This window comes from Schistocerca serialis, chromosome 9, assembly GCF_023864345.2.
Source record: "Schistocerca serialis cubense isolate TAMUIC-IGC-003099 chromosome 9, iqSchSeri2.2, whole genome shotgun sequence".
NCBI classification, from domain to species: domain Eukaryota; kingdom Metazoa; phylum Arthropoda; class Insecta; order Orthoptera; family Acrididae; genus Schistocerca; species Schistocerca serialis.
Window position 1 is genome coordinate 310,306,315 of NC_064646.1, and position 72,089 is coordinate 310,378,403.

Consider the following 72,089-nt stretch of genomic DNA (forward strand, 5'->3'; position numbering starts at 1 on the left):
ACTGCGTCCATACCCAACATGCGCAGTCCCTACTCACCTTTAATCAGTTATTATCACCAGAGGTAATGAAACCCTAACCAAGAAAATTGAAGACATTCAAACACAACCGATCGAAAAATTTCCTACAGTTACAGTAAAATAAACAACATTACTAAAACATTTAAATAAACAGCCTCTCTTCACTTCTACTCAGAAGCAAGTAAGAATACCATTAAACTAAACTACGTAAACCACCTGTGTACAAATGAAAAGTTGCCGATGCTCCTTACTTCGCTCTGCTAGTAGGCTAGGACTTTATTGCATATTTACTATTTTCAAAGATCGCGGAATCAAGGGAATAAAGCGACAGTATCAAGTTCTGCGGCGGGAAATTACATTAATTGACATTAATTTTAGGCCAGTGTCCTATGTAAGAACTCGTAAATTGTCATCATGTAACCATCGACTGAAACTATTCATGCATACGTCCGTAAGTGGGGGGGGGGGGGGGGGGGCGGAGGAATGGGGAGAGGAGGGGGAGCGGCGAGCAAGAGGGAGGACCTGTCGCGTCCTGGAATCAGCATAAGCAGTTTCTCTTGATTACGGAATTTAGAGCAATATGATTATCCGCGATTCAACAAAACTACAGATTTAACATTCCCACCCGCGACGGTAAGAACTGTGACTTACACAGTTGTTTATTTTTCTGGTTATTGCTCTATTCACGGGAAATTACGCCTATTCCTTTATGCCGTGGAAATTTCGACGACATTTTACACCGAAATGGATGTGAGCCTTTACAAAATACAGTAGCCCCGACATAAAGCCCTCAACCTTTTCTCTGTCACTTCCCGGTACAGCTCTCATCGAGCTGCAGAAAGGAAGCGACGCAGCAACCTCCCGTGCTGATTCCCAGCACAACATAAACATGACTACATTATATTAGTTGATCACAATATTATTACACATGGGTTCAGGTCATTTCGGTCGCCATATCGTGAATTTTTACCGTGATATTTCACGAGGACGCGCTGAATCACTTGTTGGTATATGTACAACTGTTCTGAAAGCATTCACAGTGCGATGCGTTTTTCCTTAGTCACCACAGCACTTGTTTACTGTAACGTCACCGTATGTTTCCAATAAAGGACACAGGAGGCCAAGTGCAATAATATCGGAGTCGGGTTGTACGAAATACTCGTACATCAGCCAATTCTCACAAGGGTGCTCCTTCTGTTCGCTGCACCAATAGTAATCAAAGGTTATGTTTTCATTCGGTTCTACGTATAAGAGTTGTTGCAGTTGACTTTGTAGAATTTGGTCATGTAGCTGTACTTTAATTTTTACACGCAAATCCATCAGTCAGTAAAAGAAAGCATGCCTTTCTGCTTGGGAAGAAGGGAAAAGGAAAGAATTTCCAAGGTCGGAAAGATGTTCTCTCCACGTTGGAACCTTCTCAACTCTATGAGGGTGTAACGCAGCGCAACTTTCCGCGCATTATGCAAACCAGTTGCCGTGACTGCAAAATAATGTAGAAATCTGGAGAGTCGAGGACTGCCTTAGTTCAATGCTAAACTGTTAAAAGTCGTTTCTACCGACCAATAAGAAGTTGGTTTTGGGAGATTTCCCACGTTCACCTGACCAACCATACAAAGTAGCTTTCAAAACACATTGAACAACTTCAATTGTCCCAGCGGATTAAAAATCTGCAGGCAATGGACGCGAGTATGTATACAGTAAATAGAAAATATTTATTTATTTATGCATTTATTTTACCTGGCAAGATTAGGGCCTTCAGGCCCTCTCTTACACCTAACCAGGCATACTCAGATTGAAGGAATTTCAGTTTCTACAGAGCATTAAGGACATGTAACGTGTTACACAGTATTAATGTTAAAGAAAAAAAATAGAGATTATAACAGTAGTAGAATGATAATTATAACAATCAAAAAATAATTATAACAATCAAGAATAGTAATAATAACAACAATAATAGTAATGACTATGTATATGAAAGTAAACATATTTTTCTTTTATGAATGTCAGTCCTATTGCTAGTTGGGAATTTTCTCGTTGTGTTCTTGCAGCTTGTGAGAGACATAAGACGATAGAATGGGGTGAAAGAGATATAGAAGAGGTAGAAAGGTTAGAGGAAGAGAAATAGAATGGTAAAATTCGAAGCTATGATGGAGAGGAGAAAGAAAGAGATGAGAGGGGCACAACAATGGTGGCTATACCGTCCCTAATATGTAAGTCTTGAGTTCTCTCTTGAATGTTGAGTGGTTCTGGATAAGACGCAGATCACAGGGGAGCGCGTTCCATAGTCGTATGGCTGAGATGGAGAATGACACGGAGAAAGATTTTGTGTTATGTAAAGGTACAGCCAAGATGCTAGACGTATCCGATCTGGTATTGCGGTTGTGGAATGATGATAGGTGTTTAATGTGAGAAGAAAAATATTGGGGGCACCAGTGGCTAAGAAATCGATGAAGTAAGCACATCGTGTGGAGATCGCGTGCCTTATGTGGGCGTGTCCAACCTAGCTGGGAATATGAAGGACTGATATGATCATACAACCGTATATTGCACACGTATCTAACGCAAGCATTCATCACTAGCTCGAGGCATCTCGAATTTTCACTATTTGTGCCGCGTTGAACTACATCACAGTAGTAAAGATCAGGCAAAACTAGTGTTTGGACTAATTTTTGTTTAACATGGGTTGGAAATATTTTTCTAAATTTTTGAATTGCATGTAGGGAGGAGAGCGATTTCCGGCAAGCCGTGACTGTTTGTTCTTCCCAGTTTAGGTGTTCATCCAAGATTATTCAAAGGTCTTTTACTGTTTTTTGGTATGGTAGTTGGGTACCATTGAGGAGTATTTGACGGACTGTTTCGCGAAAGTACCGGCTGATTAACTTTGGATGAGATATAAGTATGACCTGGGATTTCTTAGGGTTTAGTTTCAGACCTAGGTTCTGTGGCCATCGAGAAACAGAGCAAAGATCTGCGTTCGCACTCGCTACTGCGTCAGCAATGTTCTTGGGGCTTGTACTTACGTACAGTTGGATGTCGTCGGTATATAGATGGTAGTTGCAGGAGTGAATCACTGAAGAAATATCATTAATGTACAGTGAGAAGAGCAATGGACCAAGGACGGAGCCTTGGGGAACTCCAGAGCGCACGTTTTTCCATGATGACTTTTCCGACCCGCAAATGACTTGTTGACTTCTGTTTTTGAGGTAGCTGTCGAGCCAGTGTATTGCGCTGTTTGAGAAATTCAGCTGTTTCATTTTAATTAGTAATATATCAAAGACAACTGTATCAAAAGCCTTGCTAAAGTCAAGCAGTGTTAGACGCCATGAAAGTAATTCAGAACTTATTAACGTGATCAGATGTGAAGTTCTGTTAATACATATGCTGTACATGACATTAAGTTTTAAAAGAATTTTTTAATATGTATTCCATACTTCTGCCCTTCAAGATATCCAACAATTCTCAATCTCTCTTTTTTTTCTTTTAGTTCGGTTTCTAATTTTCACTTTAGACCTAACAGGGAGTATGAATAAATGTTTGATGTGAACATTTTTTAGCTTTTCTTATAACTCGTTGGATACTCTTTAAATCCAGCGTATCCATCAGGTTATGAATAAAATATGAAAATGTTCACAATTAACATTTATTCATGATCCCATAACGTTAGGTTGAAACTGATCTGAACTAGAAAAGGATATTTCGAAGTGGAGAAACAAGGAATAAACATTTAACAAAAGTGTTAGTCTACTTAATGCCATCACCAACACTTGGTGTGTAAACGTAACTCCACATCGCGTCACGTTGATCGGTATTGGCACTTTCAACCTTTCCCTGATTTTGCTTTCTGTTTATTGTATGCAATGTGATGTTGTAATTTCGGATAGTTGAATCAAAAAGGGGCCGTCCACATTCTTATTAATAACACAAAAAGAAGGTACTTTGTATGTACTATGGAAGAATGTTTAGGTGTCAAAGTAACCTACCTTAAAAAGACACTGACGGAAAAATATGCAACACCAAGAAGGAGCTGTACGACGTAAACGCAAGTTAGTAGGTGTGTTTCTACATCTGACAGATGATGTTTATTCAAATTTCGAATCAGTCGCATTTAGAGCGGTGCTAGTAGCCCCACTATGACGATGCAAATCGGGTTTGCGTTAGATACACGCTGTAACGGTCGTGAGCGTTACTTACCTATGAAACTGGACGTCGTGAGTTGATGTTAGTCAAGGATGCCTTTAAGGCCACAAAGGCGTCATTATCAGCACCTCACTGAGTTTGAACGAGGTCGTGTAATAGGGCTACGAGAAGCTGGATGTTCCTTCTGCGATATTGCAGAAAGATTTGGAAGGAATGTAGCCAGTGTACATGACCGCTGGCAGCAGTATTCACGAGAATGTACGGTCGCTAGAAGTCCCGGCTCCAGACGGTCACGTGGTACTGCCGAGAGGAAAGACCATCGTGTTCGGCAGATGGCTCTGGTGCATCGTACTGCATCTCTAGTAGCAATCTGAGCAGCATTTGGCACCACAGTGACACACCGAACTGTTACAAATCGATTACGTCAAGGGGAGCTCTGAGCCAGACGCCCTGTAGCGCACATTGCACTGACCCCAAACCACCGTATTTGCGACTCGAGTGGTGTCAAGAGAGGGCTCCCTGGTTGGCAGGGTAGAGGTTTATTGAGTTTTCTGGCTCGTTGCCACTGATGGCCATGTGTTGGTTATAAGGAGGCCAGATGATGATCACAACCAACCTGTCTGCGTGCTAGACACACTGGACTTACACCCGGAGTTATGGTCTAGGGAGCGATTCCGTATAACAACAGGAGCACTCTCGTGGTTATCCCACGCACTCTGACTGCAAAATTGTACATCAATATAGTTGTTCTACAATGTTAATCATTTGAATATATTACCCAGGCAAATGTGTTCCCGAAATTTCATTACTCTACAATAATTGTTTTTTGATGTTGTGACTTTTTTTCTTCACTGTAATAAGTGGAAAATAATAAATCACTTGAGATACAACAGATTTTGTGTACTTCTTCGCTTGTTTGGTTTTGGGGCCACGGCTCGTTTTCAACATCGCCGATTCAGTTACATAAAAACTGACGATTTTTGAATCTTGCCCCATCTTGGAAAAATTTCTGCGGAAGCTCATGTGTATATATATGTCATGTAAACCGAATAGTTCGACACAACTTCAATGAAAATAGCGTTGAAACGATTTATCGAACATTTAACTAACTAACTAATTAATTTATCGAGGAGTGTGGGAACAATGTTAATTGTTTCAAAGTCGTGTTTTGCAAAGGGTAGCGGACATGAAATATAGTGCAGCATATTAAGAAACTACTCTTTTGGATTACTATTACAGTAGTATCCGTTTCACACAAGTTGTTGAGGCTACAAAATAGCACAGAAAAGAAATATTCATGAAAGCAGCTAACTGAAGCCTAATGCAGCATATTTTGAGGAAACAAAATGTTTGTCGTATACTTCATTTAGATTTCTGTATCTGACTCTAATAACGTTTTCATTTGATGGCACTCGAGTGGAATTACGTTACAGTTATTTAAAACTTTAACTTTAATTAACATCCAACGTACAGCTATCTATCTACATGGGCAATTACCAACACCATTAACAGCTTCGACACATGGGTCTCATGTAAAATTTCGGCAATACAACTCTGTTTTTCCGCTGAGATCTAACATAGTCTTTATTTATTTGAAGGTGATAATGAGAAGATAGTCCTACACAGTAGCCACCAATGAAAACGTTGAGATGGTACACAATATGGCACTGATGAGAGATGTGAAGACATACAAGCATGACGACTATTTTTTAATTTTTTGTGACATTTTGTCATCACCAAATAGCCATCCGTCAGGCTTATATCATTCTTAATTTGTATCGTTTTGTGTATTTTATTGCTTCAAATTTACAGAGATATAGGTAGGAATAAATGATTCATACATGACCAGTGGGAAAATACTCTTGATGGAACACAAAAAGGCAAATATGTTATTGTTTAAAACACTCTGAATATGGGGAACCAGCTGGCTCAATGCTCATTCAATGTTCCACAGCAAAATCTATGGCATGCGAACATTTTCGTGCTCTTTTAATACAGGACATTCTAAATTTTACGCTGTCTCTCTCTTTCTTGTTAAGCCTTCATAATCAGCATCTCCTTATCATTGCTACTCTCTTGATATGTCTTTCTCTCACTACCTCATTTTCTCCTTTTCATTTTCAGTACATCGCATTGCCACTGCCTCCTCTTTCACTAACATTGTCTTCTTTTGTGTTTCGTTCCGAATGCCACTGTCTGCAACACACCTCGGCAGCTCAAAGATACTATGAGCGCCAACTTGTTCTTTTCCCCAATAGCCATGTGTTTAAAATTTCCCTCCCACATGCGCTCTCCCCTATACCTAAGTGTTGAAGTTCGCTGGTCTGGAGGAATCCAGTCCCCGCCTCCCTCATATCCTCCCCCCCACCCATGAGTATGTATGCTCTCTACTCATCTGTATTTTCCATTTTCATTGTCTCCTCTCTCTTTGGTTCCCATTGCTATTGTCTTCATCCACCTCTCTTCTCTTTCACTGTCACTTTCCTTCTCCCACCATCAATGTCTCCTCTCTGTTACTTTCCCACTGGCACTATTTCCTCTCATTTCCACCGCGACTGCTTCTCTGCTGTTCTTTTTCAGCCCAAAAAAGTGCGAATATCTTCGCATGTCAAATTTTTAGGTCAGGAAGGTGGATTGAGGATTGAGACAGTTGATTCCTCACTTTTAAAGACGAACTCTGCTCCGACAGATGCATTTTTCGGCTGGTTTCCCTCTTTTTCCTTCTAGAGCAGGGTGTACTGCTTAAATAAAACTAATTCTATAAAGTTTTGACAGTTTATTTATGTACTTCGTCGCGTACTTTGACACGTGTGTACAACAAATAAGTACACCTGGTATAATTTTAACATATAATCGTCTCCCAGTCAACGAAACTTTACACTACTTCACATAACAATACACAACATTTTTAGGCTACATCTACAGTACAACAAAAATGTGGTGTTTGACTTGCAACTACAAAGAGTCTGGTTTAGTAAAATAATTTATTAAGGTGCTGACATAACAATACACAACATTTTTAGGTTACATCTACAGTACCGGTAGTACAAAAATAATTTTTTGTAAGGTGCTTACGCCACCACGTGGCACCATTCAGTAATTTGAAACACGTATGTAACATAGCAGCGATGGCGAGGCATTGTAGCATCTGTGACCAGAGAGTATGCGCTTGACCGCGCGAGTCGTTGCGAGTCTGTCAGTAGTCAGTCGTTGCGAGTCTGTGGAGTTAGTCGTTGCGAGTCGGTCAGTCTGTCGTTGCGAGTCTGTCAGTAGTCGTTGCGAGTCTGTAGCTCTGTCTAGTTGTCGCTATGCAGAGCAGTACTCTGTCAGTAGTCGTTGCGTGCGGTACGCTAATAGTCGTCATGCAGAGTGATCGGTCAGTAGTAGCAGCCCAGTGCGGTTGCGTGATGTAGGCGGTCGGCAACACTGGTCAAGATGGTGAATAAGGTATACTGTTAATTAATATAATCATTAGATAATGAAAAATTTTATTTATTGTAATTATTCTCCAACAAGTCCCCCAATAATAATTTTTTATTTCAAAAGCATTTTCTCAAAAATTTAATTTTTTATTGAACTCAAGATTTCGTTGCACTTCCCATTTCATTCCACTTCTTTTGAAAAAAAAAAATTCCACTAAAATCACAAAAAAAGAGAATATTATTATTTGCAATGCAGTTCCTCCAAGCGGGGCGCAACAACAAGAGCAGATATGTGACATCCATTTATTCTGAGGTAAGACTTTAATTCTGATTGTTTTTACACAGGGCCAAAGACCGATATTTCGGTTTAATTGTATTTTCTTGTCACTGAACGGACTTTAAATTTTGTGAAGAATTTATATTTGAGTCAGATTGCGTATTTCACATTTTTGTTGCCATTGTCAGTACATTTCATTGTGGGCAGGTTACGCTTAGAGCAATGTCCATTAGCATTCTTAAATAATATTGCCATTCATTGTAAAAATTTGTGGGGAGGTTACACTTGGCGACACCCAGTCCAGGATCGTATTTCGTTGAGAGTCTTTTGAGCGACAGTCAGATATCTGCTCTTATTTGCTTAGATATAATTAAGATTTGGCGCTACGCTTTTATTAATCTTGTGACTTTCTTTCTACAGGTCAACGGCAATTTGTTGCTCTGTTGTATTTGTGTGTTGCTTTTGCATTGTGCTTATTTGTTTTGTGAATAATTGTGACTATTGCAAAAATGCCGCGAAAGACTGTGAATAGTGTATCGCGAAGTATTGTGAATGAAATTACCGACTTCAACAACGTGACCGATAGTAATTGTGATACGCAGCGTAATGATGACAATCCTGCGTTCACTAACAATCAGTGCATTCCAACCACTAATGATGACTTTTACCTTAATGATGAACAAACGAACTCAATTGTCTCGTCTGTTAATTTGACAATTGATGACGCAGAACGCTCTATTGTAATGAGCGCTGCCCAGCTTAACACACCCGATTCGGAAAACTCAAGTAATGTACAGACAAATCTGTCTAATGAAAATGAACAGATCACACAAAGTAGGGCGGATTTATTTAATTCCGAAATAATGTCTGACAGTGTACATCCGACTGACAAACCTTTTTCTAAATTACAGAATGACCAAATGGTCACGGAAAGCGAGAGAGTTCTAGATCCACCACTAAACAGCACAGAGAATATAAACGCTAATTTTGACTTGGTACGAATTATGACAAGTTTGATACAACAGCAAAGTGAGAAAATGGACAACAATTTCAAACAACAGAACGAAAAATTAGACAAACAAAGGGAAGATAACAAACAAGATAACGAAAATCTCAAACAACAACTCAATGAACAGGTCAAACAACTTAGTGAACAAATTACAGCCGTTGCCGCGCAGTGCCATGACACTAAGGAACAGTTGCGCGTGGAAATTGAGGCTTGTTCACAAAAAAATAGCGAAGAAATAAAGTCTGTTGCACAAGAATTAAGGGAAATGCAAACAGCCGCAACAGAAACACTCAGAGATGAAATTAGCGGAGTCGCTAAACAATGCTCTGAAAAAGCTACACAATTACGGGACGAGTTTAAAGCAATGACGGTAGAACTTTCGCGCTCAGTGGACGCAAAGATAGACGCGAAATTCAAACAGCAGAACACTCAGATTAACGAGCGCTTTAATCAGCACATACAGAACAGTGATACGCGTTTCCGCAGATTTATTCAGGATCAAAACAAAGTAAAACGACAAGTCATGGAAACAATCACTGCACAAAGACAAGAGGACAAACGTAAAATATTCGCGAAAGCGAAGACGTATGTAGACAATAATATTACTACAGTGTCCGACAAAATTAATACCATAGAACAATTGAACGCGGAATTACGGGATGAAATTTCTGACCTTAAATCAAAAACAGATACACACACAGTAAATATTCAAACAGTGACAGATAGATTCGAACAATTAGATCTAACACAGGATTGTGATGTTATCAAAGGTGATGTTAAAAAACTGAGCGAAACTACGCGCAAGTTGCAAAAACAGATTAATGCGTCTGATTCTAAAACCGATGATCAGGTTAAAATACTGACTGAAAAATGTGATGAATTGGCCAGTCGTATTGATGTTATCGAAAATACTAATGACAATAAATCAGACGATACTGCACCGGTTTCTTTTATCCAAACACCTGAATTTCAAAATTTACAACAGACAATTAATGAAATCGATTCATCTAACAACACGTTACGTCGGAAGTTATCAAATTTACAACAAGAAGTAACAGAGATGAAAAACATGTCAGTTAATAACATACCACAACAGACGCCACTTTATGAACATGTGTCAGACTCACGCAGCGCGTATAATTTGGGTAATCTACAGAGAGTACGGGACTTAGATTCCGATCAACCGCAGTTCAATAGATTCTCTTACGATCCTGAACCTGTTCCATCACACAGAGATGACAATTTCGACTACAAACATTTTCTGTCAGTGAGAAAGTTTAAAGTTTTTAAAAACGATAGAACGCAGATTCACCCACTGGATTGGATTCAACAATTTAGCTTTGCTCTTCCACCGAATTGGCCTGTAACACACAAACTTGAATTTATTTGCAGTTTTTTGGAAGGCGAACCGGCAACTCGCATGAGACCGATCGCAAGGCAATGCTATTCAGTAGAGGAATTTCAGAATGCTTTTCTGTCAGCGTACTGGTCGAAGACGACACAGCGCGGAATTAAAGACCAACTAATTAGTTTGCCAAACTACGAGAACTCAAATTTTCCCAGTGTAACGCAATTTTTTGAGCACATGGTCCAACAAAACCAGTACCTAAGTGAACCGTACAGTGAATCCGCACTTATACAACTATGCATCTCTAAATTACCACGGTCATTACGAGTGTCACTTCTAACGGGCCAGCAAAAAGAAAACATTTCAGCATTCAGAGATCTTTTACAGCTCTTGGAAGTACAGCAATCCGATTATTCTTTTGTAAACAAAAACTTTTCGAGTAACAACCAAGGTCAACAACAGTACTGCAATTATGATCAGGGACGTAATTCCAATCGGAAAGATAACAGACGTTTTAGGAACGACAACTACCAAAACTTTAATAACAGGCAAAATTCTAATTATCAATACCGTCAAAATTTTCAGCAACAGGAACAACACTTTAGTAACAATAGAGGTGTTTCACAACAACAACATCAAAACCAGCCGGTTAGCATACCTAACCAACAATGGAATACACAAGGTCAACCAGGCTTTAATGTTTCGCCGCGTGGACGTATAGCCCCTGGTCCAACAAATAGTAACGTACGTCAGCAAGGAAACAACTACGTACAAAGAAGACAGTATTTCAATTCCTATCGTAATGCACCGTATAGGAATGACTATTACGACAGACGTAAAAATAATGAGGACAATTTTCAGCGAACATCTAACAACAGTCGGTCATACCAACAGCAAAATCATACGCAAGAACATTTTCTCATGAATGAACCCGACAGTAGGTACCATCCAGAGCGTAACACGCCTGGAAGAAGTAATAGGGCAGTTCAAATAGTCGAAATGCCACAGAATCCTCCTAATAATAATAACACGTCAGATAGAATCTGACTAAATACTGCACAGGACGCATCTCCTAATAACACAAGCACTACCTTTGACACGCAAAATGTTGTTCACGAAAATGTAATTACTTTTGACGACATCAGAGACACTCTTTTACAGGAAAGACCAGTTATTCAGAAAACTATTTCACATCCTGTTATCGAAATTAAAATTGGTTCATCAAAATTCTCAGCAGTAATTGATTCCGGCTCACCTATATCAGTAATAAATGAGGAGACTTTTAATGAGTGCAACAAAGAGAATACCTATCCGACATTACCTTTAGGCAAAACAAAAGTAAAAGGAGCAGTATCGAGTAAAGGAGTAGACGTTAAATTACAGACGCATTTATCATTTTGTATTGGAGGTCATACTTTTCACTCTAATTTTTGGATTGTGCCTTTATTAACAACAGACGTTATTTTAGGTACGAATTTTCTGGTACAACACGACGCAGTTATCAATTTTCAGAATTCTTATTTAATGTTAAAGGATGAAAATATACAATTGGCCTTAGAATTTCAGCACTCTTTATCTGCGGAAGAACAAACAATTAACCGCACAGAGGTCATTTCCGCAACACGTAACATAGACTGTAATCCCACATTGTTCACGGATACGTACGTACATAACTATAATACTCCAGACGAAGCTGACTACGACGTGATGCAGTTAATTTCTGATAAGGTTAAAGAGAGCAGTGCAACTACAGACGACGAACGAACGCAATTACACAAAATTCTTTTACAGCAAGCTCCAGTTTTTGACAACATTCCTGGTACTATGTCCGGCTTTATGTATGAATTTCAAGTCAAACCGCACGACACATTTAAAGCAAAGCATTATCCTATTCCATATATTCACAGAGAACAGGTTAAAAAAGAGCTGCAAGATATGCTTGATCAGGGAATTATTGAACCAGCAGTTAGTCCGTACATAAACCCGCTACATATTGTTAAGAAAAAAGATGGCTCACTTCGCCTTGTACTTGATTCACGTCACATTAATGACATTATTATTAATGAAACAGATCGACCACAGACATTAGAGGAACTTTTACAGAAATTTCACGGCACTGCTATTTACTCCACATTAGATTTGAAATCGGGATTTTGGCAAATTCAACTTCATCCGAATTGTAGAAAATATACAGCTTTTCTCTGTTTCGGCGACTGTTATCAATTTTGCAAACTACCGTTCGGCTTAACTATTTCTTCTGCAGCTTTTATTCGCGGTTTGAACACAATACTTCCGACAGAACTTAAGGACAGAATCACGACGTATGTAGACGACATTCTTATAGCAGAAGCTAATTGGTCTGAACACAATCTGATTCTTGAACAACTGTTACAAACTTTTCATGCACAAGGACTTACAGTTAACCTCAGTAAATCGCACTTTGGTAAAACTTCTATAAAATTTCTTGGACACGTAATTTCAGCAGAAGGCATTGCACCTGATCCGGAAAAACTTCAAGCTCTACGTGACATTACTGTTCCTACAACAAAAAAGCAATTACGCAGTTTTTTGGGCTTAATTAACTTTTTTCGTAAATTTATTCACCATTCTGCTTTAGACACGCCTAGACTATGCCAATTAACAGGTAAAAACAGTATTTGGTCTTGGGATAAGCAAGCACACTCTGAATTCATGAACCTGAAACATGCTTTGTTGAATGCACCACTTTTATCGCACCCTGATCTTACTAGAAATTTTTCCATTGCCACCGACAGTTCCAACACCGCTTTAGGCGTACATATTTTCCAGGAAATAGAAGAAGATGGCTGTATAGTAATTAAAAACATCGCATTTGCAAGTCGCATTTTGTCACCCGCTGAGCGAAATTATTCCGTTACAGAATTAGAAACATTATGTGTTGTATGGGCTTTTACGAGATTTCGGCACTTTCTTTATGGCAGACATACCACCGTCTACACAGACCACAGAGCAATACAATTTTTGCTTTCAGCTAAATTTACTCACGATAGATTAAGCAGATGGAAACTTTATTTGCAAGAATTTAATTTTACGATTGTTCACATTCCCGGCACACAAAATGTTATAGCAGACGCACTATCGCGTTCTCTCAGCAACAATCAGCAAGACGTAGCAACCCACTTCTGCAAAGCAAATTTCAGTGTCATGTACATTCAGCAAGTTGCATTTGAAAACTTTATTTCATCGTCATTACAGGACATAGCAAAGGAGCAAAATAAAGATAATGTGTGGAAAGAAATTAAACAGCTTTGGCAAGATAAGAATAATGTTACGATTAGAAACCACTACACTGTACGCAATGACATTCTGTTTCGCCGCTCTCATCCTGACAGCAACAATTGGTTATTATGCATTCCTGATGAACTGGTTAACAAATTAATCTGGTACACTCATTTAAGTTACGCACATTACGGAGCACGAAAATGTTTTCTTATACTGAGACAGAACTGTTATTTTGCCAACATGGAGAAACGTATACGACGAGTTTTAGCGTCTTGTAAAATTTGCCAGAAAGCTAAATCAGACACCACTTCACATATTCCTCCTTTATATCCCATTATACCTGTGAAATTAAGACACATGGCCGCAGTAGACATTTTTGGTCCGATTCCGAGAACTAACAGAGGTTTTTGCTACATCTTTGTCACTGTTGAGCTCACTTCAAAATTTGTTACTTTCACTCCATTACGCAAAGCTACTGCTAAAACTGTTTCGAAAGCATTTGTAAAACATTTTCTATCTCAGGTAGGGCATGTAATGAAAGTAATTTCTGACAATGGATCTCAATTTCGTAGTAGCGTATGGACACGCATGTTACGAGCCAGAAACATTTCTCCGATCTATATATCCAAGTACCACGCTTCTTCGAACCCTTGTGAAAGATTAATGAAAGAAATTGGTAAGCTGTGCCGAATACACTGCCACAAAAGACATATTGATTGGGATATATACATACTCTCATTCCAAGATGTAATTAATTCCATTCCAAATGAATCCACTATGCTATCTCCGTCTGTTATACTGAAAAACGTTGAACCACCGAACAAAATTAAAGAATTAATAGAATTTCCCAAAAGTCGTCGCCTACGACACCACGAAATAATTGACATTGCGCTGAACAACATCAAACGTGCCGCAGAGCGCCGGAGAAGACAGCAAAAACAGGTTTGTACACGCCGCGTCTTTCACGTTGGACAGAAGATACTAGTACGTACACACTATTTATCCAGCAAATTAAAAGGTAAGTGCAGTAAATTTGAACTTCTATACACAGGTCCATATCGGATTCGCAGCATCCCTCACCCCAATGTTGTACACGTCGAAACTTTGAGAACCAGAAAATCGAAAGGCAATCACCATATCTCAAACATTAAACCGTTTATTGAGTGAAACCACTGTATGATTCAACACACTATGATGCCATTTACTAATGCAATTAATTCACCTGACTAATTACTTATGATTATCGTATTTTTTCTTGGCAAGTGCCCGGCAAGGTAAGGTTAGCAGGTCGCTCTTCTTGTCGTTACACATCAGACCGTGCACATTTTCCACTTTTTTTTGTATGTATGATTGTACTCCAGTTTTGTTTGTATGCACTATGAAATAGTTAAGATATAACACACACCAGTCGACTTTGACATTTTTTTGCCTTATGACATCTCAACATCGTGACTGTTTCACATTTTTTTTTGCTGCTGCATTGTATTATTCTGTGTATATTTTTGCATTTGAACACTGTCAATGTTTTTGACATGTTACGTTTTCTGTCATGTTATGCTGTAGGGTTAATTATGTTACCATAAACCAGTCATTATCTAGTGGGTATATGATTTAAATGCAGGACATTAATCTTTGTTCATCAATTTCAGAAAGGAATGATGATTCTAAGAAATAAATTTAACATAAATGGGAATTTCACCTACGGAATAAACGAAAGGAGATGCAATAACTTTATGAGGAAGAGTAAAGGGATCAGGATTAACAAACATTAACAAGAATATACTATACTCATCACAGAATAGCAGTCTTAACTAATTTTTTCTTTCAGAATACAAGGTGATTGATGCAGGCTGTCAGAGAGAACTACACATCTTAGTTTTAGTGATGAAATATGCTAGAGATAAGGAATAGTTATGTAATGAGTAATGAAGTGATTTTTTGCAGATGATAATGAATACTGATGAATAATGATGAAGGATATGGTATTATGAATAATGAAGTTTTTCTTTACAGGTGATGATAATGGTGAAGTTATGATGATATAGATAATGAAGTTTTTTTCTTTACAGATGAGGATAATGTTGAAGTTATGTATTTATGCTACGTAGTTATTTAAGTATTTGTTGCAGTTTGCTTTGACAGCAGGTGTTACATTGCATAGTAGGATGACTGAAAGTTTTGGAAAGGACAGCTATGGAACACATTTTTATACACACTTCACTGCCTGTTAATTCGAAGTTCACTACTTTTCAGCATAGTGTGCGTTTCTTCTTTCAGGTCAATAATCCGTTTTTGTATTTTTTCCAGGAGAAGTTTTTCATGACACTTACTAAACCTGTTACTTATTATACCTGTTCTAGTACTTGCATTTTTATATTTTTTACCCATTTGTGTTTATCATTTATAAATGTGATCACATGTACTGCCTTGTTACATAATCTTGCTACAGCTGACTCATGACGAATGACGTTACCTATCCTCATTTGCAGCAATAGGTCAAAAGCAAAAAGTATTATGCCTCAGCAATTAATTATCGATCCCAACGCAATGCATTGCTAACAAAAAACATGTATTACCAGTCCCACATAATGTCACTAGTTTATGATAATTCTGAATAATACTGATCAACTCTGAATAGCATGTCACTTGATTAATGACCTCTTAATGAGACTATATTCAAAATGATGCTTTGTCACTAGCTAATAACTGCCACTGTTTATTGTAATGATACCACTTATAATGCCTGTGATTATTAATGATTTGACTGTAATTAACTGATTTTTAATAATGACTTCGTAATAACCTGAATAATACTGAATGATGATTCTATTCAATACTTGCTGGCCACTGAGTGCCAATAATTGTCACTTGAAGAATTGTGATTAATTATGCCATTGATTAGCTCTTGTTTCCAATGTTGATACTTTGTAACCAGAAAAGAATGTGACTGTTTAATAATGCTTTGTAATTAATTAAGGCTAATAATTCTTACTATATTGAAATGACAAATGATTAATTAATTAACTGTAATTAGACAAATGATTAATTAACGACAAATGATTAATTAACTGTAATTAGACAAATGATTAATTAACTGTAATTAGACAAATGATTAATTAACGACAAATGATTAATTAACTGTAATTAGGCAAAGGCTAATGATTATTGGAATGACAAATGATTAATTAACTGTAATTAGGAGAAGGTTAATGATTCTTAATTATACTCTGTAACTGAAAGGAATGCGATTATTTCATAATGCTTTGTAACCAGGAAAAGAAGGCTACTGATTCTATGTACAACAATTAATGAACATTTTTCTGTAATACTACATACTTGGTACAGAAATGTTCAATAACTGGGCTATGAATGCCACAAACTACTAATTAAGTCTGTAATTGTCAAGATTATGTGACTTGATGTCCTTCACCTCATAAGCTGACTACCCTAAATTACTGCAATGTCCATTTGTCCTGTTTATCCTAGTGATCATGGAGCACTATCTTTGGTTTTGCACTAATTCTACGTGGGTGTGCCTTGTAAGAGCGTGGTGTTGACACGACATGCTGTCCACCACCGTGAGCGATGAAGACATTATTATGGTCCCACTGTTTGGTGTACCTAATGTACTGCCAAAATGAAAACATGGAACATTACTACGACAGTTCAGTGTCTTGGCTACACTGATAAATTCTGATGGGAAAAGAACTTCAAGTTGTGTCACTTGGTGTTGTACTTCTGTGGAAAGATATGGACTTTCAGAGCAGCTGTGTGCAATCTAAAGTGCTACAACCATGATGCAATCCTTCCCTTTCCTATCCTGATTCTTGTCACATAAAAAAAAAAAAAGAAAAAAAAAATTTTTTTGGTAACATCATTTATGTTCATAGGTTATACATTTTTCGATTTGTTGAACTCCAATGCGAGTACACTTATGTCACTTGTCAACATAATATTTTTTGCCAGTCTGTTTATTTGTTCTGCATATGCTAAAGAATTTTTTCAGTGCCTGTGCACTTTGTTATCTGTCAAAAAATTTGTATATATATTTTTCTGATTTGCTACTATGTTTTGTATTCACATTTTGTCTTTGTCTGATATATTTTGTACTTAGTGCGTGTGCACAACATTTAAATATTCTGTAAGTTGTAGGATTTTGTTAATTAAAGAAAAATTTTGCCGCGCTTGGCAAGTCCAAATGACTCACCATCGCTGCCAAATTTTTGCCCCCCCAGTGGAGGGTTATGAAACACGTATGTAACATAGCAGCGATGGCGAGGCATTGTAGCATCTGTGACCAGAGAGTATGCGCTTGACCGCGCGAGTCGTTGCGAGTCTGTCAGTAGTCAGTCGTTGCGAGTCTGTGGAGTTAGTCGTTGCGAGTCGGTCAGTCTGTCGTTGCGAGTCTGTCAGTAGTCGTTGCGAGTCTGTAGCTCTGTCTAGTTGTCGCTATGCAGAGCAGTACTCTGTCAGTAGTCGTTGCGTGCGGTACGCTAATAGTCGTCATGCAGAGTGATCGGTCAGTAGTAGCAGCCCAGTGCGGTTGCGTGATGTAGGCGGTCGGCAACACTGGTCAAGATGGTGAATAAGGTATACTGTTAATTAATATAATCATTAGATAATGAAAAATTTTATTTATTGTAATTATTCTCCAACAAGTCCCCCAATAATAATTTTTTATTTCAAAAGCATTTTCTCAAAAATTTAATTTTTTATTGAACTCAAGATTTCGTTGCACTTCCCATTTCATTCCACTTCTTTTGAAAAAAAAAATTCCACTAAAATCACAAAAAAAGAGAATATTATTATTTGCAATGCAGTTCCTCCAAGCGGGGCGCAACAACAAGAGCAGATATGTGACATCCATTTATTCTGAGGTAAGACTTTAATTCTGATTGTTTTTACACAGGGCCAAAGACCGATATTTCGGTTTAATTGTATTTTCTTGTCACTGAACGGACTTTAAATTTTGTGAAGAATTTATATTTGAGTCAGATTGCGTATTTCACATTTTTGTTGCCATTGTCAGTACATTTCATTGTGGGCAGGTTACGCTTAGAGCAATGTCCATTAGCATTCTTAAATAATATTGCCATTCATTGTAAAAATTTGTGGGGAGGTTACAAATTTCAAAGCAGCCCGTATAGCCCTGAAGCGCCCATTATATGGATGTAGAGCGTCACCAAGTTTCATTCGTGAAAAAATGGCGACAAAAAAGATAGTTTGGTGACCTCAGAATCCTTGCGAGGACCCTAGCACCCTGTTCATTGTCTGAGACGAGATATTACATGCATATTTTACATTCACAAGTGTGGTAACTTTCAACCTCTGGGTCTCGGTAACGGATAGCGGTATCGAAAAAAAAGCTTAAGGCTCCAGAGAACACCATCTTAAGAACCTATGGTAAAAATATCGACTATTTGCCATGAATAGAAATTGTAGATGCTACCCTCCCCACATATGATACTTTTCGTATCCAAGAATCATGTTTTTTCGGGATTACTCAGAACCGCTCATAAACAAATGACACTTTTATAGGCGTCCTAAGGCATATCCCAGATTACAACTCATTGAAAATAACTAATCGATTTGCTCAATTTGCCTGGGCTGGAGAAAGTGTGTAATGTTTAACTATTAACCCGGTATCCCAGGGCAGCTACAGTATGCTAGCTAGCTCTTCCGATACGAATACAAACGTCCGTTAGGCCAACGCTGACCGCGAAAGGCAAAGGTTTCGAGCTCGAGTCTCGGCCCGGCAAACTGTTTTAATCCGCGAGGACGTTTCGGCCAAGGATCTGCTTGTAGCGGGTTTATATTATTATCTGAAACGTTAAACTGGCAGAATCTGAGGTTTGTCCGTTGTTCCAAATGCGAGAAACTCGAACTCAGGCGCGTATAGTCAGATCACGTTAGTTCTGCTCACAGTGCATGGACTCAACTGTTTCTTGGTAGAATGAAAGACTAAGTCGCAGGGTGCCACACCAAGGCGCCACATATGCGGTTCATGCAGCTCAGGCCTGTCTGAAGGCAACTAGGTCCAAAAACTGACTTGTTCAGACTATCATAACGTCACAATACAACTAAACATTTACTATGCATTAATCCTTTTTACATCTTGGTCAAGGTCTCTTGTGTAACCGAGTTCATTTTTTCCCTCCATATTTGTATGGAGTGTAGCCATGTATGGAAGTGAAACATGGACGATAAATAGTTTGGACAAGAAGAGAATAGAAGCTTTTGAAATGTGGTGCTACAGAAGAATGCTGAAGATTAGATGGGTAGATCACGTAACTAATGAGGAAGTATTGAATAGAATTGGGGAGAAGTTTGTGACACTACTTGACATGAAGAAGGGATCGGTTGATAGGACATGTTCTGAGGCATCAAGGGATCACCAATTTAGTACTGGAGGACAGTGTGGAGGGTAAAAGTCGTAGTGGGAGACCAAGAGATGAATCCACTAAACAGATACAGAAGGATGTAGGTTGCAGTAGGTACTGGGAGATGAAGAAGCTTGCACAGGATAGAGTAGCATGGAGAGCTGCATCAAACCAGTCTCTGGACTGAAGACCGCAACAACAACAACAACAACAACAACAATCCAAACATGATTGCGAGGCGAATATTATTCGTTTCCATTGACAATTATAGCAAATTTTGGTACGTCTTTTCAAACACACATAGAGACAACGCTATCTGCCTTTAAAATTTCGAAATTAGTGGTACTTGTATATTACTAATGAATTCTCTTTCTATAAAAAGGGTCGAAGTTCATGTGTTTTATCAACTTCATTACCAGTTCAGTTAAGTCCATACCTAAATCAACACCAAAAATTAGCAGAACGTCATCACAGATTTGTCAGATATTCTAAGGTTGTTGCTTAGTAGACGATTTTGGTGCAAATGAGCGTGCCAACCGTCCCACATAGTAGGGTCTCTCTGGTATTTGAGGGTTACAAAACTTATCTCGTATGGAGCTTGTACGGACGCTAACATCTTTTTTCCGTTAATATGTCTTATTCGTGTAACTCATTTGTCGAAATTACATCATTGTTAGGTCTATATGAAGTTGATCAATAAACTGAAGTACGAATGTATCTCATAACATGTTTAGTGGAATAATGGTATGGTAGATCTTGTTACTTATTAGATAATAGATTTAAGTTTGTATTTGCCTTATTTATACTACAGCCTAAGTGAATGGATCTGCTTCAGTAGTTCAGTGCTTAGGGTAGATCATTGCCATGCGGAGGACACGGGTTCGATACTAGATATTGTCAGGCATATTTCCTTGCTACGAGGACTGGAACGGGGCGCACTAAGCTGTAGCTAACTGAAAAAGAAGTAGCGGCACCCCGGTGTGCTGGCCCGACACCGGCGGGGAGAACGGTGTGCTTACCCCACTCCTGTCCATACTACATCAACATGACATCACTGGCTAATGGATGACACGGGGGTCGGCCGCATCCGATTGGCCCCTCTGTTCCCAGAGCGGTGGTCCTTTTCTCCGTAAGTCAGTGTAAAGATAACTTAACAATACCGTCTATATGTCACTAAATAATACTTTGGTGCTCGTGAAGTTGCGTCAGTTAAAGGATGTTTCATTTTAACGACCCAATGCAAACTGCTGCTCCGAAATAACGGCAATTACGCGGACAATAGGCGCCAGTCGTTGATAGTGGACATCGAGCATCAGTTGCTTGTTGCACGAATACGATAAACATCGAAGTAAAACTAAACTCTGCCCGAACAGGCCATGAAGGCCCAACGGACCGACCGTCCGCCGTGTCATCCTCAGCCCATAGGCGTCACTGGATGCAGACACGGAGGGGCATGTGGTCAGCATACCGCTCTCCCGGCCGTATGTCAGTTAACGAGACCGGAGCCGCTACTTCTGAAAAGTAGCTCCTTAGTTTGTCTCACAAGGGCTGAGTGCACCCCACTTGCCACCAGCGCTCGGGATACCGGATAGTCACCCAGCCAAGTGCTAACCCAGCCCGACAGCACTTAGCTTCGGTGATGTGGTGGTAAGTTCCTATCGGAGCAAACCGCTGAAGTCATCGGTCCCTAACTTCGGTGATCTGACAGGAATCGATGTTACCACTACGGCAAGGCCGTTGGTTAACATCGAAGTAATAATGTCTAGTTCACCTTTTAAACGGGTTAAACGGTTAAATGTTCATGTAGAACAGTGATCGTCAAACAACGGCCCGTGTGCCGCAAGTGGCCCGAAACAAATATTTTTGAGGCTTCTTATCCCTATTTTACAATAATATCTATCCACCAACTGACAGCCGAGTCCAGTAACGTCAACTAACTTTAATAAATTCTGAAGAGTGTAGGTTTCCTGCTCAGTAACAAGCAGAAATGCTTACAGAGACCGTAATATTTTAAGACATGCTTAGTTTTAACTGACATTACGGAATTCTATCTCGTATTTCATAATGCAGTTAAATATAAGTTCAATTAATTTTACATGTAAATGAATCACTCGCTCACACAGAAAACACAACAACTCTTACTCAGGTTGTGTCACAACTTTGGGATCGCTGAGGGTGGGCGGTTGGGTGAACTGGGGGAGGGGACCAAACAGCGAGGTCATCCGTCGCAGCGGTTTAGGGAAGGGTGGGGAAAGAAATCGGCAACGCCGTTTCAAAGGAACCATCCCGGAATTTGCCTGAAGCGATTTAGGGAAATCACGGAAAATCTAAAGCAGGATAGTCAGACGCTGGTTTGAACCATAGCCCTCCCTAATGCGAGTCCAGGCTGAACAGTCGATGTGCCGACTTCTAACGATCAGCACTAGGGGAGCAGCGGCCAAGCCCATTCCATAGTTAAACATCCTATTGAAGACTCATAATATATTTATGTAGTTTATCAACCCATAATGAGAGCTGTACATATGTGGCCCTAAGTGCCACCTCACAATTTCAGTATTGGCCCTTCAGGGAAAAAGTTTGACGATCACTGATCTAGAAGGATGATAACACAAATATCCGTGGCTAGCATGTGTCAGTAACAATTCTTTCAAGCTGAAGCAAGTAAGTTATAGTTACAATTATCAGAATCTTTATTTTAAATTGTTAAGAATGATTAGAAATTCCTGGCTACAGCAAATAGGTAAATAAGATTTTTGTCAGAGATTAGACTCGTGATTCAGTGACATATATTAATGCTCAATGTGTAACATTTAAAGTGTTTTGTTAGTGTTTAAACAAATTCTGTACTATTTATATTCAATGTTATTAAAACAGTTGTTTAGTGTAAACCAACTTCATGCGTTTCCTCTTTACTTCATTGTGCATGATCTTTCCTTACGAACAACTTATCGGTGTAAAAAGATTGGCGTTATCGTTGGTGTTCTTTGTTGGGTAGTATGTTGCAGAAGTTGACAATCCTACGTGAAATACTATAAATAAATCTCAGGAAACGTTATTGTAATGAAATTTCTCTAGGTTTTTCCGTCGTAAGTGAGGGACAGGTGTTTTACATCTTGAGGTTGGTATTAGAGAAGCGGAACGTTTTACAGTGCTTGCTAAGAAATTGCCGCTCATTTCTCTCTGTCATTCTTAATGGCTCCCTCACGGCCCTTTAGGCTACGCCATATCTCTTCCCAGATAAGGCTCCACAAGAGGAGCGGAAGGGTCCCGCACACAAAAGCCAGACCGTCACTTCCGGAAAAAGGTGGAATTTTGGTGCATTACAGCGATTTCATTCCCTTAGGGCGCGTCTTAAATATCCTGTCAGCATTTTAAATTTATCTCCTAGCATTGGGTTTTAGGTGATAACTCACTGTTCCCCTATAACTGCGTAAACTCTGTCCCTCCTCATTCTTGAAAGAGACTGATTATTTTGGTGAAAAACATTAGTTTACCTCCATATCTTCAGGTAAAAGTACAGTTTTAATTTGAGGAATGATTTCATTAGTAAATGACTGCACCATTTACTCATCGTAAAATGACTGCCACACACAAAAGCTCTATGACTAGACTCTGGCTTCGTATCAACGGAGCAAGGATAATATGAGGGATCACCTTTCCCATTATTTGTTTATTTTGTATTTATGGCTGTTTGTTTTCCTTATTGATAAGTACAACTAATGGCGCCCAGACGATGGTTTGTTGGGAGGGGGAGGGGGGAAGGTCTACATCCGGGGGTATGGAGTAGTTTTAATATTTTGGAAGACAAAGGGCGACTTATAAGTAGCCATAAAAATATTGCAGATCTGTAAAAACCTGCATAATATCGACTTTTAAATCATCTTATTGTAAGATAAGCATCTGACGGAACGACATTTTTTCCTTTCCCACAGAGCTAAGAGGTGCCCGCGGGCGTCCTCTGCCCCCAGATATAGGCGCCCTTGACTGTAACTGAATGTTAAACTGAGAATATTAAATGAATTCAAAAGCAGCTACGAAGATTATGTTGTGTGAACCCTGCACCTGTTATTTCTTATACATGTGATTTCTCGTCTGCCATGTCAAACTAATGCCTACGTTTCGCCCAAAATAATACAGAAGAACTTTACAGTGACAGCACACTAGTTGAAGTCGAGAAAGAAATCTCTGTAACCATCGCGGTGTACGAGACCTGCAGAGGCATCACAAAAATTAGACCACTATTCGATAGTCGAGAGTTCTGGATCAATATTACGTGTCGTTAACATTTCTTCATTGTAGTGCTGTGCAAACTTTTCGCAACTGGGCACAATCACGTGAGATGCGAGCAATAGGAAGTGCCACATGAATAGCTGAGAAAAAGATATTTCGACTAATACAAGACAGTATTCAATTAGTACAGGTAATACGAAAACATTGAACTTGTACAATGACAAAGTTAGAACGAGTCTGGAACTGAACATCAAGACGCCGAATGACTGTCCATATTTAAAATAAATTCGTAAATAATTTCAAACAACGTCTGTGGAACCACAGCAATTGATTGTCAAAAACTGATTTTGAAACAGCCCAAGTAATTTCGTATCTGTATTTGATAATCAGGTTTAGTTTCTCCACCTTCAGAACATAACGTGTTCATTGTGAGGTTGTAGCATCATGTTTAAAGCACACTAGCTTTTGTTTACTTCAAACAGTTGACTGGTTCCTACAGTGGTGTGCACGTAAAGCTATACTCCATTTATCTCTGCGCAGAATGAGTCATACACGTGCCTTCTAACTAGAACGCCACTATAGTATTACTTCATCAATTTTGCTAACGCTGCCACTTTACAATTGATATTTTAGAGTAGATTAACCAAAACTAGTCACCACATGTAAATAAAAAGTGACGTGGGATGTTTCCTTAAGCGTCCACAAGGGGCGACAAGAGGGAGAACCTGCTGTCCCGTCTCCCCCGGAATCTTCAGTACAGAGTTTTTATTCATGTATTGAGAGAATATGCAAAACTTTTCTGGGATATAAGTTTTTGGTGTCACTCATAACTTGTAGTTCTTATGCAATGACCCATTCTTATACCAAAATGGCAATTTTAGAGCCTTGGCCTTCCCTGAAAAAATTTAGGTCAGTATTTGCGATAAAAATCATGCCAGTGTTACAATTCATAATGTGCGCAACTGTAAAGGTTTTAATGGCAGCGAGCTGTAATAATTCTGTCAGCCAGTGGTACAACAATTTACGTTATTACTGGTAAAGTCATTGAACCGTCCGCTACCGTACTACAGTCGCTGGCCAAATTATTAGGCGCACTGCACATTGTTAATGTTATTTGTAATAATTACAAGGTGCATTAATCTCTGGTATACGGCGGGGAATATGCGACAATGTTGCGCGACTTATTGTAGACATTACGTTTTCAGACTTTCCGCTTGCTGCCACGGAGACAACATTGAAAATGCTTAAAGATTTTAAGGCCCTCCCATGTCTTTGAGGTGTAACATACCACGGCTACAAAAGCAGACGAAAAAGGAGGGTCGCTAAGGCGCCTTTGGCAAAAAAATACAAAATGTCAAAACACAACTTGGATTAATGACCACAATTCCGGAGACAACACAAGCAGCTGTGCGGGTAAAAGAAAGTAAGTAGTTCTTCGAAAAATCAAACAGGTTCCGTTACCACACATTACAGTTTCAACCAACGTATGGAATCCAGGGGAAGTAGGCTTACAGATTACGATGAAGATAGATTCTCAGTGCGTTTAACAACCAAAACGAAGCGGAAGAAGGTCGATATGATGGAGAAGAGCAGCGTCTTATGAAAACAGAACGTTTTCGAAGACCGCCAATACACAAAAGGAGGAAGAACAGAGATCAATATTTTATCGTGAGGCAAACTGTAAACTGAATGAAGGAGTTAACAGAGGCAGTTCGGAATAGAGATGAATTTGCAGTGTACGGAGAGAATGTTGCGAATAAACTAAGAAACAGAGGCAGAACCCGTATAAAAATTTCAGTAGCCCAACGGGAAGTTGATGATGTTCTTCTAAAATTAGTAATGGGATATTATGGAAGGATGGTGAATTCATGGGCACAGTACCACACCGCTAGGGACAAAAGCACGTCCAGTCCACTTCTCGCCATCAACATCTTACAGTGCAAATAGCCATCACTCGATCTCTTCTGATTCTTCCTTTCTTTATAAATGAAAAAAATGTGAAAATTCAGCCCAAAATGCAGAGACAATCCAGAATCAAAGCGTACAGGTATTCTTAGTAATAAAATAAATGTAGCTGATAAAGTCGTATTCTTTAAAAAAAACGCTATTAAAATAAAATATATCAGTAATAAAACAGTATTATTTCTTACCTTCACAAAATCTTTCACCGATGTAATTATGGATTCACAGGTTTCTGGGACGATACATGACATAGCTTGAAATTCTAAAGTTATACATCAGCTTGATGAAAGATTCACCACTGACAAAGAACCGGAGTGTAACAGCTAGCCTGACCGAGGCTAGAATAGTTTCTCTGCATACAGTGGAATCTTTGGAAGTCTTATCTCCAACTGTATGCAGAAGAGTTTCGAAATAAGCAGGGCGAATACTTCCGAAGCGCCGGCGGCTAGTGGCCGAGCGGTTCTAGGCGCTTCAGTCTGGAACTACGCCACCGCTACGGTCGCAGGTTCGAATCCTACCTCGGGCATTGATGTGTGTGATGTCCTTAGGTTAGTTAGGTTTAAGTAGTTCTAAGTTCTAGGGAACTGATGACCTGAGATGTTAAGTCCCATAGTGCTCAGAGCCATTTGAACCATTTTGAACTTCCGAAGCTCATACCATCTTGTAGTTAGATTCGTAAGAACAGTAACGCCTTCCGAAAACAGAGTTCATCTCCAGTAATGTTTACGTCTACTTATTTCTCTTTTTTAATAATCTTAAATCAGTCAGGTATTAACTGAATGCACAGAAAGCAGTTTCTTGGGACATCGCGTTCAGATTTCTGTGGTGCAACTGACTCCAAGGGCGTGGATGCGCGACTTCTTTAGCGACTACCGTGACACAATGTATCGCGACTATCCACCTACAATGCCGCGCGACTTCGTGTTTCACGGCCAAAATGACAAAGACGATAGAAGTTACTAAACTGAGTACTTACAGATAAGTATCTGATAATCGGAAATGAATACGTATCTAGTCTTTTACTGACATGAATATTGTACACATTATAGCAGCAAATTCTGCTCTTGGGTGCTGCTCAAAGTGAGAACCGCCAGTCTCAATGCATGTTTACAATGGCACACGAAAATTTGACGCACTTTCTCAAACATCTCTGTTGTCCGTTGGTCAACGAGAAGGCAGCTAAGTAGCTATCACCCAGTTTCTCGTTAGATTCTAGTGAGATTTTATACACCAACGACTGTAAGTGACTTCAGAGGAATAAAATCGTATGAATGAGAACTGATGATTGTGCTGACCATTGGACATGGTGCTCCCCTTCCAATTCAACTACGAGGCTACTTCTCGTTCAAGTATTCATTGACATTAATACCGATGTGCAACCGTGCTCTGTCGTGTTGAAACTAGTTCTTCGAATGAACAAAAAGAAACTCCATCAACTATGATCGAATATATGGAATTAACATCAAATAACCGTTCAAATGAGTTGGTGGCGTTTTGACAGTTGGAACAGATCACTACTAAAACAGCCTACGTCAGTAAACAATGTATACTGTTAAGTTCAACACTGCATTACTGAGCTGAGTAACGCAGTGAACCATGAATTCAAAATAATTTGGTCCCCTCTCGTGAATGCCGTTTATTTATGACAAAGGTGTAATTGCTGCTCCGCTAACACACTCAGAAGCTGGAAACTTCACAGGCAAGTTGACAGATGTGTTCTGATGAAAATTCTCCATCGTGAATCAACACAATATTCTCTAATTCTATTTCGGGAATACTTCTTTGTGGAAAACCTAGGTCAGCTCTCTATACGTACACCGATCCAGTTTCTCGATTCACAACAACGAACTTGTTCTAAGTAAAAATATTTTCTCTACACATTCATTCTTGGTACTACTTCTAGCTGCCCGTACATTAAATGTATGTCTGTCAGCTCTTTTAATGAGAAAAATTCTGTGTTCCGCAGCCAATTAAAAGCTGTTGCTAATGTATACTCCATTCCGGCACAACACACTTTGTGTATTGTTGTTAAACGTTGAGCCAGGGTCCTAGGCAATGACTCAATGGACTCCCACATTTTTTTTTGCAACCCTGTTACTGCAGCGCCGCCAAGCGCCTTGCCTGTATAACGCATTGTGAACCGATTGTTTACTATTGTGTATGTGGAGTGGAGATAAACAGTAAAAACGAAAATGAGGTCATATTGTGGAGTTTATGCGGCACTATAAACTGTAGCAGCTTCAGTTGGATATAGCATACGTAAAGTATTGTGAGGGACAGAAAATTAAATCGCAATACGATTAATTGATGATACAGCGCTAATAGCTGAAAAAGTACAGTAAATGCATTCTGTGCTAAATGTAAAGGAACATGTGCTAGCTGTAGTTTGAAATATGCACATATATAAGAAGAAATTGTCACAGGTAGACATTCACGAGACTAACTGTTGCAGCCGATATTGAGACCTGCGAAGCAGAACAATTCGATTTAGCACGCGTGAAGTACTGTCAGGGATAGAAAATTATCGCAACACGATTAATTGATGATATAGCAGTAATAGCTGAAAGTGTACAGGAAATGCGTTCTGTGCTAAATGTAAAGGAACATGTGCAAGCTGTAGTTTAAAATATGCACATAAATAAGAAGAAAGTGTCACAGATGGACATGCATGAGACTAAATGTTCCAGCCGATATTGAGACCTACGAAGCAAAACAAATAAACGATAGGTGCACGCAAGCACCAGAATTAAGGACAAAACTAAAAGGTCGTTTATAAGAAGTAGTAGCAAATCTTGAAGAATGTGTAAACCGTGCCTCGCTTTGAATGTATTCAAATGAGTCTGAAAGCCGTATAGAAGCTTACCAAATCAGTGCAAAGCATCAGAAAGTACGTGGCGAGTACGCGAGTATCCTCATAATCAGTTCGTTGTGAACTTAAACACACTAGGTATACCCAGGTCTAAATTCATTTCTCGTCTCAAAGGACAGTCGATGATACGATTACGACTCTGTTACTGTGAACTGTGTATATTGCATTGCACTGAGAGTTTTATTCTTATATGCTAACGTCAACAGGAGACCTACTTTAATTACATTTTCCTATTGTATTCGTGCGTGGTGTCTGTTCTCTCCAACATGTACGAAAGAACAGACACCACTCACTTTTTACAACTGATTTGCCAGGATGGGCAATGGATCCTCGTTCTTCAGTGTGGATACACAAGCATGTGCGACCTCCTGTGGAAATCTCTGAATACCGAGTATGGAAGGAGAGGTGGTGCTCAGTGGGAACGTGGGTCGGTCGTGAGGCGAGCAGAGATAGTCTGTGCAGACGCAAAGGATGCTGGCCCTGGATGGCACAGTGGTTAACAAACTTGCCTAATTCCGGCAAGGTAGCTCAACGTGTTCGGTCAGAGGGTTACCTGCTGTCTGTAATAAAAACAACTGCGCTAAAGGATCGACGATGAACTTGAATGGGTATCATGGGACGTCCGTCCCGAACACATGTAACTAAAAATGACGAACAAAATAAGATTAAAAAAAAAGTGAGCAGGAGATCCCAGTTCGAATCCCGCCCTGGTACATATTTTCACTCGTCATCTCTGATCCCGCGTAATCGGACGATGCAGCTGGCACCAGTAATCCCTTTCCTTTTTTCCACTCCACCTCCAAATTACATATAATTTTCTTATTGTATTGGAAAAATCACAGCAACGATTGTTGTTGTGGTCTTTAGTCCTGAGACTGGTTTGATGAAGCTCTCCATGCTACTCTATCCTGTGCAAGCTTCTTCATCTCCCAGTACTTACTGCAACCTATATCCTTCTTAATCTACTTAGTGTATTCATCTCTTGGTCTCCCTCTACGATTTTTACCCTCTACACTGCCCTCCAATACTAAATTTGTGATTCCCTGATGCCTCAGAACGTGTTCTACTAACCGGTCCCTCCTTCTTGTCAAGTTGTGCCAGAAACTCCTCTTCTCACCAATTCTTTTCAATACCTCCTCATTAGTTATGTGATCTACCCATCTAATCTTCAGCATTCTTCTGTAGCACCACATTTCGAAGGCTTCTATTCTCTTCTTGTCCAAACTATTTATCGTCCATATTTCACTTCCATACATGGCTACACTCCATACAAATTCTTTCAGAAACGACTTCCTGACACTTAAATCTATACTCGATGCTAACAAATTGCTGTTCTTCAGAAACGCTTTCCTTGCCATTGCCAGTCTACATTTTATATCCTCTCTACTTCGACCATCATCAGTTGTTTTGCTCCCCAAATAGAAAACTCCTTTACTACTTTAAGTGCCTCATTTCCTAATCTAATTCCCTCAGCATCACCCGACTTAATTCGACTACATTCCATTATCCTCGTTTTGCTTCTGTTGATGTTCATCTTATATCCTCCTTTCAAGACACTGTCCATTCCGTTCAACTGCTCTTCCAAGTCCTTTGCTGTCCCTGACACTATTACAATGTCATCGGGGAACGTCAAAGTTTTTATTTCTTCTCCATGGATTTTAATACCTACTCCGAATTTTTCTTTTATTTCCTTTACTGCTTGCTCAATATACAGATTGAATAACATCGGTGAGAGGCTACAACCCTGTCTCATTCCCTTCCCAACCACTGCTTCCCTTTCATGCCCCTCGACTCTTATAACTGCCATCTGGTTCTTGTACAAATTGTAAATAGCCTTTCGCTCCCTGTATTTTACCCCTGCCACCTCTAGAATTTGAAAGAGAGTATTCCAGTCAACATTGTCATAAGCTTTCTCTAAGTCTACAAATGCTAGAAACGTAGATTTGCCTTTCCTTTATCTTTCTTCTAAGATAAGTCGTAAGGTCAGTATTGACTCACGTGTTCCAACCTTTCTACGGAATCCAAACTGATCTCCCCCAAGGTCGGCTTCTACCAGTTTTTCCATTCGTCTGTAAAGAATTCGCGCTAGTACTTTGCAGCTGTGACTGATAGTTCGGTAATTTTCACATCTGTCAACACCTGCTTTCTTTTGGATTGGAATTACACTCCTGGAAATGGAAAAAAGAACACATTGACACCGGTGTGTCAGACCCACCATACTTGCTCCGGACACTGCGAGAGGGCTGTACAAGCAATGATCACACGCACGGCACAGCGGACACACCAGGAACCGCGGTGTTGGCCGTCGAATGGCGCTAGCTGCGCAGCATTTGTGCACCGCCGCCGTCAGTGTCAGCCAGTTTGCCGTGGCATACGGAGCTCCATCGCAGTCTTTAACACTGGTAGCATGCCGCGACAGCGTGGACGTGAACCGTATGTGCAGTTGACGGACTTTGAGCGAGGGCGTATAGTGGGCATGCGGGAGGCCGGGTGGACGTACCGCCGAATTGCTCAACACGTGGGGCGTGAGGTCTCCACAGTACATCAATGTTGTCGCCAGTGGTCGGCGGAAGGTGCACGTGCCCGTCGACCTGGGACCGGACCGCAGCGACGCACGGATGCACGCCAAGACCGTAGGATCCTACGCAGTGCCGTAGGGGACCGCACCGCCACTTCCCAGCAAATTAGGGACACTGTTGCTCCTGGGGTATCGGCGAGGACCATTCGCAACCGTCTCCATGAAGCTGGGCTACGGTCCCGCACACCGTTAGGCCGTCTTCCGCTCACGCCCCAACATCGTGCAGCCCGCCTCCAGTGGTGTCGCGACAGGCGTGAATGGAGGGACGAATGGAGACGTGTCGTCTTCAGCGATGAGAGTCGCTTCTGCCTTGGTGCCAATGATGGTCGTATGCGTGTTTGGCGCCGTGCAGGTGAGCGCCACAATCAGGACTGCATACGACCGAGGCACACAGGGCCAACACCCGGCATCATGGTGTGGGGAGCGATCTCCTACACTGGCCGTACACCACTGGTGATCGTCGAGGGGACACTGAATAGTGCACGGTACATCCAAACCGTCATCGAACCCATCGTTCTACCATTCCTAGACCGGCAAGGGAACTTGCAGTTCCAACAGGACAATGCACGTCCGCATGTATCCCGTGCCACCCAACGTGCTCTAGAAGGTGTAAGTCAACTACCCTGGCCAGCAAGATCTCCGGATCTATCCCCCATTGAGCATGTTTGGGACTGGATGAAGCGTCGTCTCACGCGGTCTGCACGTCCAGCATGAACGCTGGTCCAACTGAGGCGCCAGGTGGAAATGGCATGGCAAGCCGTTCCACAGGGCTACATCCAGCATCTCTACGATCGTCTCCGTGGGAGAATAGCAGCCTGCATTGCTGCGAAAGGTGGATATACACTGTACTAGTGCCGACATTGTACATGCTCTGTTGCCTGTGTCTATGTGCCTGTGGTTCTGTCAGTGTGATCATGTGATGTATCTGACCCCAGGAATGTGTCAATAAAGTTTCCCCTTCCTGGGACAATGAATTCACGGTGTTCTTATTTCAATTTCCAGGAGTGTATTTTAATCTTCTTGAAGTCTGAGGGTATCTCGCCTGCCTCATACATCTTGCTCCCCAGATGGTAGATTTTGTCAGGACTGGCTCTCCCAAGGGCGTCAGTAGTTCTAATGGAATGTTGTCTACTCCCGGGACCTTGTTTCGACTTAGATCTCTCAGTGCTCGGTCAAACTCTTCACGCAGTATCGTATCTCCGATTTCATCTTCATCTACATTCTCTTCCATTTCCATAATATTGTCCTCAAGTACATCGCCTTTGATTAGACCCTCTCTATATACTTCTTCAACCTTTCTACTTCCCCTTCTTTGCTTAGAACTAGGTTTCCATCTGAGCTCTTGATATTCATACAAGTTGCTCTCTTTCCTCCAAAGGTCTCTTTAATTTTCCTGTAGGCAGTATCTATCTTGCCCCTTGTGAGATAAGCCTCTACATCCTAACATTTGTCCTGTAGCCATGCCTGTTTAGCCATTTTGTACTTCCTGTCGATCTCATTTTTGAGACGTTTGTATTCCGTTTTGCATGCTTCACGTACTGCAATTTTATATTTTCTCCTTTCATCATTTAAATTCAATATTTCTTCTGTTATCACTAGCCCTCGTCTTTTTACCTACTTGATCCTCTGCTGCCTTCACTACTTCATCACTCAGAGCTACCCATTCTTCTTCTACTGTATTTCTTACCCCCATTCCTGTCAATTGTTCCCTTATACTCTGTCTGAAACTATGTACAGCCTCTGGTTCTTTCAGTTTACCCAGGTCCCATCTCCTAAAATTCCCACCTTTTTGCAGTTTCTTCTGTTTTAATCTACAGTTCATAATCAATAGATCGTGGTCAGAGTCCACATCTGCCCCTGGAAATGTCATACAATTTAAAACCTGGTTCGTAAATCTCTCTCTTACCATTACAGAATCTATCTGATACCTTTTAGTACCTCCAGGATCCTTCCATGTATACAACCTTCTTTTATGATTCTTGAACCAAGTGTTAGCTATGACTAAGTTATGCTCTGTGCAAAATTCTACCAGACGGCTTCCTTTTTCAATCCATATTCACCTACTATGTTTCCTTCTCTCCCTTTTGCTACTCTCGAATTCCAGTCAGCCATGACTATTAAATTTTCGTCTTCTTTCACTACCTGAATAATTTCTTTTATCTCATCATACAGTCAATCAATTTCTACATCATCTGCAAAGCTAGTTGGCATATAAACTTGTACTACTGTAGTAGGTGTGGGCTTCGTGTTTATCTTGGCCACAATAATGCGTTCACTATGCTGTTTGTAGTAGCTTACCCGCAGTCCTATTTTTTTTATTCATTATTAAGCCTACTCCTGCATTACCACTATTTCATTTTGAATTTATAACCCTTGTTCCTCCTGCCACCGAAATTCATTGGCTCTGAGCACTATGGGACTTAACATCGGGGGTCATCAGTACCGTAGAACTTAGAACTACTTAAACCTAACTAACCTAAGGACACGGTTCCAAACTGAAGCGCCTAGAACCGCTCGGCCACTCGGCCGGCCCGAACTTCACTAATTCGCACTATATCTAACTTTAACCTATCCATTTCCCTTTTTAAATTTCCTAATCTACCTTCCCGATTAAGGGATCTGACATTCTACGCTCCGATCCGTAGAACGCCAGTTTCCTTTCTCCTGATAACGACGTCCTCTTGAGTAGTCACCGCCCGGAGATCCGAATGGGGGACTATTTTACCTCCGGAATATTTTACCCAAGAGGATGCCATCATCATTTGACCATACAGTAAAACTGCATGCCCTCGGGAAAAATTACGGCTGTAGTTTCCCCTGGCTTTCAGCCGTTCACAGTACCAGCACAGCAAGGCCGTTTTGGTTAGTGTTACAAGGTCAGATCAGTCAATCATCCAGACTGTTGCCACTGCAACTACTGGAAAGGCTGCTGCTCCTCTTCAGGAACCACACGTTTGTCTGGCCTCTCAACAGATACCCCTCCGTTGTGGTTGCACCTACGGTGCGGCCATCTGTATCGCTGAGGCACGCAAGCCTCCCCACCAAAGGCAAGGTCCATGGTTCACGGGTGACTGCGAAATATACAAGTTACAGCGTCAAAATTAGCAAGTTCCGAAATTGTCATGTCATTCTTGTGTTACCACAAGCTGTCGCTTCTAGCAATAGCGTCGCTTCAGCTGTCAAAAGGGTGTTTTTGTAGGGTTCTATGATCACTTTGTTGTCCGTCTGTCTGTTCTCTTGTCTCAGAAACGGGTAGAGAAAACAAGTTAAATTATATGTCGAATAATGAGGTCTGCTGTACCATGGTTGAGTAAAAATTTTAAGTTTCTGAGTCAGTGCAAACGAAAGATATGACCATATATGTAACATATTTTGATATTGACAGATTTATGCATCAAAGGACAGAGGTAGGTGGACCACCTACACTGAAGAGGCAAAGAAACTGTTACACCTGCCTAATATCGTGTAGGGCCTCCGCGAGCACGCAGAAGTACCGCAACACAACGTGGCATGGAAGTAGTGTTGGAGGGAACTGACACCATGAATCCCGAGGGTTGTCCATAAATCCGTAAGAGCACGAAAGGGTGGAGATCTTTTCTGCATAGCACGTTGCAAAGCACCCCAGGATATGCTCAATAATGTTCATCTCTGGAGAATTTGGTGGCCAGCGGAAGTGTTTAAAATAACTCAGAAGAGTGTACCTGGAGCCACTCTGTAGTAATTCTGGGTGTGTAGGGTGTCGCTTTCTCCTGCTGGAATTGTCAAAGTCCGTTGGAATGCACGATAGTCATGAACGGATACAGGCGATCAGTCATGATGGTTACATACATTCACCTGTCAGAGTCGTATCAGGGGTTCCATAGCTCTCCAACTGCTCACGACCCACACCATTACAGAGTCTCCACCAGCTTCAGCAGTCCCCTGCTGGCATGTAGGGTCCATGGATTCATGAGGTTGTCTTCACACCCGTACACATCCATCCGCTCGACACAATTTGAAACGAGACTTGTCCGACCACGCAACATGTTTCCAGTCATCAACAGTCTAATGTCAATGTAGACGGGCCCATGCGAGGCATAAAGATTTCACAAAAATGGTTCAAATGGCTCTGAGCACTATGGAAGTTAACATCTGAGGTCATCAGTCCCCTAGAACTTAGAACTACTTAAACCTAACTAACCTAAGGACATCACACACATCCATGTCCGAGGCAAGATTCGAACCTGCGACCTTAGCAGTCGTGCGGTTCCGGACGAAGCGCCTAGAACCGCTCGGCCACAACGACCGGCCATAAAGATTTACGTCGCGTACTCATCAAGGGTTTATATTTCACATTTCTCAACGACAAAGATCACAAACAATGAGTTTTCTGTATTAATTAATTCTTTTTGACACGCTGACGCCATAATCTAATTTTTATGTGGTAGATACTGTTGGCGACCGGACAGATGCAGACAATTTCAGTGTTTCGCACACAAATTGCCACGTAATCGTGATTTATTTAGTTTCATAATCGAAAAAAGGTCTTTTACATAAATATGTCCGCCAAATGTTTTAGCTCTGTTGTGACTTCACTGTGGAGATTTGGAAAATCTACCTGAGAAGAGCAATTTTAAGGTAAAAAAATTGTAAATAATACTGTAATTAACTTGCAGGTCAAAAATTTACATCTGCACATGCACAGGCTCAAAAGACAAACAGTCTCGAAAACAGCTCGAAAATAGATGTAAGTTGACAGTGTCCTCAAGACCTTTATAAATCTAACGTTGTAATTCTTGCAGGGCCATACTGAAGGCTTCAGACCTCGCACTTCCTTTAATGTAAGGATTTAATGTAAGGATTGTGTTTGTGACAAAGTGTCCCTTCTACAACGTGATTTCCTTTTTAATTGCACCGCAGTCAAATCAGAAAGAAGTTACCTTGGAATGTCGTACTGTAGGCAGTGTGCAGTCAAGTCCACTTAAAATGCGAAGTCGGTTATCCATTCCATTCTGGACAGTCTAGTTTTCGTTCCTTCACTACTTTTTTCCTTCATAAATTCAACAATAAAATCGAAAAATCGTTCAAGGCATGCCCTTTACTAAACCAACATAGTTTGCAGTAATATATGAAGTCTCCATACTCTACATTCATTTTCACTGAAAACTGTTGGAACTGAAAATGGAATATTGGGTGCGATTTCAGAACTTTTACTATTTGCACCATCAATATCTTCAAGTGTTCCAAAACTGCAAATTTAGACAAAGTGTTTCTCGATGTACAGAACAATGAAACCCATCCGTCAACTGTTGTAATTTTTTGCTCTTTCATTATCATATAAAAGTTTAAATTATTTCTGCACAGTACTATAATGGCGTTTCATAGCAAATAAGCAGTACCTACACCTTATGCGAATTGAGAATTTTCATCCCGTTGTTCTGTCATTCCCATTCATTTTAAAGGATTGTGACATAGGTCGCTGGACTGCCTCTGTGCACACAGCCGCTGCACCTGTGATAATCCTTCATACCACGAACGAGTAGCGGTGGGTAAGCGGCGCTGACACCACGATTCCGCCGAACTCACAAGGGGAGGCCACAACGTTTGGAACGCACATTTACTGTAAACTTCGTACACTCGTAGTACTCCATGAGGACAACAAAATGTGTAAGCAGTAGCGCGTACTTCTCAAGCGTTACTGAGAAAATCGCAAGATAATTTCGGTCGTCAAAAAAAAAAAAAAAAAAAAAAAATAAATAAATAAATAAATAAATAAATAAATAAATATATAAATATATACCTGTGCGTGGCCGTTTTTACCATGAAGCGGCGGCAGCCTAGTTGTAATGGCACGGTAGGTCATCGTGTTCGGTCAGAGCGATAGCTACCCTCTGAAATAAAGAAACTGAGCGAACGGATCAACGACCAAACTGAATGGGTGTCATCGGACGTCCGCGCTGAACAAATTCGACGGACAATATAGAGCAAAATGAAATTAAAAAAATGAAGTGGGTGGCGTTCAAGCTCCGTAATTACTGGATCGATTTCCGTTCGTTACTTTTTTTTTATTTTCAACACAGTCATTTTCTTTACTATTTATATTATAATTGATATAATGGGAGAAATACGTGTAATCGGATGAAATTTTATTAAATTTACAATGTTATTTGGTAGTCTACTAATTGTTATTATCACAAATAATATAATATTCATAACTATCGACTAGTAAACGCCCAAATGCATAAAGTGATACTGAAAATGTATGCTTGTCCGTGTCTCCAAAATTGTTCGTATTTAATCGGAAGAGAACGAGAAATTGCTTCTCGGAAGACGCTATTAAAATACACTCGATACTGCATAACCAATTATCAGCACCGATTTTTAAGGAAATACTGCGTTATGCATGGTTTGCTTCCAAATTATGGTCTGAAAGAGAGGTTTTTGAACATGTTAACGAGGTTTGTTTTTCCACGGGAAACCTCAAGAGACCTTCCGTATGCGGAAACATAGCATTTATTCAATGCAGCTGGTGCCGTTTAACTTTATGTTTTCCATGTTTTTACGAAAAATACCATCCTGCAACTTGTACTCGTAATGTCGAAAGCGACGATTAATTGTACATATTTCGAAAGCCTCTGTGCCGGTCAAAACTTGGAGGTAACAAGTCGTTTCGGACTCCTTAGCGATATAAGAGATTTCTCAAATCTCGGACAAGCATACATTTTCAGTTCACTTTGTGCGTTTGCTCGTTTACTACTCGATAGTTATGAATATTATATTATTTGTGATAATAAAAATTAGTAGACTGCCAAATAACATTGTAAATTTAATAAGAGTTCATCCGATTACACGTACTTTTCCCATTATATCAACTGCCATATAAATAGCAAAAAAATAAAAACAGACGAACGGGACTCGATCCAGTGATTACGGATCTTCAACGCTAACCACTCGGCTGCCGCCGCTTCCTGTTAAAAAATGGCCACGCACAGGTATATATTTGATGACCGAAATTATCTTGCGATTTTCTCAATAACGCTTGAGAAGTACGCGCTACTGCTTACACATTTTGTTGTCCTCGTGGAGTACTACGAGTGTACGAAGTTTGCAGTAAATCTGCGTTCCAGACGTCGTGGCCTCCCCTTGTCAGTTGTCCGATCGCATAATGCCGAACCTCAATGCTAAATGAAATGTCGCGCTGTTACGAATACTTACGAGAATGACCAAACAAACCCGAGTGACACGCCGGGCCTTGGCCGTCACACGGCCCACACACACTACACGTGTGAAGTTTAGCACGCCATGGCCGGCCCTGGCTTAGACTACCTATGGGAAGTAATAAGCTCTGAATTGGCTATAACAATTAAATGAGTGCACCAAATATCATATCTCTTTGAATTAGCACTTGAAGCTTTTTAAACTGAAACAGTAGGATGGCAGTGGAGGAATAAACATTATTCTTGCCAATTCAAGAATGATAAGTGTCGTGCACTTCACGCGGATGTTGAGATCAGCAGTTAAAAGGAAAACCATTTCTCTACGAACAGATAATATCACCTGTAGTCCTGATTGATGCTACACGCAATTATTAACCTACAGGATATTTTCAAAACGCCTTCTTGAAAGTAAACGACATTGCAGGACAAGTAAAGCAGAGATGGAATTGAAATTAGACGAACATTATGCTTCGAAAGCAGGCACTAGTCAGAAGTATGCCAAACGATTCTTTTGCAGACATACTAATCTGTTTAAAACCGTGATACATTTTTTTCATGGTATAAAATCTCTTGTCACAATGTTGAGAAATCCAAACATAAAACCGACAGAACAGTATTAATCACGCAATATAGTGACAAATAAACGGAAATCTTGATGTTCTGTGAGCATTAATGAAAGTTTTATGTAATGTAAAATCATATTACACCAAATCGGAAAAATATACATTCTGTTTTATTTGTATCTTGCTGCTCATGTGATGTTTCCCTTAAACATCTGTATAATCAGCTACTGATTGGATAAGGAAAGTAATATCTCTGTCGGACAGTCAATTGTTCTGTGCAATAGGTCGAGAGTTTGAACAAAACAAACAATGTACACGTTTTTAGGTATGATAGCTACAACTATATGAAACGGTAGCAGCACATAACACTTTAATAGTAAATGGAATACTTAATAAGAGTGTTTACTAACTGGGTGAGAAAATATAGCTTGGTACTCACTGAGGAGGTTGTCTGTACTTCTTATGGTAGGTGAGCAACGCCCGCGGTTGACTGGCGAACGTGTACGTAGGTGAACCGGACGTCGCATTCGGTCGCATTGGAGCTTGCACGGGACTCATTGCGGCCACAGCATGGATTCGATTGTAAACACAAAGATCGCAATAACTACAGGCTCTCGGTTTGCCAGAACAACGCTCCCGCCGCCACTTTGTTTACACGTAATTGCCACGGCAACGCACCACGTGTTTCCAGCAACGGCTCAGAGATGGCGCAGCGATCGGAACCTGTCGCGCAGCCGAGCGTCGCTCCGATAGGCTTCCGACAGTGAAATCTAATTCTGTTTGGACAGGTAATAATGCGCTGGGAATTTTCTTCACCCAATTCCTTTGCTGTGAAATGCAATAAGTATTGCTGAGTAGAAAGAAATATTAACCGTTGAGTCTTGTTTCTGTTAATGTTCCACGTCGCCTGTTAAGGTTTGTCAGATACTAAAATTTGTTTACAGTGTTACTGGCTTAGAAGTTATCCCCAAACGTGTTCAAGGACAAAGATGGCCATTCAAGGTGCACGAATCGATGTCAGTTTTCGACAAAAACTGACCTCTTTCACGAAACGAGGCTTCTATCTTTAACAAGTTCGCAGCGGCTGGAAATCGTGTGTTGATGAATGTTAATCAGGGCTTTGCCTCTTTTATTTTTCAAGTTCGTTGGTATTCATGATATAAGTAAACCGCATTGTTAATTACCTCATAAACGTAATTATTTACCATACTTCTTAACACTAGCTATGTTTAAGAAAAAACGTCGCTATATAAAAGAACTTGTTCAGGAGAACGGGTTTCGTGTTGCATTTAAAATTTACTTTGCTGTCACACGTTTTATGTTTGTTGGTCAATGGTATGAGAATTCCATAACTAGCCGGCCGCTGTGGCCGAGCGGTTCTAGGCGCTTCAGTCCGGAACCGCGCGACTGCCACCGTCACAGGTTAGAATCCTGCCTCAGGCATTCATGTGTGTGATGTCCTTAGGTTAGTTAGGTATAAGTAGTTCTAAGTTCTAGGGGACTGATGACCTCAGATGTTAAGTCCCATAGTGCTCAAAGCCATTTGAGCCAATTCCGTAACTTCATATTAATACCACTCAGTAACTAGTCCTTCATTAAGTTCAGGAGCTATCCATTCCCTTCAAGAGACACGTAGATCACAACGTGAGAAATAATTCAGTTTCGTTTTGCTTGTTAGTGCCGTCCTGTGCACATAACAGAACAAGATTTCAATTAATCGCCAGTAATATCAGGAAACATATGCCTGTGAAATACAGGGTGCCTATCGAACGGAGATCAGTACAAAATTAATTTATTTGTTGCAAAAAATGGAATCTTTTTTAGAATTTTGAGATTGTTGTAACTACAAATACCACTGTCAACTAATCACCTAATGTCAAGAGCTTTTTCCCAGAGGTATTAGATCCGTAAACAACATAATAAAACAAATTTTCTCAGAGTCACAGAATTGACGAATATTTTAACGTGGTGGTGGTAAGTTCCTACGGGACCAAACTTCTGAGGTCATCGGTCCCTGGGCTTACACACCACTTAATCTAACTTAAACTAACTTAAACTAACTTACACTAAACCCAGCGAGGTGGCGCAGTGGTTAGACACTGGACTCGCATTCGGAAGGACGACGGTTCAATCCCGCGTCCGGCCATCCTGATTTAGGTTTTCCGTGATTTCCCTAAACCAATCCAGGCAAATGCCGGGATGGTTCCTCTGAAAGGGCACGGCCGACTTCCTTCCCCATCCTTCCCTAATCCGATGAGACCAATGACCTCGCTGTCTGGTCTCCTTCCCCAAACAACCCAACCCAACCCCTAACTTGCACTAAGGACAACACACACGCCCATGCCCGAGAGAGGACTCGAACCTCCGACGGGAGGAGCCGTGCGAACCGAGGCAAGGCGCTGAGAACACGCGACTATTATAATGTGTTTTGAATTTTTTGAGTGTTCTAAGATCAATGTGGCGTCTGCTAACGCTGTTTTCATGCCTGTCGTGAACTGGGAAAAATCTGATGACTTTCTCCTCTCGTGAGTTTCTTCTCCTGTGGTGTGATGTTTTCTTTTGGAAAATTTCTAAATTTCTTACCTTCACTAACAGTTATAACAAGTTCATTGAATGATAGGAAACAAAATAATGATTAATATGAATTACTTCTGTTTCAAAAGAAGATTCATGGAAAGCTTGTAAAGTACCACCAATAAAAAGCAGGTACAAATATTGGCACTCCCCAGAAAGGTCACAAGAATCTTTTAAAATATTTCAATAAAGCTTGTAGAAAATCATAAAACAGTCGACTAGTCTACAAAGAGAAGCCTGTTTGTTTAACCACTTTAAATGAACATCGATTAAAAATTCTTTACAGATCTCGCAAACTTAAATGGCTCCTTCATCCCCGACGCATTCTAAGCGTGCCCACATTTGGTACATGGGACATTTAACCCACATTGCTGCGCCAGTGTCTTGAAAGGTCTTTTCGTCACCATAGCTGCAGACAGCATGGCTCAGGTCTGGTGTATTTCCGTCGTTAATATACAGGTAATTATCGCTGTCCACAAGTAGAGGGTCGAAGCAATCTGTTGAAGCATCGGATCGTTTCGTCGGCGGAACTTCCTTTTTCTGAAGGCCATTTGTCTCCCCACTCCCGTCCCCTAACCAGCCTCCAGCACCGAAAAAGCACGACGACCTCTTCTTGAGAGCACTTCCGTCAAGTGATTTGTTCAACTGATCTTTGTATGGCGTCCAGTGAGAAGTCTGGTGGTTGCAGCTTTGCGTCCCCGTGTGGGGACAAGAGACAAGTCGAACAGAGAAACTGTATTTGCCGTACCTATCGAACTTTGCGGAGTTTTAATGAGAGCCCATATTTATACCAACCCACCTAAGAAAGCTGGCACTTACCGCATGTAACCTAGAGAAGTGGGTGCTTCTAAAAGTACGGTAGCTAAGGGTTATGATTTCCGATATCATTGTCAAATTTCTTCTAACCATGAAGACACGAAAAGAAAACGTTTTCACTTACCTGTCAGAGGTTTGCAGCCTAGTATGCACAATAATCGACGCTATATCCGCAGCTCGTGGTCGTGCGGTGGCATTCTCGCTTCCCACGCCCGGGTTCCCGGGTTCGATTCCCGGCGGGGTCAGGGATTTTCTCTGCCTCGTGATGACTGGGTGTTGTGTGATGTCCTTAGGTTAGTTAGGTTTAAGTAGTTCTAAGTTCTAGGGGACTGATGACCATAGATGTTAAGTCCCATAGTTCTCAGAGCCATTTGAACCATTTTTGAACCCGGGCCCTTAGGATTGACATTCTGTTACGCTGACCACTTTCTTTTTGTTGCATTTTTTTTCGATGTTGATCATTGTGTTTGATTGTTGAGGACGTAATATGACTTCCGTTAAAGTTCGTTTGTTGATCCTTTCACTCAGTTTTTTTATTACAGAGGCCAACCAGCTCTCTAACCGAATACGCTGAGCTACCGTGCCTCAGCTAACGGGGGCGGACAATTGCTCACTGATATCTTCTATCAGCAAGTGTTCTCGTTTACAGTCCTGGCCACCAGTTAGCAGCACCTCCCACACCCGTTTATGGAGGGGTACCCACATTTACATCTTTGCCCATTTTTACACACTTCTCGTCTTCATATTATACATATTTTACTTCATGTTTCAGTCTTTAAAAAAATCACGTTGAATGATCACATGCTGAACAGTTCTAGAGCACTGTACTGTACCCTTTCAAAACGGAACTCACCATGTCTAAAGCAGTCACTGATTTGTACATCATCACTCACAGGAAACCTTAACAGCAGTGTACTCGAATGATTAACAGTGAGTACTGGCCACGGCTGACCTGATAGTGTGCACCGGAACTACACACCAAAGGCGATAAGCAGTGACGCACCCAACTGAAGCAAGCCCCTCGTTGTAGCAGCGAGTCACTTGATGAGTACACTACCTGATCAAATTTATCCATAAACCTATTACTGGACATTAATACATGGTGTGTCCACCGTTCACCTGTATGACAGTTGGAACTCTGCTGGGAGCATTCCCGATGAGGCGTTCGATGTCTGTGGATCGAGAAATGGAAGGCCATTCTTCTCCATGAGCCGAAACCAGAGAAGATAGTGATGCTGGACACTGGGCTCGGAAGCGAAGTTGACGTTCTAATACATCCCAGAATTGTTCAGTTAGGTTCAGGTTGGTACTCTGGGCAGGCCTGTCCATATGAGGTATGTTACTGTCCGCAGACCATCGCCTCACAAATGATGCCTGGTGACAGAGTTGCTCTGTCATGCTGATACAGTCATCGACTCCGAACTGTTCTTATTCTGTACAAAACACACAATGCTGTAATATGTGTACATACATTTCCGCATTTAGCGTTTCCTTAAGCGTAGCAACGGTAGCACACCCTAACCACGAAAAACAGCGCCAACAATAACACCAGCTCATCCTACTTTAAAGCTGACAGTACACATGTTGGCAAGTAAGCAGGTCCTTGCATCCGTCAAACCGAAACCGTCCTATCTGATAGCTACGGGATACAGTGTCAATCATCACTGCAAATGTCCGCCCCGATAGCTGAGTGGTGAGGGATTGCCGTCCTACGGGCCCGGGTTCGATTCCCAGATGGTTGGGGGATTTTCTCCGCTCAGGGATATATTGTGATCTCTCAAAAGCTTTTGATCGTGTGAATCATGAAATTCTTCTAGATAAGCTTAAGTATTATGGTATGAGTGGGACAGTGCACAAATGGTTTAATTCATACTTAACTGGAAGAATGCAGAAGATTGAAATTAACAGTACAGGTACTCTACAAAAACCAGCAGCGTCCTCTAACAGTAGAGGTATAAAGAATGGTGTCCCACTGGGTTCAGTCTTGGGTCCCTTATTGTTCTTAATATATATTAAAGACTGCAAAATTAGTTCTCTTTGCTGATGATAAAAGTATAGTAATCACAACCAAGAAGCAAGAATCAGCTGAGGAAATTGAAAATAATGTCTCTCAGAAAATTATTAAGTGGTTCTCTGCAAATGGACTCTCACTAAATTTTGAGAAAACGCAGTTAATACAATTCTGTACAGTAAATGGCATAACACCATTGATAAATATAGACTATGAACGGAAGTCTGTTGCTAAGGTAGAATACTCAAAATCTCTGGGTGTGTGCATTGATGAGAAATTGAATTGGAAGAAACGCATCTATGATCTGCTGAAACGGTTAGGATCAGCTACTTATGCTATTAACGTTATTGCAAATTTTGGTGATAAATATGTCAGTAAATTAGCCTACTATGCCTATTTTCATTCACTGCTTTCATATGGCATCATATTTTGGAGCAAGAGAGAACGTATTCATTGCACAAAAGTGTGTGTGTGTGTGTGTGTGTGTGTTGGGGTTTATGGGCGCTCAACATCGGGGCACAAAAGTGTGTAATCAGAATAATAGCTGGAGCCCACCCAAGATCATCTTGCAGACATTTATTTAAGGAACTCGGGATATTCTCAGTACCTTCGCAATACATATATTCACTTACCCAATTTGTCATTAATAACCCATCCCATTTCAAAAACAACAGCGAAGTGCATAGCTACAACATTAGACGAAAGGATGATATTCGCTATTCTGGGTTAAATCTCACTTTGGCACAGAAAGGGGTGAATTATGCTGCCACAAAAATTTTTGGTCATTTGCCAAATAGTATCAAAAGTCTGACAGATAGCCAACCAGCATTTAAAAGCAAATTAAAAGAATTTCTGAATGACAACTCCTTCTACTCAATAGATGAATTCTTAGATATGAAGTAGTAACTGTAAAAAAAAAGTTACTTAATTAATTATTTTGTGAAACGAAAACTTATGTTAAAGTGACACGTTCCACATCATTACGAAATGTCGTATTCATGAACTAAGGAACAAGGATTAATGTATGTATGTATGTATGTGTTGTCTTCATCATCATTTCATCCCCATCCGGCGCACAGGTCGCCCATTGTGGCTTCGAATGTAATAACACCTGCACCAAGGTGGTCAGACCTTTCCCGTTAGGGACCTTCCAACCAATGACGCTGTAAGTAGGCTGCTTAGGTTTTTATGTTGGTAACGTCACGTAGCGCTCTGTATGAAAATCACTGGCTGTGCTGTGTGCAGTCAAGTAGGCTGTTTAGGTTTTTATGTTGGTAACACCACGTAGGTAAATACATTGTTTGTTCTCTATCCAAATCTTTCGTTTGCTGACTATGCCTATCAGTAGTTAGTGCCTTCAATAGTTAGAACCTTTTGTTTAACTGGCAGTAGTGGCGCTCGCTGTATTGCAGTAGTTCGGGTAACGAAGATTTTTGTGAGGTAAGTGATTCATGAAAGGTATAGGTTATTGTTAGGCAGGGCCATTCTTTTGTAGTGATTTTTGAAAGTCAGATTGCGTTGCGCTAAAAATATTGTGTGTCAGTTTAGTGGTGATCAGAATAAGTAAAGAGAGAAATGTCTGAGTACGTTCAGTTCTGCTCAGCTGTTTGATAATCAAATTACGTGAGAGGTTTATCAGCCCTGTAATTCACTAATTTTTGAAAGGGATGTTACATATGTCGACCCTTAGCCGAGGATACCTCACTGGAATCTTCTGATTTTTTCTTGTAGTTTGTGTAATTAGTGTAGCTACTATTTATTGCTAGCGCGTTATTATAGGGAGAATTTCCTTTGTAGTTGTAGTTTTTTATTGTTGTACAGTAAAGCAGTTGTGGCATGCACGTAGATTTGCACCAAGTATTTCGCAGCTGCGCTTGCAATTAACGAGATATTATTTTCAGTGCCATACTAATGTGTTTTCTTCTTTTTGCTCTTCAAATTGTGCTTCTTTTGTTATCGTGTGAAATACGTGATAATTATGGCGTGAGAGAAACGTAACACTAGGCTCCAAAGTAAATTGAGAAATGATAGTGATGACGAGCGTAGCTTATCAGCACCACCGTTTAATGAATTAACAGACATTCAACGTAGTAATTTGGCAATTGTGCATAGGGAAATGGAGCGGGCGGCAAATAATGGTGTAGACAGTGAAACAATTAGTGAACAGGGTTGCATTATCGATCGATCGGTCGGCAACAGCTCGCCTCAGGAATCCGAAATGACAGGACACAATCTTGCAAATACTGTAGATTCAGGTTTTGGGTCATCATCGTTTTCTCAAATAAGTCAAACACATTTTCTGCTTGTCAAAATGTGAATGTTGCCAGTGCAAATGCACTGCCGTAAAGCATAGATGAACAGATTCCAGACACTAATACATCATTATTGCAATTAATGCAACAAATGAAACAAAATCAGAGACAAACACAGCAAAAGTTAGACACAATGGAACAAAATCTTCAAAAGTTAGACACAATGTAACAACACCAGAGACAAACACAGCAACAGCTTCAAATGTTAGTCTCAATGGAACAAACGCTTGAACAAACACGTGAAGATTTAACTGCAGAGTTACTTTAAATCGAATATAAATGTCAAAAAGTCTGTAATGACGTAACAACACAAATTTGTGAGCATTTTTAACCTATTTTTTCGGGTCATGAAAATGCATTATAGAATCACGAAGCAGCCATAAAAGAACTGCAAACTGTTGTTCATGAAAATCACGACAACTTGGAAACTAAAATTGACTCAGTTGCATCTATTGATTCGGTAACACAACATGCAAAAACTCAGGAAAACTTAAAGGACACAGTAGATACGATTTCAACACAAATGGACACTCTGAAACTTGGTTGACAAAAACACACTGAGGAAATCAGTTCACTATCAGAGAAAGTAGCCGAACTTTAGGATCAGTTCACTAACTTATCTACAAAGGTAGATTATGATCTGAATGACACAGAAGAGTATGAACAAATTAGAAAATTCAAACAAAATCAAAATCAAATCAATACACAGTACAAAAGAGAAATGCGGGAAGTACAAGATCAGTTGACACAGGTAATACAAGAATCACGTATTTCGAGGACACTCGCGATCCAATATGGGAAGAGGGACGTAGAAATACGGAACAGCCACAAAATAATAACACAGGGCACTTCGGAAATTATGAAAGAAACTGGCGAGGTACACCGAATTTTGAGATGGAACCGCCGAAACGAAGTAACAATGACCGACATGCGACTCGCCGACATGATGATTTTGACTATAAGCTGTTTCTTACTACACGTAAATTCAAAACATTTAAGAATTCTAGCAACGACATTCATCCACAGGCATGGCTTCATCAATTCTCTCATTGTTTTCCTCCCAACTGGTCATTGCAGCACAGGTTAGAATCTATGTGTGGCTACTTAGAGAATGAACCAGCTGTAAGAATGCGATAGGCCATTCATGATTGTCACAGTGAAGGAGAATTTTATCATGCATTCCTCTCAGCATATTGGTCTCAAGCTACTCAAGACCGAGTAAAACATAGCATCATAATGATGAAACATTTCGAACATTCTGAATTTTCCAGTCTTGTCAAATGTTTTGAAGAAATATTGTATAAGAATCAGTATCTTTCAAAATCATACAGCCCCTTAGAACTCATCCGCATTTGCTTAATCAAATTGCCTGAACATTTACGACATATTATTTTGGCAGGACTTTGCAAAGACGACATTGAAGCTTTTCAGAGACTGTTACAAGAATTGGAAATTGACACTGACAATCGCAGGACGTGAAAACAGGAACACAACAATTACAGGTCACACACGTCACAATTCCGCGAAGACAGAAATAATAACTGGACACGACGCAAATCGTAATCAAAACAGACATCACCCGTATGACAACCGTTGGCAGAGTAGTAATAATTACAGGCAAAGATCACCTCTCCCTGGTAATGACTATGACAGAGACAAAAAGAGAAACAGACTATATGGGAACCAAAGTAATTATTATCAAGGGAGACAGAATGACTTCAGACGCAACTATCCACCGCGAAGCTACGATTCCGGGAGAAATTCTCCACATCATGACCGACAAACAAGAAACTATGGAAACTACCGACATAACGACAGACCTGAATTTCATCAGAACTGGCGGGATTCAAATACGGCTGGGCCCTCTCGGCAAGGTGAATTTATAGAAGTTAGGTCTCCTAGTCCCAATAACGACACACGCCAACAAAGAGACAGTAGGCAATGACTCACACCGCTGGCAGCCACAAAACGTACTTTGATGCTGACGACATAGCTGCCGTGGCTAGTAATTACGTAAAACTGGAAGACATTAGGGACATCTTACTCCAGGAACACAACGTAAAAATAACAACATTGCGTATCCTGTAATTCACATTACAGTAAATGACCTAAAATTTACGGCAGTACTTGACTCTGGCAGTCCCATTTCGGTAATTAGTGAAACAGCCTTTAGCAAAAGCAACCTTTCATATGCCCCTCCTCCACAGGCCAGAATTTGGTGGTATTTTTGCCAGCATTGGTGGTTAAAATACCACCAAATTCGTCCAGAAAAATACAGACAAAAATAAAAGATAATATTAATACCTAAATATCACATAATTAGTTAAAATTTTGGCTTTGCACTGACCTTTCAATAACCTAATATATAAAATACAGTAAGCAATACAAATTCTTTCATACATGTGGCTTTACATAATAGTTTACACAATACACAAAAAATCAGTTTATACAAATGTTCACATAAAATGCTTTCAATGATTAGTTCCAGTAGTAGCACCCAGCGATGGTCAACAGGTGCAAACACCAACAAGTGACATCATTTTAGTAAAAGCAGTTTCATCAGTGGCACCCAGTAAAGTTGAGCAGGTATACACAGCAACAAGTCACATTATTTCAGTAAAAAGCAGTCCATCAGTGGCACCCAGTAGTGTTGAGCAGGTACACACAGCAACAAGTCACATTATTTCAGTAAAAAGCAGTCCATCAGTGGCACCCAGTAACGTTGAGCAGGTGCAGACACCAACAAGTGACATCACTCAGCAGAAACAGTTCCATTAGTGGCACCCAGCAATGTTGAGTAGGTGCACACAGCAAGTCACATTATTTCAGTAAAAAACAGTCCATCAGTGGCACCCAGTAATGTAGAGCAGGTGCAGACACCAACAAGTGACTTCATTTCAGTAGAAGCAGTCCATCAGTGGCACCCAGCAATGTTGAGCAGGAGCAGACAGCAACAAGTGACATTATTTCAGTAGAAGCAGTTCATCAGTGGCACCCAGTAATGTTGAGCAGGTGCAGACACCAACAAGTGACTTCATTTCAGTAGAAGCAGTCCATCAGTGGCACCCAGCAAAGTTGAGCAGGTACACACAGCAACAAGTCACATTATATCAGTAAAAAGCAGTCCATCAGTGGCACCCAGCAATGTTGAGCAGGTGCAGACACCAACAAGTGACATCACTCAGCAGAAACAGTTCCATTAGTGGCACCCAGCAATGTTGAGTAGGTGCACACAGCAACAAGTACATTATTTCAGTAAAAAGCAGTCCGTCAGTGGCACCCAGCAATGTTGAGCAGGTGCAGACACCAACAAGTGACATTATTTCAGTAGAAGCAGTTCATTAGTGGCACCCAGCAATGTTGAGGAGGTGCAGACAGCAACAAGTGACATTATTTCAGTAGAAGCAGTCCATCAGTTGCACCTAGCAATGATGAGCAGGTCCAGAGAGCAGTCCATAATATTCACTATCACTGATCACACTGTTCATCAGAGTTTATAAGCACAAATTAAACATGTCCTAGTGGCACCAATCATGTAGAAAAAGTACAAGTAACAGTCCATAATATTCACTATCACTGATGACACAGTTCATCAGCAGAAATTAATCATTCCTAAGTGGCACCCATTATGTTGAAAAGTGCAGGTAACAGTTCATAATATTCACCATCACTAATCAGACAGTTCAAGCATGAACAATAGTTTGAATACACATACAAATGCTTTTACACTAAACATACAAATTCTAGTAAACACACAAATGATATCAGATAATTGTCATATTAACTATTACAAATACACAAATACCAGTAAACCTATAATATTTATGGGTGTCAGTGTAAGCCACTACAAACAAATAAAATAATATTTAGGAGATAGGTGGGTAGGATTAGGAAAGGAAAACACACAAAACACACTCACTCATCTTTCATCCACATTAAGTACTACTGTGTAATTGAATAGTGTTAACTGTGTAAATGCAATTCTGTCAAAATTTGATGTTCATCTTGTGTATCAAGTAGTAGTGGCAGCAATGTATAACAGTCAATAACATTTAGTCAACGTCATAGTCATCATGTCAAGACCAATGTTTGCCAAGCCAGATCAAATGTACTGTTGCTGAACAACTGTCAGTGTGTCAAGATATGCAAATACTTCCTCTCTTCAAAAAAAGTATGTACTGCTTATTGATTTAACAAAGTGTGTGTAGACAACCTTCCTTCCACTTTAGTGTTCTAGTCTGCTATCTTCATCCTCCTTGTTCCATATAGACCAACAAAAAAAATATGCACCTCACTTACTTTACCTCCTATCCACCAAAACTCCAATAATCATCAGCATCACATAATCTCAATACTTCAATAATACCTCTTACGTTGATACATATAAACCTTATCATTAATAGCATTTACCTTACCTCTTGTCCACCAAAACTCCAATAATCATCAACTTCACATAATCTCAATAATACCTCAATAATACCTCTTCAATACGTCGATACATATAAACCTTATTACCAATATCATTTCACTTCCATAACAATTCTTTCCTCTAGTCAGTCTCCTCGAACAAGTACAGATAAAATCCTAATGCAAACCTCATCATCCCATACAATCCGAAGACACATTGTCAACACACAACCTCTGTGTAATCCATCTGACCCAAATCTTCTACTCATTATGAATTATAAACAAAAGAAATGCATACATGACCTCTAACAGACTTAGTTCGAGTAACTCTCAGTAATTAAGTACGATTATGGAGTGTGAATGATCATAATATTTCACAGTGTGTACACCACTTCAAGAATCATGGAAGAAGCAAACATGTGGAGTATTTCTTGTGTCAAGTGTCACTTCCTATTTCAGTTGCTCACGAAGAATACAGTGTAATAATTTTAATGGTCTAAACCTAGTAATGGTATGTCATGTCGTTAGCTTCCTTCCCATTAGCATAAATTTATACAGCTTCCATAAAACCTCAGCTCATGTGACTTCTATGAAGTTTCTTGTACTAATGTCGTTGATGTCGAATTATACCAGTTCATTTTCCTATCTTAAAAATATAAGGCACTGAGCGTAAGCAAAACATGCAATAGCGAGTAAATATACCAGTAGAGAACAGAATGTCAACAAGTGGATGCAGCACAATTCTTACAACGAGGCTCTGCCAAGCGAACAATCTATAATTAATACAATAGTGTGACCTAAACTCTATGTTTGTACACAGTATATCAGGATTTCTATACATCAAATTAAAGAGTAGTTATGACAACAAACAGAAATGTATAAATATGCAATCCATACGCATAGCAGTAAACATATATCTTATGTAATAAACAGGTCATTAGCATCATATCAGCATAAGCAAATAAATGTTCATATGTCATCTTAATAAGTAAACTTGAAGGCGCAAGCAGATAAATCACAAAGTATAACTTACATACATAACCACAACAGCACAATTAATCAGGTGACAATAATAATTTAAATAAATAAGCACAGCAGGCACATAATAAAAAAATATGACATCAGTGAAAAAGCAGTGCAGCCAAGCGATGCATAATATACAAATAGCAACCCTATTCATTAATAATCATTGTCAAAATCAGTTAACTTATGCAAGCACGTCGCTTCACAAGTAATTTCATAGAACATGAAATTTAGCACAAAGTATGAATCACGTAATCGCGAGCAGCAAATTGCGTCTAAAGTACGTACCTAAGTGGAAGTATGTTACCTGAAAAATGAACACAATTAACAGTTACCTTTTTTTTAGTTTATTAGTTTCTTCTTCGAAATTACATTCTTCCTGAAAATTTCTCGATAGCAAGTCGTCTTAACGTCGGACACGCACAGAATTTACCTGAAGTTCTTAAATATTTTATAGAACCGTATCCTGAAAAATACTGAATGTTAATAACATAATTCATCAAGTCACTATAGCTTTATACTGAATTTAATCGGAGAAATTAAACTGTGTGTTTGTTTACGGCTGTCAATGCATTCGCACTGAGCGCTCCATCAGCTGTAGGCGCGTGACGTAGGAAGCAATTATTTGTGGTCAACGACTGCCTTGTGCGGCGCGCAGACTTGACTGTTGCTTTGAGTATATGCCGCCGCCAAAACACAACGCGGTATCCTTGTACTCTCCGCATGTTTACATGTAGCTGTTAGTTTCTCTAAAGTATGTCATTCCACAAAAATTTTAACGTTAGATATATGATGTATTCCCTTAGAGCGTCGAGATTTAAGAGTTTCTACTTCGACAGTGTTATCATGACTAATTTTACGGATTCTAAATGGACCGTTATAAAGCAGAAAAAATTTGCGACACAAGCCCTTTACTTTGTGAGACAAACGGTGAGACTTAATTAACACCTTCTGACCAACTGACAAGATTTTTGAACGACCAGGACGCTTAGCTGATTTCTCTCTTCTAGCAGCCGCAGATGCAATACTGAAATGCTTATGAATTCATGGGAAATATTCTTACATCTGCACACCTGATTATGACAAGTGTCTTTCTACGAGAGTTGCGAGAATTTCTACTGACTTATGAAATGGCACATGGCTATTGAATGATGTTTTTATGCTTTGCTTTGTACATAGTTGCTTATTTAATTTGATATCTGGTTTCCAACTGTGTTGCAGCATTGGTTTTATAAAATAAAATTACATGCATTTGCTATTGTGAGCACTTTGTGTCAACAGATCTATTAAATAATAATTTTATGAACCACATTCTTCAAAAACAGAACACTTGGAAAGGAAAGAACAATAAGAAGGGACTAATAACAGTAACTGCATACATAATTTTTTTCCAAGTACTTGGTAATTTTTTTTGTAGAATAAGTTTTTGCGGTGTACCACCTCAATGACATAGACATTAAGATGTGAATAGACATTTCCCTTACCTGCATTGTTGTCTTTAGTGTACTATTTTTTCTGCTTGTGGGTTTGTCATGTTTAGATATAAGTTATTGCACTTGCTGCTGCTGTTTGCCAGGCATAGTGCTACTGAATTTCACTTTGTATTACCCTGTTACGCCAGTTTTACTACTGATTTATTTTTCTTGTTTGCTGCACATTGCCTTATATTAGTTGCAATATTGCATTTGCTTTGCTAATTTAGATTTACTGCCGCTTGCTTTGCCAATTTGCATTTTTTGTCATTGCTGTGTGTGTTAATTGTTTTACACTGTTGCATTGCCTCGTCCCTTAGTATATACACCTGAGCTCAGTAGATTTCAGTTAGCTTAAGAGGGCGTAGACTATATAAGAGAATGAGTTGCGATGAATTGGAAGAAATGCATTGAGAAGTTATACGAAAAAAGTTTGTAAAAAAAAGGTACTGTAAAATGAAGAATAATTATTTTGAAAGAGGATATGAATAGAATACAGAAAGCAGGTATAGGTAGGACTTTTTGGAAATAATGATGAACGAAGGGAGATCTCGAAGAAATAAAGAAAGTTTTGTTTGGAAAATACGGCAGTAAAACAAACTTTGTCCTTTCCTTTTGTGCTATCCCGCTATGTGTTTCTGTACCCCTGTGTATTTGTGTTCTTCCTGTCTTTATGTGTTTATCTGATAAGAGTTACGTTGTAGAATTTTTCTAATAATATGTTATTTGCTTTTTAAACATGTTTAGACATTATTTATCCTGTTTTGTTTGAATGCTCTTGTGTGAGAAGTTGGGACTGTTAGTGTTCGCATGTGTGTTAATAATTCAGCAAGAGACTGGTTAACAGCATTGCTGGTTCTAAGGACAATTCCAAAAACTTTGTGATTGCACAAGTGATGGTTTATGGACTTGCTATATTGTCCACAAGACTCTTCGATGGTAATTGTGCACCTGCACAGTCGTAACAGATGGCTGCTGGTCGTCTCTACAAGGACTGCCGTGGGTCTGCACCTTTGCTGACTCACCAGTACCATACTCTCTACCAGAACTATAGTGGGTCTGCTCTGTGATGACCTACCTACCAATATTCTTCAGAACTTCGACTGACTCTGTTGTGGGTTTTCTCTGTTGTGGCCCATTACCTGTCTGCATGTCAAGAGACATCACTGGCTTCCCGTTGGAAGAACAACACCACTTCTTCAAGACTGCATGGAAATCCACTACTTCCATGTGCATTTTCTTTTACTGCTCAGACTTTGAGAAAAACAACTGCAATTACCACTGTGACGTATGATTAGGACTGTCGTTATGGACTGTGAGAAAATCTTTGCTTTTGACCAACAGTGTATCAATAAGTGTGTGCAATTGATATCTTTGTTATCGTAATCATGAAAAAAATTTTCAAATCTGTATTGGCTACTGCCCAAAATAGTTTGTAAAATTTTTAGGGGGAACATGGGGGCTATGTAAGGAGGCTGTTTAGGTTTTTATGTTGGTAACGTCACGTAGCGCTCTGTATGAAAATCAGGGCCTGTACTGTGTGCAGTCTGTGGCTGGTTGGCATTGTTGGAATATTCGCTATTGTAGTGTTGGGCAGTTGGATGTGAACAGCGCGTAGCGTTGCGCAGTTGGAGGTGAGCCGCCAGCAGTGGTGGATGTGGGGAGAGAGAAGGCAGAATTTTAAGAGCGGACGATCTGGACGTGTGTCCGTCAGAAAGAGTAAAATTGTAATACTTGATATCATGAACTGTTGTATATGTTATGACTTTTGAACATTATTAAGGTAAATACATGGTTTGTTCTCTATCTGAATCTTTCATTTGCTGACTATGCCTATTAGTAGTTAGTGCCTTCAGTAGTTAGAACCTTTTCTTTACCTGGCAGTAGGGGCGCTCGTTGTATTGCAGTAGTACGAGTAACGAAGATTTTTGTGAGGCAAGTGATTTATGAAAGGTATAGTCAGGGTCATTCTTTTGTAGGGATTTTTGAAAGTCGATTGCGTTGCGCTAAAAATATTGTGTGTCAGTTTAGTGTTGATCAGAATAAGTCAAGAGACAACGTTCAGTTCTGCTCAGCTGCTTGAAAATCAAATAACGTAAGGGGTTTATCAGCACTGTAATTCACTAATTTTTCAAGGGGATGTTACAACGCCAAACGCTCATTTCCATTTCCACCACTGAAGATGACTCGTTTCCGGTCATCTACTGTCCAATGACGTAACTTTTTACACGACATGAAGCGTGCCTTAGCGTTGAGTACGGTAATGTTTTGGTTAGGAGTAGCAGCTCGACCATTGCGACTCTTTCATTTTAAATCCCTATGCGCAGTAATTTAGTTTACTGGACTGATGATTACACTTTATAAGTGGTTCATCCGATCACCGCTTTCATCTGATTTCTTACAGCCACCCTGTGGAATGCTCGATGGCCCCCTGTCCATTTGTGCATAAGGTATGCCTTATCTTGGTTTAGTTCTGGTTGTTACTTCCTATTTCCATTTCACAATCAAGTCACAAACAGTCGATTTGGGCAACTTCAGAAGAGCTGAAATGTCCATGATGGATTTGTTACTGCAATGACGTCCAGTGACCAGTCCGCATTCGAAGTCGCTGAGCTCTCCTAACCGACCCTTTCTGGTAACAAATTGCAGAGCAAATATCGGCCTCTGGTTTTGTCGGAGGTTAAGCATGTATGCTGTTCCTTCAATATCTGAAGCAGTGAAAAATAAATATTCTTCTCATTGTATATTGTGATCCTGTTGCACCAGCTCCTTCCCAAGTTGGCATCAGGGCGTCAACATCAAGATGACCGCGTGTCGGCCATGCTGCCTGCGCGGAAGTCCTCTGTAGCGTTTAGTGACAACTCAATACCCCCCACCTCCTTTTATAGTAGCGGGTCCGCTCTCGTGAAATCTAGCGGCCAATGCGGCATTTCACAGGGTTGTCCAGATGCTTTTGGTAAGCTGGTATATCAGTATCGGTACTAACTGCGCCTCTGGAGGCGCCTTTGAAGTAAAGTCCAAGTATACAATGAATTTCAAGTTTATTGAGAAACGAGTGAACTTAAGTCTTCTTCTTGTGATTAGCGTTACATACAAAAATGAGCAGGGCCTGATTTAGTCTTGGTTATTACCAAAAATCAAAATAGGGGCTAGACTGGCTGAAGACCAACAGAACAGTAAAGCTTAAGTTCTTGACTCACAAATGGAGAGACAGTTCATCAACACAACAACGCAACTGCCCTACGCCAATGTCTACATAAGTCCACATAGAAAAGGCCATGTATTGGTGAGGTCTGACAACAACACAGGTTGGTGGCTTTTGGTTGGATGATGGATATTAAATAATCGAAGGCTCGATGGTTCCAAAATGAGAATCTGATTGATGAAACGCTTCTGTGGTCATCGCCTAGCATAGGGAGTTCGCTAGGACTGAACTCACCTGGCACTTTTTAGGTGCTGGCCTAAATGCATTTGCCAGCCATTGTGACCGAGCGGTTCTAGGCGCTTCAGTCCGGAACCGCGCTCCTGCTATGCAGTCAGATTGCGGACAAATCGGTTGGCCCTGACTAGTATTTGTCCGCAATCTGACTGCATAGAACAACAACAAAGAATGAAATGAAAATTTTCGTTAACACAATTAATTAATTAAGTCCCCAGCAACTATAAAACCTACGAACCCAAAGCACAAGTGTAATTGTTCTGTGTGTGGGAGTGTGACTCAACGTACACATCTGGCACGGTTCTTCTTCAACAAGACAAGAAATTTTAAATATCATTTATACTGAAGTAATTAAAAAATAGAAATACTATAATTGCGTAAGAAAACCAGAATTACACTCTAATACAAGAACACAAGCCAGATGCTTTGTTGAATGAACCTGTAATGACGCATTATTCAGGCCATTGAAATAATGAGAAAAAAAGAAACGGAGTTTGTTACCTCATTTATATTGATGAAAATCACTCTAATCCTTACAATATATCTCCACACCGACTCTCTACTACCACATCTCAACAAGACTCTTCAGTATCACATCTCAGCAAGCACTGCCTACTAGCACATCTCAACAAACACTCTCTGCTACGAGTTCTTAACAAGCACTGACTACCACGAGACCTCGACAGGCACTGACTACTACGAGCTCTCCCCAAGCACTCCGTGGAGGCAGCTGAATAATACTCTTTGGCGCAATCTCTGGCGCTGTGGCTCAGTGTAGCCACCTTTCAAAGTTCACCTTTTATGTACTATACACACCCATGTCTTTATTCACAATTACATTACAAACCCCAGCATGATGCTTCACACAAACACATAAATCCCACGAGTGTAGCACATACGCCTTAAATCTAGGAATATTGATGATTCAATATGTGCAGTCACCTATGGACAACTTCTGTCTCGGGAGTGTAAGTAACAAAGTAAAACGGCCATGTTGTAGTTCAACACTCTGAGAACTAATAACATTGCACAATGTGATCAAAAGTATCCAGCACCCACAACAACATACGTTTTTCATGTTAGGTGCAGTGTGCTGCCACCTACTGCCAGGTACTCCATATCAGCGACCTCAGCAGACATTAGACATCGTGAGAGAGCAGAATGTGGCGCTCTGCGGAACTGAACGGACTTCGAATGTGGTTAGGTGGTTGGGTGTCTCTTGTGTCATACGTCTGTACGCGAGATTTCCACACTTCTAAACATCCCTAGGTCCACTGTTTCCGATGTGATAATCAAGTGGAAATGTGAAGGGACACGAATAGCACAAAAGCGTACAGGCCGACCTTGTCTGTTGATTGACAGAGAACGCCGACAGTTGAGGAAGGTCGTAATGTGTAATATGCAGACATCTAACCAGACCGTCACACAGGAATTCCAAACTGCATCAGGATCCACTGCAAGTACTATGACAGTTAGGGGGGAGGTCAGAAAACTTGGATTTCATGGTCGAGCGGCTGATCATAAGCCACACAACACGCCGGTAAATGCCAAACGACGCCTCGTATGGTGTAAGGAGCGTAAACATTCCACTATTGAACAGTGGGAAAACGTTACGTGACGAATCACGTTACACAACGTGGCGATCCGGTGGCAGGGTGTGGATATGGCGAATGCCCAGTGAACGCCATCTGCCAACTTGTGTAGTGCCAACAGTAAAATTCGGAGGCGGAGGTGTTTTGGTGTGGTCGTGTTTTTAATGGAGCGTGCTTGCACTCTTTGTTGTTTTGTGTGGCACTATGCCAGCACAGGCCTACACTGATGTTTTAAGCACCTTCTTGCTTCCCACAGTTGAACAGCAATTCGGGGATGGCGATTGCATCTTTCAACACGATCGAATACCTGTTCATAATGCACTGCCTGTGGCGGGGTTGTTACACGAAAATAACATCCCACTACTGGACTAGCCTCCACAGAGTCCTGATCTGAATCCTATAGAATACCTTTGGGATGTTTTGGAACGCGACTTTGTGCCAGGCCCCACCGATCGACATCGATACCTCTCCTCAGTGCAGCACTCCGTGAAGAATGGGCTGCCTTTCCCCAGGAAACCTTCCAGCACCTGACTGAACCTATGCCTGTGAGACTGGAAGCTGTCATCAAGGTTAAGGGTGAACCAACACCATATTGAATTCCAGCATTGCCGATGGAGGGCGCCACGAACTTGTAAGTCAGTTTTAGCCAGGTTTCCGGATACTTTTGATCACATAGTGTATTTATGTGGAAAATGAGATAATGAGGCCGACAATAGCATCCAAACTAATACGAACCTACACATTACAAATTTTTTCCCATAACCCTGTTCTTTAGACTCTCTGTAAAGCCACAAATTTTTGGTCTTTAGTGAAGAGTATAACTCAGAACACCTTAGGAGACACGACGATATAACACTGTTTTCCCACGATAAGTTCCAATATACAATTAGGAAACAGTGAGAGGCACATTTCAAGTAACAGTATGGCTAAATTTGAGTTTCATGGTTGGTGTTCTTCCACTCAACTTTCAACCTGTTTTGCACGTATTAAGGAAAAGGTGCGTGGAAGTACTTTTATTAGCACGAGCTAGTCTATGGCTGGTAGCACTTCATTAGTCTGCATCGTACCCGGAACGAGGACTGAAAGTTGTCGTAAAGTATTGGCAGTTGCTATGACTTTGTGAGTTACGTTAAAATCTGCAATAAAGATCTGTAGCAAATGATCCCATTGTATGTGACTACCCATCAATCTGATAGATCTATGATTTGGCATAGTTCTTCACTATGCTAAAAGTTTCGCATCATTTCCTTTGAGCTTCGATAAGCATTTGACACATCCTCGCATAACATTTGTGTGTGAGTAACGTTTGTTTCTTTATTGTGACTACGGTTGGTCACACTGTTGTAACATTTTAGTTTTTGGTGGTTGAATCTGATAAAAGATGAAATGTTATGACCGTCTAATACTACACCATTGCAATTTTTAAAATAAAAGAATCTTTTTAATTGTAATATTAGCTTCCTTTTTATGCAGGTTGTTGCAGCTGATCTAGGCTAACCTAAATGATTTTGTTATATGTCATTTATGATATGTTCGACTATTGGAATGACTACATTTGGTGATACTTATGTAGCATTTCATTTTGTGATGGTTGTGAACTTATTCTTTCACAGTGTATATTTTATTTGTGATTTATATCGATCTCGTGCTTACACTGTACTACACCAGTTAACGCCTGCAAACATGTCGTCTGCTTTGAATAGTGACTAACTACTATCTCGGTTAAGTAGTTCACGATGTTACTTAAAAACGCATATTTCATCTTCTGTAAATTTTACCTGCTGTCAATATGAGTTTCTCCCTCATAAAACTATTAAATGTATCTTTGTCAAGTTGTTCACGATATTCTGACGTATAGTTCATCGCATTGTATAGTAAATGTTCAATGCCGGCGACACCTACAGACCTTCGTTTACATGTTACATAAATTAAGCGCCACAGGCAGTCTGTCACTGGTTCTCTTCGAAAAGACAATGACACGGTCAAATACGTCTATATGCGATGAGATCTACACTACTGGCCATTAAAATTGCTACACCATGAAGATGACGTGCGACAGACGCGAAATTTAACCGACAGGAAGATGATGCTGTGATATGCAAATGATTAGCTTTTCAGAGCATTCACGCAAGGTTGGCGCCGGTGGCGACACCTACAACGTGCTGACACGAGGAAAGCTTCCAACCGATTTCTCATACACAAACAGCAGTTGACCGGCGTTGCCTGGTGAAACGTTTCCGACTTTGATAAAGGTCGGATTGTAGCCCATCGCGATTGAGGTTTATCGTATCGCGACATGGCTGATCGCGTTGGTCGAGATCCAATGACTGTTAGCAGAATATGGAATCGGTGGGTTCAGGAGGGTAATACGGAACGCCGTGCTGCATCCCAACGGCCTCGTAGCACTAGCAGTCGAGATGACAGGCATCTTATCCTCATGGCTGTAACGGATCGTGCAGCCACGTTTCGATCCCTGAGTCAACAGATGGGGACGTTTGCAAGACAACAACCATCTGCAGGAACAGTTCGACGACGTTTGCAGCAGCATGGACTATCAGCTCGGAGACCACGGCTGTGGTAACCCTAGAAGCTGCATCACAGACATGAGCGCCTGCGATGGTGTACTCAACGACGAACCTGGCTGAACGAATGGGAAAACGTAATTTTTTCGGATGAATCCAGGTTCTGTTTATAGCGTCATGATGGTCGCATCCGTATTTGGTGACATCACGGTGAACGCACATTGAAAGCGTGTTTTCGTCATCGCCATACTGGCGTATCACCCGGCGTGATGGTATGGGGTGCCATTGGTTACACGTCTCGGTCAGCTATTGTTCCCATTGACGGCACTTTGAACAGTGGACGTTACATTTCAGATGTGTTACGACCCGTGGCTCTACCCTTCATTCGATCCCTGCGAAACCCTATATTTCAGCAGGATAACGCACGACCGCATGTTTCAGGTCCTGTACCGGCCTTTTTGGATACAGAAAATGTTCGATTGCTGCCCTGGCCAGCACATTCTCCAGATCTCTCACTAATTGAAAACGTCTGATCAATGGTGGCCGAGCAACTGGCTCGTCACAATACGCCAGCCACTACTCTTGATGAACTGTGGCATCGTGTGGAAGCTGCATGGGCAGCTGTAACTCCACACGCCATCCAAGCTCTGTTTGACTTAATGCCCAGGCGTATCAAGGCCGTTATTACGGCCAGAGGTGGTTGTTCTGGGTTCTGATTTCTCAGAATCTATGTACCCAAATTGCGTGAAAATGTAATCACATGTCAGTTCTAGTATAATATATTTGTCCAATGAATACCCGTTTATCATCTGCATTTCTTCTTGGTGTAGCAATTTTAATGGCCAGTAGTGTATATTATAATCAGTCCATGTACTCACATTCACGAGCTTTGAACTAAGTTTGATTTAAATATAAGCACGATTTTAATTGAAAATTCAGTATATTGTCTGCTAAGATGCGTACTTACGTTAGTGCGTACAGATTTAAATTGTTAATTTCTTTGTACGCTTTATCCCAGAGCTTCTGTGTGATGATGAAATTTTGAAAACGTGTTACGTTTAATGAAGAACTCTGCGATTAAGACCTGTCTATATTGAAAGTTTCCCTACCTCAACCATGGATCGTAATGGCATGTTGTTTCCATTGGACGTAATGCAATTTTCATCAATTGATGTACATAGTTTTAAGGTCGAGCAGAGATATGTGCATCCAGCTAGTTTCGCTCACTTCCTCTTTGTCTTGAAGCGGTTCCATTCTAGGGAGCACCAAAAGGTCACCTGGGGAAAGGGGAGGAGAGGGTGATGTGCTGAGCTTAAGGTCGTGTGGCAGCTGTAATGGAGGAGCCAGTCGTTGGACGCTACAATGCATTTCCTCAGAGTCTCAAACCATTATTTTAGCACTAGAATCTAGAAATGCTGGTTAATTCTGGTGTCTTAGGAAACATATCTGTGATCAACTTCATTTCGAAAAAACAAATATTGTTTTCAGTTGGGCTCTCGTATGTTATGCGTTCTTTCGTTGCGAATATGGAACAGCCTTTCAGTCAGTCGAGTGTTGCTTGTTTTCTGGGTGATACTGGTATGAAAATATTTTACAGTTTTTAACCTGTTCCATAATCCTGAACACCATTTAGATTGTGATCTGTGCAATGAAAATACATCTAACCAATTAGTGTTTGGGCAGAATCCATATTATCTCCTTTACTTTGGAAACATGTTGCACTACTCTATGATGTTCTGTATGACTATGTAACAAAAAAATTAATCTAAAAAGTGAGATAGATCAGTTTCTAATTTCCAGTAATAAGTGGTTTCTGTTTTTTGGATATTTAAAACACAAACATATGATAACAAGATGTTTGTTTTGAATACAATTTATCGATCTTATCATCAGGATGTTTCTCTTGGGAAGAACCACTTTCTTTGTTATTTAACAATACTGAATATTATATTTTGTGTCGAAGTACTACTGACATCTTTGTTTAATTTGTAAGCCTAGTTAGTTTAGCAGAGACTGATAGGTAATAAACCGATTACATCTATTCTCTTTAATAACGATTGCTTGACTCCTGCACAGGCGATGAAAAGAGCAATCTGAGTTAATACTCTGCAAATTGAATTTCTCTGAACGCTTACTGGCAGCGCTGAAAACGTCATTCATATTCCTGTGCAATAAATGAAATGGTACCGCAGTTAATTCTGATGGAAGTGCAGAGCGATTATTATAATCTGCTTCACTGTTCGGAGCGATCACTCCATTTAAAACGGGATATTTCCACTGACCAGTTGTCAAATGGTGCGATCTTAGGGATGCATGTATTCCACTCAGAATCGTATGAATGCACAGCTTGATATGTTTTAACTGTCTTTCTGCTGTGATTTGGCTCTTTATCTAAATGTGCCAGACATTTAAATAGGTGACGACTGTTAATTCCTTGTTACTCATTAATCGGTAATTATTTCAGATTTATGTGATAGAAGCAAACCACATTCAGATACGCACTCTGTCAATCTCTTATTCAACCATTGTTAAAACGTAAAAGTGTAAAGCTTATGAAGGCGCTGTAATTTAAAATGACTTTAACAGATCAGAGGTCTTTACTAGTCACTGCATAAACTCGCTCCTCCCAGATATCTTAACTCGCCAGAAAATGGAATCAAAGAGGAGACCAGTAAAGGAAAGTTTGGTATCTCTAGATATACTGAAAACCATAGTGAAGAGAAGTCAAGATCATATTATTACAGTTGTTAAATCTAAGAAGCAGATGATGAATCCCGTATATATTTAAGACTCTGTAATCAGACTCCAAGAAACAATTGCGGTATGTTCATAAGCGCGATTTGCACTTCAAGAATGCGAGTAAAATATTCAAGGGAATAACAATTAATTAGAAGATATTCATCTACATTTCTCGGCGATCTCGGTGTTGTAGTGACTGTAAAAAAATTCGTGAGTTAATTGCTCCACAAAAATTTGCTGCTGCTTGCTGAGTTCTTGAAGGGTTCAGCTACTGAATTGGTAATGGTAAGAGAAATTTCAAGAAATTTAGGTTAACACGATATCTTCTTTCAAAATAACATATTTATTTTGTAGTACTATAGCAAAATGGCGCACAGAAATTGTGAGAAAAGTGACACACACATTGCTGATTCACCACTTCTTATACATATTTGTAACGAGTGCCTACATCACCCATTAGTAGAAACAGAAAATTTATGGATTACAATCAAAATCTTGCTAGTGTACAGACTGTCGTTATTCAGTTACGCATTAATTCGTTCCTCTCACACTGTAACATACACAGCTTTTAGTATTGAAAATTCGTAAAATATGTAAAATATATTCGTAAATTATGTCTTTTATAACGTTGCTTCTAGCATGAAGATTATTAGCTGCAAAACGTTCCTAACCTTTCTGTGAGTTTATTACACAAATACAAACGGAACGCTAATTTCAATCGTTTCAAAAACCCTCCTGCAATTACAAAATGAGAATCGTTTATATTTTATGTTCAAGTATCGATTAGGAACAATCGAATCAGCGCAGAGGTATATGTAGGCTTGCTAAAGTCGGAAGTAAATTAATGACAGAATATCAATCAGTATAATAATCTCAATCCTAAATCACTGGATAATTGAAATAAGGTTGTTCAAAAATTTATATAAGCCTGTAAATGTGGCAGCCTGACACCCTGACACCTTTCCTTATAGCTATAGAACTTTCTCCCGGATATTTAAGTAGGTTCTGCTGAAATTGCTCTTGATGTTCGGCCTGTCCCACCAATAGAAATGGGAATATAATTGGTTTGAATTTTTTCAGTTAATAATACATATGTGTACCAAACGCAAATCTCCGCCGCTCTGGCCACAGACGGGTCTATCGAGACCGACTGGCCGCCGTGTCATTCTGAAGCAACGGCGTCATTTGGAGAGGGTGTGGAGGAGCAAGTGGTCGGCACACCGCTCTCGCTGCCGCTGTCGGTTTTCCGGGCTTTGGAATCCGTGCTTCTCATCCAAGCAGCTCCTTAGTCGGCATCGCGAACTGAGTGATCCCCGTTCCAGGCCTCCTACCAAGGAAAAAAATCTCAGGCTTCTCCACATGGCAGTCATCTACGCTGAACCCTTTTTTTTAAGTATATATGTTGTAACCTCCCCACTATATTTGTTTCTGTATGAAATTTAGCGCAACTTTGTCCCCTACTCTATAAAAGCATACGTTTTACCAAAACTATGTTCCGACAAACTATTAGCCATCTTAAACTCATGTGCTAACCTTTGAGTAAACAAACTTAATTTGAACTTAATTGTAACTGATCAGAATGCAACTTGTCTTTAAATTAAATGCGCAGCTGAAGTAGAACAATTATCTGGCCCTAATCAAAATTTCCACTTACATCGTGCCTTGACAATATTGTTGCAGATTCCTCGAAAGCACAACAATAAACAGCATGCAGGCAACGGCTACGCTAGCTTTCTGTTTCTAAATACATATTCAAACTGTTACACGTAGTAAAACTATTTATCGTCCATGTTTCACTTGCATACATGGCTACACTCCATACAAATACTTTCAGAAATGACTTCCTGACTCTTAAATCTATACTCGATGTTAACAAATTTCTCTTCTTCAGAAACGCTTTCCTTGCCATTGCCAGTCTACATTTTATATCCTCTCTACTTCGACCATCATCAGTTATTTTGCTCCCCAAATAGCAAAACTCCTTTACTACTTTAAGTGTCTCATTTCCTAATCTAATTCCCTCAGCATCACCCGACTTAATTCGACTACATTCCTTTACCCTCGTTTTGCTTCTGTTGATGTTCATCTTATATCCTCCTTTCAAGACGCTATCCATTCCATTCAACTGCTCTTCCAAGTCCTTTGCTGTCTCTGACAGAATTACAATGTCATCGGCGAACCTTAAAGTTTTTATTTCTTTTCCATGGATTTTAATACCTACTCCGAATTTTTCTTTTGTTTCCTTTACTGCTTGCTCTATAGACAGATTGAATAACATCGGGGAGAGGCTACAACCCTGTCCCTCGACTCTTATAACTGCTATCTGGTTTCTGTACAAATTGTAAATAGCCTTTCGCTCCCTGTATTTTACCCCTGCCACCTTTAGAATTTGAAAGAGAGTATTCCAGTCAACATTGTCAAAAGCTTTCTCTAAGTCTACAAATGCTAGAAACGTAGGTTTGCCTTTCCTTAATCTTTCTTGTAAGATAAGTCGTAAGGTCAGTATTGCCTCACGTGTTCCAGTATCTCTACGGAATCCAAACTGATCTACCCCGAGGTCGGCTTCTACCAGTTTTTCCATTCATCTGTAAAGAATTCGTGTTAGTATTTTGCAGCTGTGGCTTATTAAACTGATTTTTCCGTAATTTTCACATCTGTCAACACCTGCTTTCTTTGGGATTGGGATTATTATATTCTTCTTGAAGTCTGAGGGTATTTCGCCTGTCTCATACATCTTGCTCACCAGATGGTAGAGTTTTGTCAGGACTGGCTCTCCCAAGGCCGTCAGTAGTTCCAATGGAATGTTGTCTACTCCGAGGGCCTTGTTTCGACTCATGTCTTTCAGTGCTCTGTCAAACTCTTCACGCAGTATCGTATCTCCCATTTCATCTTCATCTACATCCTCTTCCATTTCCATAATATTTTCCTCAAGTACATCGCCGTTGTATAGACCCTCTATATACTCCTTCCACCTTTCTGCTTTCCCTTCTTTGCTTAGAACTGGGTTTCCATCCGAGCTCTTGATGTTCATACAAGTGGTTCTCTTATCTCCAAAGGTCTCTTTAATTTTCCTGTAGGCAGTATCTATCTTACCCCTAGTGAGATAAGCCTCTACATCTTTGCATTTCTCCCCTAGCCATCCCTGCTTAGCCATTTTGCACTTCCTGTCGATCTCATTTTTGAGACGTTTGTATTCCTTTTTGCCTGCTTCATTTACTGCATTTTTATATTTTCTCCTTTCATCAATTAAATTCAATATTTCTTCTGTTACCCAAGGATTTCTACTAGCCCTCGTCTTTTTACCTACTTGATCCTCTGCTGCCTTTACTACTTCATCCCCCAAAGCTACCCATTCTTCTTCTGCTGTATTTTTTCCCCCCATTGCAGTCAATTGTTCCCTTACGCTCTCCGTGAAACTCTGTACAATCTGTGGTTCTTTCAGTTTATCCAGGTCCCATCTCCTTAAGTTCCCACCTTTTTGCAGTTTCTTCAGTTTTAATCTACAGTTCATAACCAATAGATTGTGGTCAGAGTCCACATCTGCCCCTGTAAATGTCTTAAAATTTAAAACCTGGTTCCTAAATCTCTGTCTTACCATTATATAATCTATCTGATACCTTTTAGTATCTCCAGGGTTCTTCCATTTATGCAACCTTCTTCCATGATTCTTAAACCAAGTGTTAGCTATGATTAAGTTGTGCTCTGTGCAAAATTCCACCAGGCGGCTTCCTCTTTCATTTCTTAGCCCCAATCCACATTCACCTACTACGTTTCTTTCTCTCCCTTTTCCTACTACCGAATTCCAGTCACCCAAGACTATTAAATTTTCGTCACCCTTCACTATCTGAATAATTTCTTTTATTTCATCATACATTTCTTCAATTTCTTCGTCATCTGCAGAGCTAGTTGGCATGTAAACTTGTACTACTGTAGTAGATGTGGGCTTTGTATCTATCTTGGCCACAATAATGCGTTCACTATGCTGTTTGTAGTAGTTTACCCGCATTCCTATTTTCCTATTCATTATTAAACCTACACCTGCATTACCCCTATTTGATTTTGTGTTTATAACCCTGTAGTCACCTGACCAGAAGTCTTGTTCCTCCTGCCACAGAACTTCACTAATTCCCACTATATCTAACTTTAACCTATCCATTTCCCTTTTTAAATTTTCTAACCTACCTGCCCGATTAAGTGATCTGACATTCCACGCTCCGATCCGTAGAACGTCAGTTTTCTTTCTCCTGATAACGACATCCTCGTGAGTAGTCCCCGCCCGGAGATCCGAATGGGGGACTATTTTACCTCCGGAATTTTTTGCCCAAGAGGACGCCATCATCATTTATCCATACAGTAAAGCTGCATGCCCTCGGCAAAAATTACGCCTGTAGTTTCCCCTTGCTTTCAGCCGTTCGCAGTACCAGCACAGCAAGGCCGTTTTGGTTATTGTTACAAGGCCAGATCAGTCAATCATCCAGATTGTTGCCCTTGCAACTACCGAAAAGACTGCTGCCCCTCTTCAGGAACCACACGTTTGTCTGGCCTCTCAACAGATACCCCTCCGTTGTGGTTTTACCTACGGCACGGCTATCTGTATCGCTGAGGCACGCAAGCCTCCCCACCAACGGCAAGGTCCATGGTTCATGGGGGGTTGGCGTCTATACTAACAATAAAATTCGAAAACCGTTTGCCAGTTGAAACACGCTAATTTCTAAAGCTATTTCACGAATTGTCATCGGGTTTTCACAGATAACGTGTAGCTTATGACAACATATGCTTCATTTCATCAAAATTGGATCACGGAAAAAAGGTATTGTAATGTTAGGTTCTATAAATGGGAAAGTGTGTTTTTTGTTAGCGTTTCATGGCTAAACCACTGAATCGATTTTGATGAAATTCAGTTGGAGATAACCTGAACGTCGAGAAGGTAGAGAAAGAACAGAGGCTACTTTAAGGATTGTGTAGTAGAAGGTATTTATTGATTTGGGGAATATTAAGCGAATTAGGGAAAAAGATGCAGTCTTTGAAATATCATTTATTCTTTAATTTGTAAACTTTATCATATTTGTGAAAACGCTTATATTCGTCGCTATTTTCCACAAAATACGTTGCAACTAAATGAATACAATGCTGATACAATCCTCATTGTGTTCAATCCATACTATAATATAATACGTGCGAAGGTAAATCAGTTATGTATTCCGACTAAACAGCAGAAACAATTTTGATGAGTTTTTCTGTGGAGATGGACTGAACCTCGGAGGAAGAATATAGGCTATCTTAGAGAGAGATAGAGCGAAATAGAAGAAAAGTCGAAAGTTAAATTGTGAAGTAGGGCATGGAACTCATCTGTGAACATAAACAATCTTAAAAATCATTCAATTTGTTGCATATAGTATGCACTGTACAATGTAGGCGCGTATAGGCCCAGACTCATTTTTCTTAGATCTGTGAAAAGCAACCATGTTGAAAATTATTAAATTTGTTGTATATTGTACACATTGTTGAGTGTATGCGCGCATCAGCCCACAACCAACCGCATGTACCGCTCTTCAGCAACGCTTTGTGTGTTCTACGTTATGCATTTGGGTAGTTGGAGGGAGGGGAGGGGGGGCACATCTATGCGTTGTGCTACGCTTACCCGAACAGGGAGACACCTGAGAGCAACTGACATTATTGCACGTACAACAGTTTGCTTACTCATCATTACGAAGTTATTGATATACGAGCGCAGCAGTGGGTAACAGCTATAACAAAATGAATTACCTATTTAAGAACTGTTTATCATCCCTCAGTTAAGGTCTTTTAAAACTTAAGATCTTCTCGTGTGTCGAAAGATAAAGTCACCTCTTTTAATTTGCTATTTAGTTGATATGTCATAGCCAGGAGGTCCTATGAATAGTCTGGCTGCCTGTAATCACTGTTGCCCAATTAGCATCACCCAGGAGGAGGTTAAACCTACGGACGTGAGCAACGTTACCTCTCTGAGTATTGTGCACCTGTTTGGACGAACAGTCACCATACAAGGCTTGTTGATACCCAGCTGAATACGACAACGCGGTCGGCCGAGGTGGTCGAGCTGTTCTAGGCGCTACAGTCTGGAACCGCGAGACCGCTACGGTCGCAGGTTCGAATCCTGCATCGGGCATGGATGTTTATGATGTCCTTAGGTTAGTTAGGTTTAAGCAGTTCTATGTTCTAGGGGACTGATGACCTCAGAAGTTATGTCCCATAGTGCTCAGAGCCATTTGAACCACGACAATGCGCATAATATCTGGCGCAATCAGATCTACTCCAGTTTATTGGCTTCCACTGTTAACCGGCATAATGCCTCCTGATCTACGCAGATGTACTGCCCTTATGAGAGAATTCTACAAGATCTCCAGCAGTTCTAACCTACCTGTGCATAGCGACCTGCCACTTTTAAATCGTAAGAGACTGAAATTACGCCATCCAACCCTGTGCGATGCTGCTGACATGGTTGCTAAGGATTTCAAACCTCTTGAAGAATGGAAAGACCGGTGGGAAGCTGTGACAGATGTGCGCCTGCATTACATCTTCACAGGTGCTAAACTTCCAAGTGGATTCGACCTACCACGCAAGACCTGGACTAGTCTCAACAGAATCCGTAACGGCCATGGCCGATGCAGGGATGCTCTCTGTAAGTGGAAGAAGCTGCCTTATCCAGCCTGTGACTGCGGGGATCTATACCAGCTGTTCACCACATTGTCAGTGAATGTAGGATTCGAGCCTATCACGGCGCCAAAGAGGACTTCCTGCTTGCAACTCCAGATGCAGTGCGCTGCATTGGACTGGATATTCAACTGTAAAGACAAACCTAAGTTTCTTTTGTGTCAATATGTACATACGTATATGCACGCTACTGGCCATTAAAATTGCTACACCAAGAAGAAATGCAGATGATAAACGGGTATTCATTGGACAAATATATTATACTAGAACTGACATGTGATTACATTTTCACGCAATTTTGGTGCATAGATCCTGAGAAATCAGTACCCAAAACAACCACCTCTGGCCGCAATAACGGACTTGATACGGCTGGGCATTGAGTCAAACAGAGCTTGGATGGCGTGTACAGGTACAGCTGCCCATGCAGCTTCAACACGACACCACAGTTCATCAAGAGTAGTGACTGGCGTATTGTGACGAGCCAGTTGCTCGGCCACCATTGACCAGACGTTTTCAATTGGTGAGAGATCTGAAGAATGTGCTGGCCAGGTGAGCAGTCGAACATTTTCTGTATCCAGAAAGGCCCGTAGAGGACTTGCAACATACGGTCGTGCATTATCCTACTGAAATGTTGGGTTTCGCAGGGATCAAATGAAGGGTAGAGCCATGGGTCGTAACACATATGAAATGTAACGTCCACTGTTCAAAGTGCCGTCAATGCGAACAAGAGGTGACCGAGACGTGTAACCAATGGCACCCCATACCATCACGCCGGGTGATACGCCAGTATGGCGATGACGAATACAGGCTTCCAATGTGCGTTCACCGTGATGTCGCCAAACACGGATGCGACCATCATGACGCTGTAAACAGAACCTGGATTCATCCGAAAAAATGACGTTTACCCATTCGTGCACCCAGGTTCGTCGTTGAGTACAGCATCTAAGACGCTCCTGTCTGTGAGCATTAAGGGTAACCGCAGCCATGGTCTCCGAGCTGATAGTCCATGCTGCTGCAAACGTCGTCGAAGTGTTCGTGCAGATGGTTGCTGTCTTGCAAACGTCCCCATCTGTTGACTCAGGGATCGAGACGTGGCTGCACGATGCGTTACAGCCATGCGGATAAGATGCCTGTCATCTCGACTGCTTGTGATACGAGGCCGTTGGGATCCAGCAAGGCGTTCCGTATTACCCTCCTGAACCCATCGATTTCATATTCTGATAACAGTCATTGGATGTC